General features: G+C 36.1%; 1 protein-coding gene and 1 long non-coding RNA gene across 2 annotated transcripts; one reads left to right on the top strand and one right to left on the bottom strand.

The window, feature by feature from the left end:
* Window positions 1-21355: 21355 nt before the first annotated feature.
* LOC149683490 (uncharacterized) lies at window positions 21356-21922 on the top strand. The gene is made up of 3 exons (XR_016384212.1): window positions 21356-21471; window positions 21535-21757; window positions 21813-21922. It is a non-coding gene; the product is annotated as an uncharacterized LOC149683490 (long non-coding RNA).
* Window positions 21923-40143: 18221 nt separating this feature from the next.
* LOC149683489 (zinc finger MYM-type protein 1-like) lies at window positions 40144-46477 on the bottom strand. Its single transcript, XM_089871292.1, has 7 exons — window positions 46042-46477; window positions 45861-45992; window positions 45264-45812; window positions 44069-45221; window positions 40475-40547; window positions 40227-40391; window positions 40144-40170 (listed from the first exon to the last, which is right to left on the bottom strand). The coding sequence occupies exons 1-7, from the start codon at window positions 46475-46477 to the stop codon at window positions 40144-40146; spliced, it is 2535 nt and encodes an 844-aa protein (XP_089727418.1).
* Window positions 46478-72089: the final 25612 nt, after the last annotated feature.

The following is a 72089-nucleotide window of genomic DNA, read 5'->3' as shown; positions in this document are numbered from 1 at the left end:
CGTCAATGGGGTGTCAGGCGTCAATGGGGTGTCAGGCGTCAATGGGGTGTCAGGCGTCAATGGGGTGTCAGGCGTCAATGGGGTGAAAGGCGTAAATGGGGTGTCACTGACGTGATTCTCTCTTTCTCTACCTACTTGTCTTTGTTTGCGTGTTTCTATTAATAGATTAATTAAAACTTAAAACTAAAAATATCGCGGAGACGACTGGTTTCGCGCCCTGTACAGAGGCATCATCAGGTCTGCTTAAGACGTCCAGATAAAATTCATTTAGGAAACCTTGTGATGTGGGGGGGGTGCCATAGGACGGCCAAAAAACTGTCAGGTTCGTTATCACGGTTTAAACACATTTTTTCTCTACGTTTCTTAAGGATATAAAAAGATTCATAAAGGTGAAGTTTAAAATAGTTGTGTAACATTAAGTTTCTTGTATTATCCAATAATATGGAGTGGTTTTAAATTAAAACTCTGTGTTCCGCTAAGACTGACGAGTAGTCTTTTAAATTTTTGACATCGTTTTTATGTTCATTCAATCTGAATTTTAAATTCCGGATTGATTAGCCGATGTGTGCTATTCCACAGGAACAAGGGATTTCATAAATCTCATATTTATCTAAAAACAGATCTTACCTTTTTGTGGCTAATTATGATTTGAATTTTGTTAATCGGTCGAAAAATGGGTTTTATTCCTTCGCTACTGAAAGGGTAAAATGAAAAGAGGGGTGTCCTTATAAATGTTAATCAAATTTGTGTTAGCGTTTATTTTTTCCCTGTTTATTATTTTATCAATGCCTCTTTTTAAAATGGCAAGCTGGAAACCTCTGTCGATAGCAATTGTCTTTATCATGTTAATTTCATTTGTTAATTCTGGTTTGTTGTTGCAAATGGCTAAAGCCATAGTTAGTAAGGTGTAAAATGCGGTTAGTTTTTCGTTAATAGGATATCGGCATTCTGCGTGGAGGGGGGCATGGATACTGAAATTTTTTTTATATATATACTGTACTTTTTGGCAAAATTGGCCTCGAGGAAATCAAGGTAATCGTCCAAGTGCACGCAAAGATTGTGACCGGGAACTATGGCTTTAAGCCTTGTCCATAAATTTCGAATTTGATAGTACGCTATCTTGTTGTCAAATTCCGTGGCAACTGAACCCCAGTCAATTTCCTCTTCGTTTCTAAAATTACGTCCTGGTACTTTATTAGGTCCATTTGGGAGAATCTTTAAACCTTTTTTGGCAATCCTCCAACTAAAATTTCTTCAGTGCAATCTAAATTGGTTCAACAAGAGTATAGCAAGAAAATTAAACGTCACGAAGTAAGATCCAAAAATATTATTATTCAGAAAGGTGGAGAGGTCTTACCAGAAGAAGACCATATAATTTTGAAAAACTTTTTGGAACAATCAACTTCTACTATGGGTGACGGCAGTTTTCAGGGTATATTTTTCCAAACTCAGCTACGAATGCTCAAAGAAAATAAACATGGTCATCGGTTGTATACATTGGTTATTCAGTGGTGTATATATCAGTGTCATGTATCACCAGCCACTTACAGATGTTTGGCACAGTCACATATTCTAAAACTTCCTCTATCCGCACGCTTTTTCGTCATTCTTGGAATAAAGGGAGGTGACCTGGATTTTGCAATGATGTACTGAATAGAAAGAGGAAATAAAACCAGAAACTCTAGCATCTCTTAAAAAGTATTTTAGTATTCTCCTAGATGAAATGAAGGTAAAGGAACATCTAATTTATAAGAAAGAGTCTGGTGATATTGTTGGATACACACGACTTAATGACGCAAGAAATGAAATAAATTGATTGAACTGCGCACTTTTTAAAGACAAAATTGTGGCAACACACGTCTTGGTTCTAATTCTAAGAGGTGCAACATCCCTTATAAAATACCCTTTTGCTCATTTTGCGACCAGTACTTTAACAGCGGACGACTTGAAATCCATCATTTGGCAGGCTGTTGAGAGGTTGGAAGCATTAGGTTTGAAAATAATTTCAGTCATTGGAGATGGTGCTGCTACAAATCGCCCATTTTTCATAATTAACACCACCGAAGATTCACCATCATCTTCTACAAATACTTATAGCTATGACGAAGAACCTATTTTTTTTTTCCTTTTTGATCCTCCCCATTTACTCAAAACAACCAGAAACTGCTCGTGTAGTAGTGAAGATTCTTGCAAAGTACGATGGATGTATAAAAATGGGAAAACTACTGTTTGGAAGCCAATAAGAAATCAAATTAAGGCGGAGAGGGAGGAAGGGAAGGCAAACCCTTTCACTCTCCCTTTTTAGAATTCCTTTCCTCATCCTTCCAATAGAAGAAACAAAATCGGTTCTTTTTGATTTTTTTTACCTACGTTCCCTCCGTCATTGTTAACCGTCATTGTTAAATTCGATCTCACCTTGACCCTGAAGGTTATTTTTTTCTATTATTCCGAAAATAGATTTGTCGAGAACCGAAACATTCGGGGATGTTGAAATCTAGGTTACGGTCTTTTCCAATTAAGAAAGTAATAAACCTAATGACAAATTTAAAGAGACGAAAGTCGCGAAAAAAAACGGGAAAGGGTTTTATTTTTTAAGTAAAGCCCTTCTCATCCGAAAGTATTTCGGTTAGTTTGGAAACGTATCGGAATTCGGAAAAAACCAATTCGTTAAGGCGAAAATTACATTTTTTCTCGCTTAAACGGATGTTCCTAGAAATTTATTTCGTCGTAGCTCTCACCTGATTTGGTTTGTTTGCCCTCCATCGCGACCTTTCTTCTATTTCGAAAAGAGTGGTCACCCTCCCCTTCCTTTTAATTCCGTTCAAACATTAAAACCGTTCTACCCCCATTTCGGACCATTAGTTCGAAGTTAAAACCACAAAGACAACGTCTTAAATTTAAAACCCAGAAATTAATGAGCGAAGACGGCTCTATCCCCGATTGGTAAGCAAATTTTTACATATTTTTAATAAATAGTATCAATTAAAAATAGAAATAATAAGATTCCTCTTGACGAGATATATTTATTTTCGGTTTATTGAGAATTTTCGCATAGCGTTTGACGCGTACCCCCTAAAAATTTACATTTATTTACTTGACGCATTGCTATCTTCTAATCCGTTTTTACCTCTCCGTGTGACGTAGTCCAGGAGAGGTTCTGTAACGGCCGTGTCTGTGTGTGTGTGTGTGTGTCTGTGTGTCTGTGTGTCTGTCCGTTGTTACACCCACGTGACCGCGTTCGCAGTTTCCAAATCGGAGCAAACGTGTTCGCCATTTCCGAACTGCATTCACAGTCACGGAAACGGCTCCTCTACTTGAGTTCTCAAACCACCATCTTCTGGTCCTCGTCCATTCCACTTGGACACCAGTCTGTACAAACTGGCTGCTAATCACCACCATCTTCTGGTCTTTGTCCAACCCACTTGGACACCAGTCTGTACATACTGGCTACTAATCACCACCATCTTCTGGTCTTTGTCCAATCCACTTGGACACCAGTCTGTACATATTGGCTATTAAACACCACCATCCACTAGTCTTCCGTCTATTCCACATAGACACCAATCTGTATCATTGGCTTCTAACACCACCATCCACTGGTCTTCCGTCTATTCCACATAGACACCAATCTGTATCATTGGCTTCTACTCCATTATCATCGTTTGGTTTTAGGATATACGCGGCGATCAGCTAGGGTTACGAGAAACGTCTAGCCTCCCTAAGGTGGGATCGCCACCAAAGGTTTTCGCAATTGCGCTTTTTCCTTACTATTATAATGGAAACGAATCGTATATATACCCCAAAATTTGAAGAAAGTGGGCAAGAGGGGTACCCTTCACTTTAAACGTCAATATTAGCAAAGTTTGAGATGATATTAGGTATAACGTTATTTTAAACGATTTAACTATTATTAATGTTAATTATTGAAGATTAAAATAATTAAAAATAATTATATTTATTTAAATATTAAAGATAAACCTCTCGTGCAAAGAGAGAGATTATCATCGCCTCCTATATCTACCAAGGCCCGTGCATGCGATATATTTCATTCATTGCCTCCTATATCTATCAAGGCCCGTGCATTGCGATATATTTTCCAAAACAACAACCAAAATGGGAAGCTCCTCTCAGAAACATAATAATTTCTTTTCTCTGTATATGAAATGAAAATATGGATAATATTGCGCTCCTTCTTTAATGGTATCAATCTTTGCCTGTCTATTAATATTTTACGTAGTAGTAATACGTTTTTAGCGAAGTCTAGAGAGGATAAACATAAGCGAGATTGTTTCGGAAAACAAATACTGCTTCCACTAATGGGTTTATACTCCTTGTTACTCTTGTTGTCTGTGTGTGTCCGTCCATTGTTACACTAGTGCGTCGCGTTAGCAGTTAGCCTTGTGTTGATGTGTTAAGAAATCATACAGAACCTTAATATTCCCTTTTTCCATAATATAAAGTGAATATGTGGAAGTATTTTTCGTAATTATGATGCATTTAGTACTTTTGTAGCTTTAAAGCTCTGTTTCATTTTGATATTCCAAAGATGTTTTTTAATATTGTTATTTGAAATGGCTGTTTATATATTGCTTAAGCTATACTACATCTGTATATAGAATAATCCTTGGTTTAGTAATTTCATGAAGCAAACTAAGACCTAGACTCCGGCGCGTATAACAAGTACTATCCGCAATAGGCTTTGTGAAACAAAGAGTAAATAATTGAGGCTTTGATTTTCGTGTCTGAAATGAACAGACATCAACGTTTCAGAGTGAGCCGAAAGTTAAATACACTCTTAAATAATAATAATAAGATTAGTAAAAGGGCTAATAGTAAACGGGTAGGATCTACAGACTTATTATTCTCTTTATGGTGCGCATTGACTATTAGTGCGTCTAGCTACAATTTAGCTTTGGTGTTATTTAACGTTAACATTCATGTTGGCAAACTAAGAATATTGTTGAGGTGAGACGAGACGATAGTGTTTACACTGCAAACCAGTTGTGAATGTAGCTTTCAGAATATAGGGTAAACAGCTGAAGCGTAGACTTCATTTCCTGTTCTTTTCCCCATTGACTGATTTCCCTGTGTCCAAGATTTATCCTTATTGGATGTGAAATGTCGCCTGCTTTACTGTACATTCGCTATGTTTGGAATACTGCTTCAATATTTCGTTAATTTTTACTTCAAAAAAGTGAAATAATTCCATATCTAGGTAAATACGTTTGTAGTAGTAGACCTCTTGACACGGAGAGGTAATATTTTGGTTTTCCCAACTTGTTTATTTCGTCAACGGGATCTATTCGTAGTTACCTTTCTAGGGCATTTTATTTTCACTCTTGTAATTTGAAGGGGGGATGGTGGGGGTTTGGTTTTTTTTAGTTATTTGCAAGGTGTCGATATGCCCTTTTCTCCTAAGATGGATTCACCGCCAGCAAACCCGCCTCCAGCCGTGCCTTCGCCTTCTCCATACATATTCAGACCCTGGGATGCATTTCCGTCCTCGGATTCATCTAATCCCCCTTCACCGCCAGCGCCATCGTCCCCTCCTTCGCCTTTGCCTCCTCCATTTATATTCCGTCCCTGGCACGTATTTCCGGCCCAAAATCTTGAAACCTTAAATTGTAACGCTGCCGTGTAAGTGTTATTTTCTTAGCACTTGACCTTTTATAACTAGCTTACCCTAAATATCCGACGTGTTTTGTTAGGATTAAAGCGGGACTCGACATTTTACTTTACAGGACAGGGTTTATTTCAATGACGATTTCTACTTTAACGAACTGCTGAATCAATTAAATATATTAGTTGATCAGCACTCAGTCATTGTTTTCGAGCCAAAGTGAGAAATTATTTTTTATCAGCTATTAAGAATTGAATACTAAGATTATTTATTGAACACAATTTTTTATTATTTACGTAGTCTCTTACTATTGAACTGTAAAGGATTTCTGTAGGTTTTTTCCCTTCTATAATTTAATAATAATAAGGGAAAAACATCTAACTAGTTTCTAATGGCAGATGGTTTTTAATAGAATCCTGATTGAACTAATGCAGTCTCGCCAATACCGCGCAGGGTGCAATTGAACACCATGCCGGACGACGAATGCGTCCGTGACGGGCGGAGGGACGAGCATTTTTTTGACAAACTGTTTTTGGCCCTAATTGCGGGCTTAAAAAATATTAAAAAAAATTCATTTTTTTCAAGAAAAAAGAAATTAAAAAACATTGTTTTTCTCATTTTAAGAAAAAAAAACATTTTTTATCTTTTTTAAAAAAAACGCAAAAATGAAAAATATTTTTAAATTTACAATAAATTTTGATATTAAGAATATTTGATTTTATTTACACTTCCTTAACCAATTTTAAAAATGTTTTTATTTGGTAGCCATACGGGACAGTTTGGAAACTATTAGGCAAAGTCTTACTTTATGCATATTTATTTTGTTTTATTTGTAAAATTTGTAATTTTGTCTTGTCGAACTTGTTGCTTGTGACTCAGTATTGGTTTATGCTTGCTAACCACACGCACCATGTTAGTAGTCCTGTCATAGAAAGTAGAATTAGATAGTCAGTGGAATGTTTAGTCAATAGAATTGTATAACAAAAGATTACTCTCTTGCCGTCCACCCAGATGTACAGTTAGTAAATGTTTCACGATAAGTGCGGGTCGTGTGGGGTGTAGTATTATGTAACCCAGATGTTATTTTAACAGAAGTTATTAGTTTTAATATGTTTATAAATTGTTCAGTTATTTTATAGACGTGGTGATTATTTATCAGTTAGAGCCAACGTAAGCCTCGGCCAACCTAATGACAGATACGCCCCCTCTTCCCGTTACAAGTGGTAGCAGAGCGTGGTTCGGGTTAGATCGTGAAACGTTTTGGAAAATAAATTGAGTCAAGTTTTAAAATGGCTGAGGGATTTGGATCGGTACCGTTTAAAAGACTTGATGGTGAGAACTATGAAAAATGCAAAGTAGATATGTGAGCATGGCTATTAGACGGTGGCTTATGGAGAATAGTGAATGGGACCAAGGCTAAACCAGATGAGAAAACGGCAAAGACGGAGGAAATTGAGAGATATGAGAGGAAGCATGATCAAGTTTTATCTCGTTTGACTTTGGCCGTAGATGATCAACACAAGCGTGTAATTAAAGAGTATGACACCGCAACCGAAGTTTGGAACGGAATAGAGGCTCTTTTTGAGCCTAAGTCATTTTCTCGAATTGGAGCGCTTAGGAAGAAGTTCATCACTATGAAGTTTACACCACCTGAAACGATGGCCGTGTATTTGGTAAGGGTCAAGGAAGTTGCCAGTGATTTGGCGCTAGCAAAGAGGCAGTAGGAGGATGATGAAATTGCATTCCAAATGGTTCATGGTCTACCAGATGAGTACCAGAGCGTAGTGCAATACCTGTTTAACGGAGGAAGCGCTAGTTTCACATCTGCTAAGGTAAAAGAACATTTAATTGCCGAGTATGATAGACGGAAGAGGACGATAGGACCTACACCCGTAGAAAATTTCGGTACAACGGCTATGGTTTCATATAAGGGGTCATATCATAGATCTAGAGGCATTAGACCCCAAGAACAAGATGGTCGGCAAGGTTCATATTGCGAAAATTGTAAGAAGAAAGGGCATATGGCAAAGGATTGTAGAAGGAACGATAGGTTCAGGCTTAATAATAATAGATCAGATGGAAATGACAGGACGAGGGATGACAGATGTCATAACTGCAACAGAAGAGGACATTGGGCCAGGGACTGTTAGGATAGACATAGTTATAGAAATAATGGGAATGGTCAAAGACCTAGGAACCGACTAAATGAACATACATTCTTATCGGCAATAACAAATGGAAATGATGATTTGGAAAACTACGAAGTTACTGATGGAAGGATGACTAACGAGCTAGCTATGTATAGTTCAATGGTAGCATGTCTGTCAAGCAGCAATGATCAAGAGGGATGGGTGTATGATTCAGCGGCCACGCACCATTTCTGCAATAAGAGAGAATATTTCTACAATTATTATAACTTAGAGACATCGGTAATGATAGCACAAGGCACGGCAAAAGCCGTGGGAAGGGGCGATATAGTTTTACAGTACAAGAATAAACATCGTATTACATTAAGAGGGGTTGTATCCGTCCCAGGCTATTGTAGAAATTTGATCTCAGCGAGACTAATCGACGAGTCTGGATACAGTGCCGTGATTGGCAATGGAAAAATCGAAGTATTTACGAAGACAAGAGTGACACTAATAATCTCGTATTTAAGTCCGGATAGTAACCTATATATCGTAGATGTCCAGGTAAAGACGCGTCTACCAGGAGTACCTAAGATACAAGCTAGATCAGAATGTCGTCCAGAGAGGCAAGTTAGTCGCCTGAGTGAGGTAGATATGTGGCATAAGAGGCTGGGTCACCCGAATCCGAGAAGACTAAAGGAGTTGGAAGTAAAAGATATGGTGATAGGCTTATCAAAAGTTAAAGGGGAAATGGAATCGTGTGTACCATGCAAACTATCAAAGGCCACAAAAGCAACATCAAGGGCGATAAAAGACATTCAATCGAATGGGGTATTACAACTGGTACATTCCGACATCTGGGGACCGGCGCCTAAGGCTTCAATGGGCGGATTATCATACTATAACCTTTATCGATGATTATTCTCGGAAAGCCATGGTCTATTTAATGCGCTCAAAGAATGAAGCTTTCCAGAAATATCAGGAATATAAGTCATGGGCAGAAAGACAAACAGGGGAAAAATTAAGGCACCTGAGAACAGCAGCTGAGTATACAGCAAGTTATTTTGAAGAATGTTGTAGAAAAGATGGGGTTCAAGTAGAGAGATGTAATACATATTCACCCGAGATGAATGGGGTAGCGGAGCGGTATAACCGCACGCTCATGGATGGCGTAAGAACCTTGCTAGAGGATAGTAAACTACCACAGTATCTATGGGGAGAAGCACTATGCGCATTCAATTATCTTTCTAATCGTTTACCCCATTCCAAGATTGCGGACCAAGTACCGGAGGAGAGATGGTCGAATCGGAAACCTTCGGTACGACATCTAAAGCGATATGGCTGTTTGGCTTTCACCTATTTACCGAAGCAACATCGAAATAAGTTAGAAAATAGAGCGAAATTAGGAATTATGGTTGGCTATGCATTTCATACAAAGGGGTATCGTATTTGGTTCCCAAGGGAGAGGAGGATAATTGAAACCAAACACGTGTCATTCAATGAATATAAATTGGGGATTCAGGAGCACAATGGTACGAAGAATGAAGAGTTTACATATTGTTTCAATATGCATTGGCCTAGTCATCATTTGGATACAAGTTCGGATGGTGACGACTCGGATGAAGATGGACAAGACCCCGAGCCCAGACGGGACCTAGAACCAATACAAGAACCAAGACTAGAACCAAGACCAAAACCGATACTAGAACCAATACAAGAACCAAGACTACAACCAAGACCAGAACCAATACTAGAACCAAGACCAAAACCGATACAAGAACCAATACGGGAAAGACTACGTTCACGAAGGGATTTACGAAAGCAAGAGATACAAACAGGGAACAATATGGAAGCGCATTGCATGGAGATACCAAATTCCTATGATGAAGCAGTTGGAAGTCCGGAAAATGAAGAGTGGCGGGATGCAATGAACGTAGAGCTCGATACCACAACTAAAAGAGATGTCTGGGAGGTAGTACCTGCTCCAGAGGATAGAAGAATCGATGGATGCCGTTGGGTATATGCTTTAAAGGCAAAATCAACGGGGTAAATAGCAAGATTCAAAGCCCGGTTGGTCGCCCAAGGATTAACCCAACGATATGGATATGATTACAATCACACCTATGTTCCCGTTGTAAATTTCGCACTAGTTCGTTTGATGATAGCACTATGTGTAACGACTCTTGGATGGTTTCACAGACAGTTAGATGTAAAGTGCGCATATTTGTACGGCACGCTAAATGAAGATGTGTACATGAGACAACATAAAGGATATGAAATTCCCGGGAAACCTAATCACGTATTGAAGCTGAAGAAGGCGTTGTACGGCCTGAAACAAAGTGGAAGGCAATGGTTTGCTGAACTGGACAATATTTTATTGAAACTCAAATATACCAGATTAATTGGATGTAATTGTATCTATCGGTATGGTTATGACGCACTCATGATTGTATACGTGGATGACATCATTTTACTATCCCGAAATGAGGAGTTACAAAACGAGCTAATAAACCAGCTGAAGAAGAACCTTTAAATAACGAATCTAGGACCACTGCATTATTTCCTGGGGATACAGTTTCAGTTTGGAAACGGGAGAGTGAAGATTTATCAAGAAGCCTACATAGATAAAATCGTCAAGGATTTCAACGTATCTTCGGATGAGACAACCAGAATACCACTTACACCGGGGGTTATTTTAACAAAGAAAGATTCAGCGGTCAACGATAATTGGGAAACTCCATACAGGAAGTTAATCGGCGTGTTATTGTACCTGGCACAACGTACGCGACCAGACGTCGCGTTCGTCGTTTCATCGTTCTCAAGATTTTCTACAAACCCCGGCCAAGTACATTATAAATATCTCATGAACGTGTTAAAATATGTTTGCTCAACTAGATCTTATGGACTAAATTACACCTCGGCCAACGATTTAAAGTTAGAAGCTTTCACTGATGCGTCATATAGATCGGATTTTGATGACAGTAAATCAACAAGCGGTTACGTAGTTTTCCTAGGAGAAAACCCTATTGACTGGAGATCGACGAAACAAGAATGTGTGGCCAGATCAACCATGGAATCGGAATATATGGCATTAGCCGAGACAGGAAAAGAATTAGTATGGATGAACCGGATATTAAGCGAAGTTCTGCCTCTTTGCTCACAAGTAAATAATCCGGAATTGTTGCCTGTCATTAAGTGCGATAATCAGTCCACCATACACTTCTCGGAGAACAGAATTGAAAATAGAAGATCGAAACATATAGACATTAAATACCATTGGTTACGAGATTGCATTGAAAAGAAATTGTTTAAGGTATCATATGTTAGATCTGATGAAAATGTAGCAGATGTGTTTACAAAGTTGTTAGTCCAAAAGAAATTTGAATATTTTGTAACTAGGTTAAATTTAATTGATTAATAGTATGATCATGTTTTTATCAAGCAGGGAGAGTATTGGTTTATGCTTGCTAACCACATGCACCATCAATCCGGCTAATCACACGCACCATGTTAGTAGTCCTGTACTAGAAAGTAGAATTAGATAGTCAGTGGAATGTTTAGTCAATAGAATTGTATAACAAAAGATTACTCTCTCGCCGTCCACCACGATGTATAGTTAATAAATGTTTCACGATAAGTGCGGGTCGTGTGGGGTGTAATATTATGTAACCCAGATGTTATTTTAACAGAAGTTATTAGTTTTAATATGTTTATAAATTGTTCAGTTATTTTATAGACGTGGTGATTATTTATCAGTTAGAGCCAACGTAAGCCTCGGCCAACCTAATGACAGATACGCCCCCTCTTCCCGTTACATAGGCATTGGTAAAAAAGACATGTGTAAGCTATTTGCAGAGATGATAATTGTTTTACATGTTTTAAATAAGACTGAAGCTTCCACTATTGTGTTTATGCTCCTTGTTTGTTTCACTAAAAACCATGTAGGTGTAGATAACAGCCAGACCAAAAATTTCAAAAATATATTTTTTTTAAATCTAATCAGATTTCTAGTTGAAAATAGACCTATTAAATTTGCGGGAGCCATTCTTGAGAATTTTTCTTTGCTTGTAGGTTGTTAATTTATCTACCAGAAATATTTGTGTTTGGAAGTTGGATATTAAGTCAAATTAAGTGGTTGTAAAGAGGCAGCAGGTTTTTGCCGCTCCTTTTTGTGAGTATTTGATTTTTGAATGTAAAATGGAGGAACATAATGTTGAGAGTAAGGATGAAATGCGGAAGCGCAAAGCGCGGGAAAGGATGAGGGTAAAAAGGTCGACGTTTTCATTAGATACTTAAGGTTATATAATCTTCTCGACGCGGAGAGGTAATATTTTGGTTTTCCCAACTTGTCGTGTCTGAAATGAAGAGAAATCAACGGTTCAGAGTGAGACGAAAGGTAAATACACTCTTAAATAATCAGGTTAAGATTTTATAATAGAAGAAAAGATCACGTTGGCAATTAGATTAGTAAAAGGGCTAATGGTAAACGGGTAGTAGCTACAGACTTATTATTCTCTTTATGGTGCGCATTGACTATTAGTGCGTCTAGCTACAATTTAGCTTTGGTGTTATTTAACGTTAACATTCATGTTTTCAAACTAAGAATATTGTTGAGGTAAGGCGAGACTATAGTGTTTACACTGCAAACCAGTTGTGAATGTAGCTATCAGAATATAGGGTAAACAGCTGAAGCGTAGACTTCATTTCCTTTTTTTCCCCATTGACTGATTTCCATGTGTCCAAGATTTATCCTTATTGGATGTAAAATGTCGTCTGCTTTACTGTATATTCGCTATGCTTGGAATACTGCTTCAATATTTCGTAAATTTTTACTTCAAAAAGTGAAATAATTCCATATCTAGGTAAATAAGTTTGTAGTAGTAGACCTCTTGACTCGGAGAGGTAATATTTTGGTTTTCCCAACTTGTTAAAATTTAAAAGGGTGACGATTTTGATAGTTTCGGCCAATCATCGATAGGCTTTCTTGGGTATTTGTGAAAGCATGGCGCGAGTTAGAAGTGGAGCATGCCGTTCCCTGTTGTGTTATTTTCTTAAAACTTGATAGAGCCTATATTTCAGAGAGAATTTTACACATAAGGAGTTGCAGAGGAGGATTTCTAGAGTGCCTATAATTTTTGACTTTCTATTTCCGGCGGCTTGGCGTCATCTCTGTCGTCTGCTTATGCTGTGTTTTTTTGTCGGTTGAAAGCTTTGTCCGCGATAAGCCTTGATTCCGAAGCCTGTGAAGGTTTGTAATGTTTTAATTTAACTAACGGTTACTAACCTAATGTTTTCATATTCAAACTAATTAAAAATTTATATTTTTTTCTAGAATGTTTGTACAATAACCAATTACTAACAGACCGGTAAACATTAAGCCTTTGCTCAAGAGCTCTACTCCTTCCTCAATTCATATAATTAAACAGCAATATTTGGCTTCTTTAGTGATCCAAAACGAGTAATATTTCTTTCAAAATCGTCGATTAATACATACTGATTAATTAAATGCTCTAGCAGTATAGTTTTCAAACAGAACTTGCCGAGAGAAAGTAGTTAACGCGCCCTAACCATAAAGCAGACGACAAAAAATATTATCCAATCCGTGACTTTGTATTTCAGCCAATTACTGACAACCGGAACTAGAAACCTCAAAAATTAGTCACACTTTTCGAAAGCACTTTTTAAATGCTTCGCCTTCCACTCCTTACGTCTAAAATTCTCTGTGATATATTTTAAGATTAGATTTCCCGAATTTTAGACATAATTTTAAGAAGAATTTTCAAGGCCTATTTTTAACTTCAATTTTAAGGTTGGGTTAATTTTATTTAAATTTTTAACTTTTACGGACGTTTCGTATATATATATTTAAGAGGGAATTTACAATATTGTCATATTACACCATAAATATTTAAGTTCAATAAAGGAGTAATGTCAAAATAGTTCTTGTAACCACTAGCCAATACATATTTATGATCAATAACGGGGTAGTGTCAAAAAAGTTCTAGTACACAATAAACATTTATGTTCAATAAGGTCAAAGAGTTCTGACACAGGGATAGTGTCAAATTAGTTATTGTTCACAATAAATATTTATGTTCAATAAGGTCAAAATAGTTCTGATACACTATATATATATTTATGTTCAATAAGGTCAAAATAGTTCTGATACGCAATATATATATTTATGTTCCATAAAGGGATAGTGTCAAATTAGTTATAGGTCACATTAGATATTTATGTTTAATAAAGTGGTAGTGTCAAAATATTTATAGGTCACATTAGATATTTATGTTTAATAAAGTGGTAGTTTCAAAATAGTTATAGTATACAATAAAATTTTATGTTCAATGATGGCGATAAAGGGGTAATGCCAAAGTTATTTTTGTTCACAATAAATATTTACGTTCAATAAAGGGGTAGTGTCAAATAGTTATAGTATACAATAACTATTATGTTCAATATAGGAACAATGTCTTGAATGTTAATGGTAACATGTCTTACATTTTAATCAAATTGAAAATATATACTTAGTTCAATATACATGAGCCGGGATAATGTTACCAAAACTATAGCTGTAAAAAAATGTATCCATAGTACAATTTTTAGCTGAGAAGTGATGGATGTGAAAGTAAAGATGAAAAAATAGAACGGGCTATATTGAAGAAATAGATCTCGACCGTCTATTGGAACAATTCTTTTGTAACAATGGCAAACTGTTTGAGCTAGCGTTAAATCTATCATGAGTAACATACAGGAGCAAAAAGTAAATGAGATACGTTCTTTTCATGAGTACAACATCATTCCCGTCAAAGCGATGGTTTTTTTGTTAAATATTGTCGAAGAAGCGACCAATGGTAAAGCAAAGGCAGTTGGTATAACACCAAGGAGTAATATGCTTCTAGAGTCACCTGTAACTTCAACTTCCCGTTTCAACGTAATTCGTCTTGAGAGAAACCTTACTCGGACATATAGCATTACGATAACGGCCATATTTGTTGCGATTATGTTACTTATGATCTACGAAACTTTTCCTAACTCATGATAGTCGGATCAAAAGCGGACACAACAGAGACTGAAAAAAAGGGTAGCAAAACCCAGTCTAGGCAATGAAGAATAGAAAATACTTTCGATATCCCTAATCCGACCGCTATAGTCGAAACAAAAACATATACTAATATAGATCGGTAATAATGAGGACGAGATTTATACAGCAGAATAAGCGGTTGATCGTCATCTTGAACATAACGTGGACAATAATAAGTATCAAATTGAAAAGCTACCATTACAGGGTTGAGACGGTGACCCTAGATATTGTGAAACATTTTTCGCACGTATTTCTGATAGCTATGAGCTGTGTAATAAAATAAAGAACATGAGTTTGTCATACTTGATTGCCGAATTTCGAATGCGAATGTTATATTAATGTATGAATGAGGAATTCTTCATATATTTAAGGATTTATCACCAGCGCTTTTCTATGCATATACCGAAACATTTGATAAAGAATTTCCGTGTTTTGCTACTGATAAATTTACTAACATATTTAAATGATAGTTAATCACATTAAAAAAATGCAAAATTATCCACTATATGTTCGCGAATGAATTTAAAATAACACGGTATGATGTCGTTTGTGTAATATAGTTCGAAGAAAAAATAAATTTGTGCCTTGTCGTGTAATTCCATTTCGTGATCTGAACTATTTAACATTCACCGTTTAACGGAGTTAGTTGAAAATTATTTCAGTAATGACAACGGCTACTGTTCCTGACAGCAGCATGAGAAGAAAGTAGAAAGGAACGCTGACGTTACTCAGGTCCAAGGCTACCTGGCTTTTTGATGGTCTCTTCCAAGTCAATTGTACAAAATTGCAATCTCTCGCTTGTTCCTGATACTTGAAAACTTGCTTCTCGAACATCGGTTCCACCCTGTAATAAAAAATGCTTTATGTCTGTTAATTAATTGTTTTACGATAAAATTGGTACTGACATTAGTTGGGCGTTCAATTGCGGTTAGCTTCTGGTCCAATGGGTGTTGAAAGTTAAGTGTTTGTATTCGAGTCTAAAAACTTGTTGCGAAAAGTATAAACCTCATTTTCTCACGATGAACTGTTTTATCGTGGGAATATCCATGAATAATCCCAAGAACCCATTCATCATGTCTGCGTTTATGACAAGAGCTCTTTCCCCCGATAAAACAATATTAAGCGCATCAAGTGGGGAAACATAATAGTGCTTTTGCAGTTTCTCCTCATCAAATGCGTCTAGCCATTCCTTAACAAGTGGGTCTCGGGCCGCCTGATACAAACCAATGATATCAGAAGAATACAGGACTTAACACGAAGATGAATATTCACCAAATATTTAATATATTCGAAATCGTCTGGGTCTAAAAATGCAGGCGCAATTCCCGATTTCATCAAATCCGAGAGAGTGTCGATGCAGTTGTAGCTTTCCGTCGAGAAGTCTGTTCGCAAGTAACAACCCAAGAAGAACAGAACGAAAGTCACTCCGATAAGCCACGATGAAGCGAGCAGTAATGTGAGGCAGAATGGCGGGAATCGCTACAAAACATAATTATTCCATTCTCTCTTATGTGTAACTAGCTGTTACCCGCGGCGTCGCTCGCGTGTAATAAGAACTTCCATCAAAATGATATAGAGAATGGGTAGATTTTACTGATGACTAATATTTTTGTAGGAGCGAAGGCATCGGTGTAGCCCGTCAGCCCGTCGGGGCATTTTTTATTACTTTTCACGTGACATTATTCCATAAGGAAGGGTATTTAAATTTCTGGCCGCCATTTAAAAAGATGGCAACAAATCGAACCCATAAGACCATTCAGCCCGTCTATAGGTTAAAGGAAACCAGTGTACTAAATATTTGTGAATTCGGTTGAAACGCGCGGACTTTGTTGCAAAGAGAACAGTTTTTACATTTCTGGGCGCCATTTATTAAGATGGCGGCGGTTTGGAAAAATCTTTCTTAGTAATGCACGCTTACTACTTACAAGTAACGTTCCTGCAAATTTTCAGCCTTCTATAGGCAAGCGGTTTGGGCTGGGCGTTGCTTATCATCAGTCAGTCAGGAGATATAGATAGAATAATTGCTTACGTTCGGCGCACAAGAGCGACGCGTTCTCCCACACATTTTCCAGGGTTTCTCGGGCCATTTTCTTGACAACTTTCTTGACGGGCACCGATTTGTATTTGTTAGTCACGATAGAGTGAATGACGAGTAAAAGTGACAGCAGGATCAAGGTCAACACTAATAAAATCACCACCTGAATTAACCAAGAATAAAACTCAATGAATTGGGTATGAAGTAGATTTTTATTGAGCAAAATTTACTTCGTTGTCCATATTTAAGAAGGACCAGGAAGTGGACGTGACTGTCACTTGGGGGCTGGACACAATAATCAGTTTGCTTGTTTAGACGGGCGGAGACGGATTGAAATGATCCAATCGAGCACGGAAAAATGAGCTTTTCTCTTTGACCGCGATAACTTGAGATTTCTAAAACCAGCAAAAGGGTGAAGTACATTGTACTTCGGTTCTAAATCAGATTGTTCCAATAGTAGTGGTAAAATCGAATACCTCGAAAAAATTTGGCTTGTTAACAAAGTCATATGGATTAAAATGGTTATCTTCGAAATCCAGTCTAAAAGTAATGGTCGAAATTTAATGTTAATATTGGTTTATAACAGTCCATGAGGTGAGATTCGAATGTGAGAGTTCATTTGCGTTGCTGTAAATTGTTCTAAGACAATTAGTTAGGCGAGGGTGGGCGAATTGTTAATTTTGACTTTTCTAGCATATCTCCGTTAGAAACAAAACTCAAATACTCGCTTCTATAAATCGATTTAAAATTTACTTTAACTTTATCTATGGGGAGTTAGAAACAAAACTCAAATACTCGCTTCTATAAATCGATTTAAAATTTACTTTAACTTTACAACAATCAATAAAATTGAAAGGCAACCCTTATGGAAAATTTCATTGGAAACCAATTGGGAACCAATTAAAAACATGTAGGACATATGGGGAATTTATAGGAAAAATACACCTATGCGTGTACTCATAGGGAAACTATAAGAAACCCATAGGTTTCCTATTGCAACATCGATTGGGATTTAATTGGAAGGGACTGCAATAGAAAACCTATAAGAAACCAATAGGTTTCCTATTGCAACATCTATTGGGATTTAATTGGAAGAGACTGCAATAGAAAACCAATAGGAAACCTATTGGTTCCCTATTGCAACATCTATTGGGATTTAATTGGAAGAGACTGCAATAGAAAACTAATAGGAAACCCATAGGTTCCCTATTGCAATATGTATTGGGATTTAATTGGAAGAGACTGCAATAGAAAACTAATAGGAAACCCATAGGTTCCCTATGCAATATGTATTGGGATTTAATTGGAAGAGACTGCAATAGGGAACCCATAGGCTCCCCAATTGCATTGTATATTGGTCTTTAATTGGAAGGGACTGCAATAGAAAACGTATAGAAAAGCCATAAGCTTCACAATTAACATGTCTATTGGGATTTTATTGGTAAGAATTCGGTAAGATTAGTGCTTTGATATAGGTATATGCAAATAATTATTTCTTAAGAAACTTTTATTAGCATGGTGCTTTATTAAAACTTTTACTGAAACTTAAAAAAGGCTTCAACTTAACCTTTCAATTTAAATTTTAGTGAAAGTGTAATTATTTAATACTTTTGGATTTAAATTTACATTATTCCCTTAGATTCAACTAAATTTGGGAAAGGGGATATGTAGTGCTTCTTATTTACGGTAAAGACCAAAATATTCTGCGTCTTTTTCACTATCCTTAGAAATGGGTGTCCATTACTACCAATATTAACAACTTTGTACTCCCTTAAAATAACTATAGGCAGTTCAGAATTTTGACACCCCAAATTTAAATACACAAAATTAAGTATTTCACTTGGATTGACAGCAGAAGTCTATTTAAAATTGCATTAAATGGATTTATTTTGAATTTTATATTGCTCCATGGTGTCCATGGTGGAAGATTGCTACCATCAAATGGAAAACGGCATTAGCCAATTTAATTTGCCAATTTCTATCTACCCCATGGAGCCATAATAACGGGACTACTAGTTAAAAAATCGATATAGACTGTTCAAATCCCGGTCTCTCGTTATCATTGCTCCACGTGTGTGTTAAGGCTCCATGCCCTAGGCTTATTCTCTCACGCGACAGTCGACACACGCCTCCAGGGGTGGCGCCACAGTCTCTACTCTCTCTCTCTCTCTCTCTCTCCATAGCCCACTCGATCACGCGCATCACGACGCAAGCTGCTCGCGCTATAGAAGCCCGATCAAAGAATTCAGTTTACATGTATAAGCGCGACTTTTGAAAAAAAATCCAAGTCTGCGAAAATTAACATTACGTTCTATGGGAGGAGGTCGGTTTTTTGGCCAGATCCTCTGTCCTATTGATCGAAATGACCTGAAATTTTAATGAGACGTGTGTTTCGACGTGTTTTATTATTCTAAAAAGGATTCAAGCTTCTAGAGTGGACAGTTTTCTTTATAAAAATTATTTTCAAAATCAAAATGATGGGTTCAGTGCTAAAACTGATTATATCTTCGGATCTACTGGTCCAAATGTCCTGAAATTTTAATGAGAGGTGTGTTACAATCTATTTTATTATATTAAAAAGGATTCAAGCTTCTAGAGTGGATAACTATTTTAATTAAACTTGATTTTCAATTTCATAATTGTAAATTAAGTACTTAATGCACAATATCTTTGTATCTAATGGCCCAAATGTCCAGAAAATTTAATTAGAGGTGTGTTGCAATCGATTATATCTAAAACTGGTTAAAAATTCATAACTAATTAGCTTATAAAAAAAATTTAGTACTTTCTCTCCCTTTCCTAGATTAAACGTGTTTCTTAACATTACTCTAAAAATCTTATAATTAAACAAAATTATAGGCCCTAAAGCCTAAAACACACCTATTTTGCGAAAGTTCAGAAGAACCCTTGTGTTTCTGCCAAAAGAACTTTATTATGTAAACGCAATTTTAGTTCAAATGTATTGAAAATATCACACATTTTACAAAAACAAAGAATTAAACATAGAAAAATCATGATTAAGAAACTAACTGAAAAAGGTCGGTCGGAAAAAGCGATCCTCTGCTTGTTCAATGACATTTTGAAGCTTCTTGCGTGGTGCTTGATCTTAGTTTTGAAGCTTTGTTTTAGGATTTGTCAACTTTTCTTGAAGATCCTATCATTTCTTATTTTGACGATAAACTTTATATTTTAATTGATTGATTTTTTAAATAACTCGCCCAACAAGTAAGGATAACTTTCAAAAATGGTTGTGTAAACTGGGCATCACCACAAGGGTTTTCGTGACATCTGCCCCTCTGCACGTTTACAAATCTCAGAAAATTGGTGCAAGAGGTCTAGGTTTTATAATCTATTACTCCCTAAAAGGCAAGTTTTGGACAAATATAATGGGGTTGGTTTTTTAATGTGGAAAACAATTGTAAGTACCAGAACGGAATGATTATATACTTCCGTAAGTACTGTAAGTACTGAATTTACAATTGTGACATAGGAAATTAATTTTAATTAAAAAATCTATCGACTTCAAAAGCTTGAATCCTTTTTAATATAATGATAATCGATTGTAACACACCTCTAATTAAATTTTCTGGACATTTGGGCCATTAGATACAAAGATATTGTGCATTAAGTACTTAATTTACAATTATGACATTGGAAATCAAGTTTAATTAAAATAGTTATCCACCCTAGAAGCTTGAATCCTTTTTAATATAATAGAATAGATTGTAACACACCTCTCATTAAAATTTCAGGACATTTGGACCAGTAGATCCGAAGATATAATCAGTTTTAGCACTGAACCCATCATTTTGATTTTGAAAATAATTTTTATAAAAAAGACTATCCACTCTAGAAGCTTGAATCCTTTTTAGAATAATAAAACACGTCGAAACACACGTCACTTTAAAATTTCAGGTCATTTCGATCAATAGGACAAAGGATCTGGCCAAAAAACCGACCTCCTCCCATAGAACGTAATGTTAATTTTCGCAGACTTCGAATTTCCCGCCAAGAATCCAAAAGTTGCACTTTTTGGCCGTTTGAAGGGGCTTTTATAGCGCGAGCAGCTTGCGTCGTCACGCGCGTGATCGAGTGGGCTATGCTCTCTCTCTCCCCGCTCCTGTAACGAACGCATCGTTTCGTTTGATTTTGAATTTTAACGGATAGGCTGCTAGCTAGGAGTCAGCTCGTTACCCACAGACAAACCCAAGCACAATCGGTAAATCATGTTTTTGTTCAACTATTATTAAAAAATTACTTTGACTTTAATGGCAATATTCTACTATATCATTATAGGTAAAATCAAAGGAAAAACGTATTTAACGCCAACGTTCAAACAAAACCTTATTCTAAGCCTTGGTCATCAAGACAAAGAAAAAGAAGCAAAGACAAAGAAACCCCTATTTGCTCTAGTTAAGTTCACCGGAACTAACATACAGCGTATTGTCATGGAAGAAATACTTTCTTCCATGGTATTGTTAACATCAAAAATATTACGGGATTTAAACCAAATCATTTGAATGATTTTAAACTTTGCACAGTTACAAATATCTTGAAGAAGAGACTGAGGCATGGACTAAAGTGCTTATACTTTTATTGGGATGTAAGTAAAAAAAATTTTTAAATCTAGTACTGCCGCTCAGCTATTTGTAAATTAATTTTGCAGATTTATCTGGGAAACGGCGTTTTGTTAAATAAATGCAAGTGGGAAAATTGTCTCATGGCCCAAAATCCATCAATTTTTACGAAAAATTTGGCTGTTACGATATGGGGGACCACAGTCCTTGCTACTAGAAGCCTGACAGGAGTAATTTCTAATAGAATGAAAAATACCAGATATGATGAAGCTAGGCCACCCCTCACCCCCCAAAAAATTCAGTCAATAAAGTGTAAGTTTATAATTATTATTTTAAGGAAATAATATCAAAGTCCAAAATCTTCCAGGTGGCGTAAGGTACTACGGGGAGCAGAAAAAACTATCTCCTGATCTTATTGATGTTGCTGTGAAAGGTGTTCATCACGCTTTAACTCAAAAAATTGCTGTTATTAGGAAATATGATTAAATAATTATTTTGTAAAAAACCGTAATAAAATACTAGGGTGCTAATTTTTACACTATTAGAATGGTAGCTCTTCACGTGCAAAATCTGTTTATTGTGTTAATTTGTACTCCTCTCACAGATTTTAATTCCTAGTACAACTGCATTAGTTTTAGGTCTTATCAAAGCCCCTTAGGGGTTTTTTCCTGTCGGAATTCCAGTTTGATTATTACCTATCTGAATCCCATTTTGATTATTACCTATAGGAATCCCATTTTGATTATTACCTATAGGAATCCCATTTTGATTATTACCTATAGGAATCCCATTTTGATTATTACCTATCGGAATCCCATTTTGATTATTACCTATCGTAATCCCATTTTGATTATTACCTATCGGAATCCCATTTTGATTTCTACCTATCGGAATCCCGTTTGGTTTATTTCTTATAACAATCCCATTCATTTCTATTCCTATTGAATCCCCATTAGATTATATCCCAACACTGCCTCTTGGGACACCATTGGTCAAGGCCTATTGATACCCAATTCAATTTCTATTGGTGTATTTGTCCAAAACACAATCGATTTCAAATACATTTCCAATAGGAAAAATACCAATTGGTTTCCAATGTAATTTTCCATAAGGGAAGTACAAGAAATAACCAACAAAGTTTGTTTTGCTATGTTCCCGAGTTACTTTTTGTTCTTGAATATCATATATATCAAACCAACACCTTCCTTCACTATATACCATGATTGGGGGTTTTCCACAAAGGAAGGTATTGGTCTGATCTTTTCCACACTGTATACTAAATATAAACGAATTTTGCTTCGCAGTCTTCAATAAGGTGCATTTATTCACTATTGTGAGACAGGGTTTGAAATTGTTAATAATTGTAATAATTTTACTGAAAATAATTTAGTTTAATCTTCACGCAAGTTATTGCGCGACTATCTTCGACGGCTAGTGTACCCGAACTGCCTCTTTCTTGTTGTTTTTCCCTCTCTTCGTTCTTTCGGGGTTTTACCCTAGTAGTTTTCGAAGAAGACAACTATGAAATGGGTATCAAGCCCATGATTCCTTTCATAAAGACATCGTCCCTAACATACTTTTAAAGTGGTAAATGTAAGAGAGGTGAATTGAGGGTGATACAGTATTGGTGAAACAAGGACTCTCTTTCGAACACAGCAATTGCCATCAATTATAATTTAATTAAAGTTATAGCCCATTCCATTAAATACTTGCGGAGAAAAAAACGCGCAGGGGAAGGGCCGATATTAAGGAGAGCCAAAAGGCAACGTCAGATGGAGCTCGTCTTCGCTACATGCGGGAGGCTAGTAGACGCACACTGCCGCTTGCGGTGTTTCTTGGCGCGAGGGAACTAACCTAATGTGGCGGCCCCGCCTCTTTGCTGTCTACTTTATATATTGCATTACAGAAATGGTCTATTGCAATTTGGAATTACATTTAATCGATATGAACAGATCAGAAGAACACTTATTTCGATTAAAATGTGGCTTTATTACTCTTGAAATGAGATCCGTCATTCTGATTACTAGCTTTAAAAGTAGTGTCATACGTCTCACATGTATCATACATTCTTCTCCGTTTGTTGTTACACCCTCTATGATATTTTTACTTCAGTTTGAGCTCATAATTGCACTTGATTTAAATTTCATGTTCTTTCAAAATAGCGTATTTATAATAGTTTTTTTGTAAAAATTCGAATCGTAACTAATATTTAACTACGCAATTAAAACAAAATTTCTCATATCCATTAAACTTAATCTCTGGCTCTTTGTGGGTTTGAAAGAGAGTCCTCGTTTCACCAAATGAAATTTTTTAAGGATTGTGAAGCAAAACTGGTTTTTGTATTGCATAAATGTTAATCCCTTCTATCCAGAAAAAAATGGTTTTGAGTTATCAAACTGAATCGTCCCCTTTTTGGTATTTCACCAAATCATTACTTACAGCTGTAATGGTCTTAAAATACAATGAATTGTATAAAGACACACTATGTTAGATGTCTTTGAAACCGCGTGAAAGTAACTGATAATTACTAGATAATTATAAAAACTCTCCACGTATTTCAATGTGATCATTTAACCTTAGGATTAGCATGAAAAAAGTAGGCCCAACTGGTTTTTTAAAAATTCACGAGTCCTTAATCTGAGAACAGAAATGGTGAAATGGAGCCCGAAATTGATACTTTTAATGAAATTTAGCGCGTGGTTTAAAGAAAGAGTTTTTTAAACCTATACAAATTAGTCAAATTAACTTGGCACTTAAGGAATTGAAAAGTAAGGTTGCAAAAAAGTGTACCCCCTTGGTCTATTTTGGGTCTATGTCACAAAACATTATCAGTTCATAAAGATTTTGATGGAATATGGGATTCTAAAATCAATAATGGCATTCATTTTTAATAATCTATATAAAAAAAACTCGGATTATCGTCGACTATATATCGAGTTGATCTAATTTCACACACCAATTGGATCGAAGAAGACAACGAGGGTTAGAACAATTCTGTCTTTTTCGGTCCAATAGTTGAATCGAATTGCAAGTGTGAAACTTACTTTATGTTGAGGAATCGTTTTAAATATTCTGCCATGAACTTGACCTTTTCTATTTCTTTGTCCCTAAAAATAAAGATCTGACAAGAAATGAAAGTTTAATTGTCATCAAGAAAGTAATCTTAATTCGGAGAAACGCCAGCGAATTTTGAAAAACTCACCTCGGGTATCGAACAAATAATTGTTTTCTCTTGTGCGTACCTTTAATAATAAATTAATTTTCAAATCCACGAAAACATATAGGATTAGAAAATTCTAAAGTTCTACCTATATTTAAAATACCGATCATTTCCCACAAATTCAATTTCGTTCACTGCCATCCTTGGGCAAATAAAGAGTTGATGAGAGAAAATGGTTCTTCGCCAACAGCGTGAATCTAGACGATAGAGTTTGATTTGAAGCAAGATCCAATCTCTGCCGTGAAACAAGACTTTCTAAACTGAAACATAATTAAAGCAAAAGTGTGTATTATGCATTCCTTTTATTCCTGGTAAGCTGTAAGTATTTTAAAAACATGGGTTTAAGCAAGTTTACCATAACTGATAGCAATCGAAGCTTTTGATTTGATAGGTTGCACCAGGGGTAAATGACGAAAGGAGTTAGAGACGCTAGCTTCCGTAGTGTAGAATACAGTGGGACTTTCAAACGTAGACACAGAAAAGAGAAAACGCCTCGGTCGCGCCGCCTATAATTCAAAATAAGTATGATATTTTCCAACCAATAGCGTGGCAGCAAAGATTCGAAAGGCATGCTGGGATATCGATTTTCTCCTGTCTGCTAGTATTCGTCTGCTTACGACTGAGTGACAATTAGGGTTAGAGTAAAGAGTATTCATTAAGGTGCACTTGAATTAGAAACATGCAACTTTAAAGTTGGTAAATTCCTTATTCGATAATGAAATGGAATTAAATGTCATTTTTGCATCCTTCAATACAGTTTTAGTTGTTTTAATTTCTTTAGTCACAGATACAGTCGATGATCCTGATCCCACAGTTCCCACTAAGCCTTGGCTCACTGGGCCGACTCTGTAACCGCGCACTTACGGCAAAACAAGTTTGAACACATTTTGAGGATTTCCCCGGCTTCAAATTGCAAATTGTTGACTTATCTTTCTTCTTTAAATCGCTGTTTACTCGCGATTGAATATAATAATTATATTGGGTTGATTTATGAGACGACTTCACAACATCGACACCCGCCATTTTACTTTACCCAGAATACCTTGCGGCGCGAGATTTTAAGGTTCTGCTCTTATTTACAATACAGTTCCAAAGATGGCACTACGTTAGTTACAAATTCTATGACGTTTCAAGGTCCCACTGTATTCTACTCTACGGAAGCTAGCGTTTCTAACTCCTTTCGTTATTTACCCCTGGTTGCACATAAATATTTGAAAGTTTCAGGGTTAAGGGGGAAGTCTAGCGATTTGAAGTACGCAGATAAGCCACTAGAGGCAGCACTTTACATTTTTATATAGCCTAACCGAAAATATAGATGGCTCGAAAAATCGTCTCTTGATAAGGGCGGTTTGGGGGAGGTGCGAAAAATATCATGTCTAAATAAACTTCATGGGGACAGTCTAAGCTGCTAATGCAGGCGAAACTATTTCTATGGAACCAAAATAATGAAGGGTAAAACTGTCGAACCCTTCCTAGAAAAAACAGGGAAGGTTAATCCCTAACAGGACAAAGAAGATGGGGGTGGGGGTTTGAGATATAGTCGGTATCTATCAAACTATATATGAATAGCTACAAAATTCACCCAGCTTCGAGTACACAGGTAAAAGCTCTATATACCAAAGAATAGCCTATTCAAAAAAAATCTCCCCCCCCCAATCAATGGAAGGACGGTGTAGAGAAAGATAATATGACGGTAAAATTTGGGGAGCATGGGGTTATACAAGGGCGTGGACGAATGATTGACAGGAAGGCCTAGAACTCATCCAGGGTTGAGATAAGGTTTATATCAAAAGCCAACTCAAACATAGTGGTGCCATCTTTAGAAAACCTTAAAAGCTGACTTCGGATTACAAATTTCGCATTTAATTTAAATCTATTTAAGCTAGAGCCACCAAAGCAAATCATTCGCTACAAAGCCTCGGTACGGACCGCTGACAATTGGAATTTTGCAATTCGAGTGTTTAGAACTGGAGATTCCAGTTCAGGGAGTTCTTTATTTTAAATTAAAATTAACGAATAGTAATTATACTTAAAATATTTTCAAAACTATATCAATCGCTACAATATACATTAAATTTATTTTTAAAACAAACCGCGATGTTCTATCTTATTTAGTTATCTTGTATTTAGTTCAAGAAAATTTGCCTTTATTACTTCAAAACGCTAGACTTCCCCCTTAAATAAGGTTAAAAAAATTAACAGAAATATGAAAACCTTTGGTAATTTCCTTTCATTACAATTGTTTAATCCAGTATTTTCTCAGTTGTAACGCGCAATTAACCACAAACGGACATTGGGTAACGCGTCTCTACGAACCCCTTGACCTGCGCTTTCTTAATCTGCTTTCTAAAACTGCAGTGGATTGGGTCAATTTAAAGAAATCATCAAGCTTGGCGCAATAACGGAAGTCAAATGGAGTTCTATACTTATTCTTTAGCGGAGAATTATACCCGGAGAATCTGATCAATAATTTTGCTAAGCAACATTAGAAGACACTGGAAAGAATCGGTTTGTACGAGAATATTTATCCTTTCTGAGATATATGAATAGCTACAAAATTCACCCAGCTTCGAGTACACAGGTAAAAGCTCTATATACAAAAGAATAGCCTATTCAAAAAAAATCTCCCCCCCCCCAATCAATGGAAGGACGGTGTAGAGAAAGATAATATGACGGTAAAATTTGGGGAGCATGGGGTTATACAAGGGCGTGGACGAATGATTGACAGGAAGGCCTAGAACTCATCCAGGGTTGAGATAAGGTTTATATCAAAAGCCAACTCATACATAGTGGTGCCATCTTTAGAAAACCTTAAAAGCTGACTTCGGATTACAAATTTCGCATTTAATTTAAATCTATTTAAGCTAGAGCCACCAAAGCAAATCATTCGCTACAAAGCCTCGGTACGGACCGCTGACAATTGGAATTTTGCAATTCGAGTGTTTAGAACTGGAGATTCCAGTTCAGGGAGTTCTTTATTTTAAATTAAAATTAACGAATAGTAATTATACTTAAAATATTTTCAAAACTATATCAATCGCTACAATATACATTAAATTTATTTTTAAAACAAACCGCGATGTTCTATCTTATTTAGTTATCTTGTATTTAGTTCAAGAAAATTTGCCTTTATTACTTCAAAACGCTAGACTTCCCCCTTAAATAAGGTTAAAAAAATTAACAGAAATATGAAAACCTTTGGTAATTTCCTTTCATTACAATTGTTTAATCCAGTATTTTCTCAGTTGTAACGCGCAATTAACCACAAACGGACATTGGGTAACGCGTCTCTACGAACCCCTTGACCTGCGCTTTCTTAATCTGCTTTCTAAAACTGCAGTGGATTGGGTCAATTTAAAGAAATCATCAAGCTTGGCGCAATAACGGAAGTCAAATGGAGTTCTATACTTATTCTTTAGCGGAGAATTATACCCGGAGAATCTGATCAATAATTTTGCTAAGCAACATTAGAAGACACTGGAAAGAATCGGTTTGTACGAGAATATTTATCCTTTCTGAGATTGAATTCTACTGTAGTTAACTGTACGTTATTTACCTTTTAGATCGGTGTTTCAGTAAAAGTTACCTTAACTTATCGTAATAATCAGAGATGGGCCGATACCGATCCCATATCGGTATCGGTACCGATATTTGACTTTAACCGACATATCGGTATCGGTTAAAAATGAACCGATATTGCAACCCGATATTTTTTAAGGAAAAATATCGGTTCATTGTCAACCAATACCGATATATCGTTTAAAGTCAAATATCGGTACCGATACCGATATGGGATCAGTATCGGCCCATCTCTACAACCTATAATATAGCATCTATTTTCTTATTGATATCGGTTAATATATCGGTATCGGTTTAATATCGGTTTATTCGAAGGATCGGGTAAAATATCGGTATCGGTACGTATCGGTTTCCCAAGTATCGAATGATATCGGTATCGGTTAAAACTGGTATCGGCCCATCTCTAGTAATAATATAGTTCATGGAAAATAATAGACTTGCTTTTCTTTGATAAACTTTTAAGTGCTTTTAACAAAACATTGTAAAGAAAATTCGATATCCGGAAGCAAAACTTACTTCGTTCGTGCGCTTCAATCCAAGGTTTTAGGAAACGTTCTCGACGTTTCTAATTTAAATCTACTTTTTATTGAAAAAAAGTTATAATGTACCGATGCAATTCCGTTTGATCAGCCCAAAACCAATGAAGACCATTTATAGCTTTCAGCAGTTGGCTTGGTTGGCTTCTACAGCAGTTCAACCTTGCTATATGACTTCAATTATTTATGAAATTGTTCAAATGAACCAAGATATTCTCAAAATTTCAAATTTTTTTTCTATGGGTGTTCGGGTAGAGATTTTTGGATTTCGAATCGGGTTCCAGTAGCCAAATATCTGCTTGTAGGGTATCAGGGGGGATCAGGGGGTACTCAATTGTTTTTTAGGTATCTGGGTAATAAGACTTAGCCAAAAAATAGTTGTCAGGTACCTGTAGAGTATTTTAAGTTAGAAGAAATATTTATCGGGTAAAGTGATTATAATGGGCTTTATTGAATATTGATTACATTGGGGGAGAAAATTGGAGATTGTGTTTTTGAATTTGAAAAGTTGACCTTTTATATTGAATTAAAGAGGAGCACGCTCGATTTTTTATGTTAGTTTCGGCCAATCATCGATGAACTTTCTTGGGTATTTGTGAAATCATTGCGCGAGTCTCGAACTTGATATAAGCACATGTATTATTTACCATATATTTTTCTTTTCTTAACAATTGTAGGGTGAAAGTTTTATTGAATGTTTTTATGAACTATATTTTTCTAAATTTGGTTCTGAATTTTTTAGGCTAATTTTCTCGAGTTTTAGATTTTAGATTATTCAAGGCCTATTTTTAACTAGAATTTTAAGGTAAGGTTACTTTTAATTTTACTAGAAACATTAGAGTAATTCTAGTTAAATTTTAGATTTTTAAAAGTGGATTTAGAATTTTGTTGTATTACATTATAAATACTTATGTTCTTTAAGTTTAGTTATAGTTCACTGTAAATATTTAAGTTCAATAAAGGGGTAGTGTGAAAGTAGTTATAATACAATATAAATATATATGTTCAACAAAGGGGTAGTGTCAAAATATTAATGATACACTATAAATATTTATGTTCAATAAAGAAGTACTGTCAAAATAATTATGTTACGCTATAAATATTTATGTTCAATAAAGGGGTAGTGTCAAAATAGTTATAGTTCACAATAAATATTTATGTTCAATAAAGGGGTAGTGTCAAGATAGTTATGGTACACAATATATATGTTTCTTTTTGTACAATAAAGACAATAAAGGGGTAGTTTCAATATAGTTATAGTACACAATGAATATTATGGTCAATAAATCGACAATGTCTTGAACTTACGTTTAGTAACTGTTTTTACACTTAATCAAATTGAAAATACACATAGTACAATCTTCTTGAGCCGGGAAAATGCTACCTAAACAACAATTGTAACAATTTTATCCATTGAGTAGTGTCGGTAGAGAGGGGAGTAGACTGTTTATCCCTCCCTCTAGGCGCGCTTTTGTAAGAGGGGATACTGTACGCGGCTGGTAGGGGGGATGACACTGAGCTAAGAGCTAGAATAGAGTAATGTCAGTTCTACGTATGCAAACGTCATACTCTTCTATCTCTTAGCTAAGTGTCATCCCCCTACCAGGCGCGTACAGTATCCCCTCTTACAAAAGCGCGCCTAGAGGGAGGGATACACAGTCTACTCCCCCCTCTACCGACACTACTCTATGGTATGACGTTTGCATAGTAGAACTGACATTACTCTATAGTACAATTTTTACCCTACATGAATATGCCAGAAATAACTAATAATTAAACATAAGTAACATTTCGCAACAAAAAGTATGTCACTAAATGAGAAAGGTTAACGATGGTCTGTTTCTGAGTACAACATGATTTCCGCATAAGCGACGTGTTTTTTGTAAAACACCTTCGTAAAAGTGATCACTGGTAAGGCAAAACCAGTTGGTACAAACACCAAGTATAATATGGTTTTAGAGGTACCTGAAACTTTCTTATTCGGTTTCCATGTAAATCCCCTTAAGATTAAGCATTGCGGATATTTGAATTGTTATACTTGTTGTGATTATGTTACTTATTTTTTACGAAATTTCTCCTAACTTATGATATTTGGATCAAACGCAACACGGAGTGAAGAAGGAAAGGTAGCAAAGCCTGGTCTAGGCAATGAAAAATAGAAAAAATGCTGTGGATAACCCGAGCTCAAGCCAAAGCAAAAATGTGTAAATATAAATTTGTAACAATGAGGACGAGATTGTTACAAAAGAGTAAGCGGTTAATCGCAAAAGCTTAGATTATTATTATTATTACCTTGAACATAACGTGGACGATACTAAGTATCAAATTGAAAAGCTACGATTACAGGGTTAAGACCCTAGAAATGGTGAAACGTTCTTCGTACGTGTTTCTGATAGCATGCACTAATTTACATGTGTTTTTCATACTGGATTGTTGAATTACGTTTGTGCTCATCGTTCTTTATATAGTCAATGACTTATCACCACTGTTTTATCTGTGCATATTCCTAGACATTTTAAACTCTACCTGAATATCCGTGTTTTGCGGCTGATAATTTCATCAAAATATTATTTTGATATTGTTTAGTGACAGTTAATCAAATTTATATCTTAATTGTATAATTATCACATATATTTTAAAGTGTGGCTTCAAAAATAAGTGAACTCGTTTGTTAAGTACAGTTCGAAGAAAAATAAATGTGTTTCTTGTTTAGGGAATTCAATTTCACGTTCCAATCTAATAGTCAGCGTTTAAGGGAGTTATTTGAAGATTATTTCGGTAATGACAACGGCTACTGTTCCTGACAACAGCATGAGAAGAAAGTAGAAAGGAACACTGACGCTACTCAGGTCCAAAGCTTCAGTGCTTTTCAATGGTCTCTTCCACATGAACTGCTCAACAGAGTAATCTGACACTAGGTAGTCATACTTGAAAACCTGCTTTTCGAACAACGGTTCCACCCTGCAATAAAATAGAAGTTAAGGATGTTAATCGTTTTATGATGAAATTGATACTGACATCAGTTGGGCGTTCAATTGTGGTATGCTTCTGATCCAAGAGGTATTGAAAATGAAGTGATAATATTCGAGTCTAAGAACTTGTTGCGAAAAGTAAAAACCTCCTTTTCTCACGAAGTCTTCTTTCAACCAGGTATTTTTAAAGTAAAATTTCAAGATCCCAGCAATATAGCCTGCGTCTATGATCAGAGCTCTTTCCCCCGATAAAATAATATTAAGTTGATCAACATATGAGCCTTTGTTAATGAACTTGTGCACTTTTTCCTCATCGAATGCGTCTATCCATTCCTTTACAACTGGGTCTCGGGCCGCCTGATACAAACCAATTACGTCGTAAGAATAGAGGACTTAACACGAAGGAGAATATTCACCCAATCTTTAATATATTTGAAATCGTTTCTGTCCATAAATGCAGGCTCAATTCCCGATTTGATCAAGTCCGAGAGACTGTCGATGCAGGTGTAGCTTTCCGTCGAGAAGTCCGTACGCAAGTAACAACCCAAGAAGAACAGAATGAAAGTCACTCCGATAAGCCACGATGAAGCGAGCAGACGACAAGTAATGTGAGGCAGAACAGCAGGAATCGCTACAAAATATAATTATCCTAAATTAAAGGCCATTTTTCGTAATTAAGGGGGTATCTCTTAAACCATAAGTAACATAATAACCATAAGTATGAAAATTAGCTAAAACTAACTATAAACCTGTTTTCGGATTTTTTACGTCATCATAAGTTCGAGCCCAGCACAGAAACCCCTAGCGGTGGAAAATGAAGCGCCTTCCGCCCCATATCGGAAATCCGGTTCAGAGGTTTAAAGAGACGCCATTGAGATTTGAGCCAACGGTCCTAAGCCTTGGTTATATAGTTGATTTGTTTTGACTTTTGACCGACTTTAGCGCGACCACATTACGAAGTTGAAAATTGCACTGGGTAGATTTCCTTACCGAATATTTAGACTTCAAAAGGCTTATCATTTTTGGTGCTGAAATATCCGGCTTATGGCAATCTCAAAGTCAAACATACAAACACCGCGATCGCGCTAGCTCGTACAATAAATAGCAGACGAGCTATTTCCGACACAAATACGTTCAAGGAGATGGTTTATTGTGTTTGCTAAAATTGTAGAACTATGTCATTCGCCAAAGACCAGCATGAAGTACTCGACGGGGTTGCTAGTCCTGGCCTGATGTGAGTGAGAGTGTCAGTGTTGATTATAGGTTTCATTTTGAAATTTGCATTATTACAATTGGAAGAGGCATACTTATGTTTATTATGTTACTTATTCTTAAACGTATAGTTGAAATTTATTAAATATCAGGGATAACGTAATTGCTTACGTTCGGCGCACAAGAGCTACGCGTTTTCCCAGAAATTTTCAAGGCTTTCTTGAGCCATTTGCTTGACAACTTTCTTAGTGGGCACCGATTTGTATTTGTTGGTTACGATGGAGTGAAAAACGAGCAAAAGTGACAAAAAGATCAAGGTCAACACTATTAAAATCACCACCTGAATGAACCAAAAAGGAAAACTTAATGAATTAGGTACTAATTAGATTGTTGTAGAGTAAAATTTACTTCGGTTTGCATATTTAAGAAGGTCCAGGAAGTGGATGTGACTGTCACTATGGGGCTGGACACGATAATAAGCTTTTCTGTTTCAAAGGGCGGAGACGGATTGAAATGGTCCAATCGACTGCGGAAAAATGAGCTTGGCTCGTCCCACGCCATAACATGAGATTTCTAAAACCGTCGTAAGAAGTAATTACTTTGTTATCCGATTCATATTCAGAGTGTTCCAATATTAAGCGTAAAATCGCTTACCTTGAAAAAATTTGGTGCAACTTGTGTATTACGAAGGACATCTCTCTCAATATCGTCCCCTTCTAAATCCACCCTAAATGACGTCGGGAAAATTTAATTGCAATATAATGTTAACATTGGTTTATAACAGTATACGTTGCATTTATACCAAGAAGGAATATACTTAAACTAAGGCTTAAATTCGCCAGATTTAGGCTGCTATACTCTTACGATGGTGTGAGGGAACAAGTAAGCCCAACCCCATTTATGTCCGTCATAGCTAACCCCAAAAAAGAGAAAATATTTTAATTTGAACGCTTTCCAATAAATCCGCGTCCATCAAATCAACCCTAAACTCGAAGGTTGCCGCAATCACAGTGGGTGAATTCTTTGACGATGCCAATCTTATTTCTTTCCCAATACTTCCAAGAGCCGGATTAAGAGAATCTTTTCTTAACTAGGGTGCAGGCCAACTTGTTTTAACTAATGGCATTGAAATAGTTGCTTTCGCAATTCTTTCACATTACAAGTTCTAAGGCGGTAATGGATCTTCCCATGATCGGTGTCTATCCACGCTTGTTTTTCTTGTGTCCGGGGCCACACACACACACCCCACCCCACACCGTTGCAATGCTAGGTCGGGTTACACCGAGGGCTAGCAAAAATTTGAGTTTTCCAAATTTTTGCAAACCCATTTACTCGAATATTAGTGCATTAAGTCTAATTAAAAGTCGATTCAAATTCCAAGTGTGAAATTTACTTTATGTTGAGGAATCGCCTTAAATATTCTGCCATGAACTTCATCTCTTTAGCACGATGCCGCCAATCCTGATGGAAATTGAAAGTTTAATTGTCATCAAAATGCATTTTTAATTCCGAGAAACTGAAGACTCGCTTCAACAAGAACAACACCTGCTCACTCCATATTGCATTTCTCTCGAACAATTAATTGTTGTCTCTTGGGTGTACCTTTAATAATAAATTAATCTTCAAATGAAAGATCATATTTCGGATTTGAAAATTGAAGTTCTACCTGTATTTAAAATAACGATCATTTCCTACAAATTCAATTTCGTTCAATGCCATTTTGTAGTTCAATTAACTCCTAGAAAGGTCAATCCGAATACTTCCAAAACTGTAAAGAGTTGTTGAGAGATTTTTCATGTTTCTTCAATAACAGTCTATGCTTTCAAGGAGAAAAAATCTCGGACGTTCAAAAAGATTTCATAAACGGAAACACAAAAAAGCACAAGTGCAATTTTATTTGCAAGCTTTTTTTTCCAGGTAAGCTGTCAGCATTCTAAAGGCATGGGTTTAGACTATTTTACTATAATGGCACAAATTGAAGCTTTTGAATTGATAAGTTGCATATGAATGTTATACATTTTCAAGGTTAAGTCAAAAAACCAGCTTCTTACTTGGAAGTTTCTCAAATCTATAAGCAATAATAATTGTACAGAATTATAAGAAAATTTGATACGGTCCTTTCATTTAAATTTTTTATTCGAATGTTTCTTTAGTTGTAACGCACAATTATCCCATACTGACATTTGGTGACGCGTCGTTACGCACTCCGTGATCTGCGCTTTCTGTTGACCACTCTCGACTTTCTTAAACTGTACAGGGTTTCAAAGTATTATGGTTTAAAAGAAATCATGAAGCTTGACGCAGTTATGGAAGTTAAATGGAGTTCCGCAGTTATTCTTTAGCGGCAAATTAAACCCCGAGAAGTGAATATCTGATCAATAATTTTACCACTTAACATTAGAAGCGTTGGAGAAGCGAAAGTTTAACACTGGAACAAATCGGTTTCCTACGAGAATATTTACTCTTTCTGAGATTGAATTCTATTATCGTTAACCTATGTACCATTAAAGGTGTTTCATAAAATCAATGTTAAGTTTATATAGCTAAGTTCATGACAAATAATGAACTAACTTTTAATCAATAATCTCTTACCCGTGTCTTGCAAAACTTTGTGAAGAAAATTCGATATCAGAAACCAAAACTTACTTTGTTCGCGTGCTTCAACTTAAGGTTCTAGGAAACGTTCTGGACGTTGCTCATTTAAATCTTATTTTTCTATAACATAGTTAAAGGTATTGATGCGATTCCGTCTGGTTATTTCAGCACAAAAACCAATTAAACCCATTTATAGCTTTCAGCAGTGCCGGATTAACACAATCGTTGGCCCCTACCGTATGACTGCAATTATTTATGAAATTGATGAAATGAACGCTAAGGTGTTTTTTTAAAGAAAATACCTTTAAGGGTACAAATACGGGTGTACCTCATATGAGCAGTTCCCTGTAGAGCAGTTCTTGAAATAGCAACCGCGATTCTAAAAAAACAGCGGTGTTTTTCAAAACTGCTGTTTTAGAAATAGCGGCTGCTGTTTTGGGAAATAGCAGTGTTTGTGCTGAGTTTTGAGAATTTCTTAACAATACAGTTGTATTCGTTGGTTTCAAATACTACCTTTTCCGTGATCATTTAATCAGGAATGTGACCTAATAAAACATCATGTTTTTGGTAGATAATTGTAATCAGTAAATTTTTGGAAAAGGCATATTATAATTCGAGAAGGGTTATTTTATTTCGGAAGTAGATAAATGTAAACAGTTTTTTGGAAAAGGCATATTATAATTCGAGAAAGGTTATTTTATTTCGGAAGTTGATAATTGTAAACAGTTTTTTGGAAAAGGCATATTATAATTCGAGAAAGGTTATTTTATCTCGGAAGTAGATAATTGTAAACAGTAATTTTTTGGAAAACGCATATTATAATTCGAGATAGGTTATTTTATTTCGGAAGTAGATAATTGTAAACAGTAATGTTTTGGAAAAGGCATAATATAATTCGAGAGAGGTTATTTTCTTTTGGAAGAAGATAATTGTAAACAGTAATTTTTTGGAAAGGCATATTATAATTCGAGAGAGGTTATTTTCTTTTGGAAGAAGATAATTGTAAACACTAATTTTTTGGAAAGGCATATTATAATTCGAGAGAGGTTATTTTCTTTTGGAAGTAGATAATTGTAAACAGTAAGTTTTTGGAAAAGGCATCTTATAATTCGAGAAAGGGTATTTTATTTCGGAAGTAGATAATTGTAAACAGTAATTTTTTGGAAAAGGCGTAACATTGTTGCACAATTTCCAAAATATTACTAACCTAGCCTAACCTAAAATGACCTAATACTATTTAGTTGAAATAATCAACTTTAACCTGACCAAATTATCCATATCTGACCTAGTTCTTTTTGAGTTCATATAACCCAGCTGGGCCAGCTTACACCATAATAAACAACTATAGGTTTTCGCATATCTGATTTTCCGCTCTTTAGAGAACTGCTGTAACGGTACGCCGCGTTTACCAGAACCGCTGTATCGGTAATTGCTGTAATGGGTAAACTGCCATTTCGGGAATCGCTATTTAGAGAACTGTTGTTATGAGGACCGCTATTTTGAAATCCGCTCATATGAAAACTGCTCATATGAAGGCTTCCCGACAGAAATATGATTTGAAAATTAAAATAATTACCTGTATTTAAAATATCGGTTATTTCCAAGATATCCAAGTGGGTTAGTTGCCATTTTGGGTTCCTCTTAAATTTTAGCAAGTAATCAATATGAAACCTTCGAAGACAGTAACGAGTTGCTGAAAAATTTGCGATTGTTTATGTCGCGGAAAGGGAGTGAGTTTATTCGCAGTAAAGTGGAAATTAAGTGCTATACTTACACAAAAATGAAGTTTTTTGTTTGACTTTTAATTCACTTCTACCCCTTAAAGTGTTAGTATTTAGTAAAAGGCTGTAATTGTTGCTTTAAGTTAGCGTCGAGAGAAAACTTAAAAGGGCGCGATTTCAAGATAGTGTCCTATTGTTGTGGGAAATGGACGTTCTGTATTTGATAGGCGCCAATTAATTTAGCATAAAAATAGCCAGAAAGTTAAGGATAAGGTGCAGACAAAAGTAACAAATCTATAATTAAATCTGCAATCGAGAGTTGAAAGAATATTTTATACTACTTCTTTTAAGTTCAATCAAGTAATTCTCGACTCGTTCCATGGCTGCGTTTTGGTTCAAGGCGTCATTGAGAGCGCTTGAACTGCTCTCGCTCTTAACCACCGACTTCCGCTTACTAAACTGTTGCTGGGGTTTAAAAGGAATCGCGGAAAAATTTGGTAAAATCAAGAAGCTTGACGTGACATTGAAATTGAAATAATTCCTTGGAATGACGCCTTAAACTTGGAAAAACTGTTCAATAATTCTGAAAATTTATGAACCCGAGATTGGGTGCAGTTGGACATGGAAGGGAATTACTTTTCTACGGGTGTATTTGCCCTTTTCAAGGTTGAATTCTATTAGAGGCAGGTTCATATTACACGCCATTTAAATGATATTACGGTTGGATGATTTTTCTAACAAAGTTAGTTAAACACTTCGGCTAATTATTCTCGAAAATTTAATGTTTGAACTTTTAAGAGAGAAATCGATTCAAGAAACCAGAACTTCCTTAGGTCGAGCGTTTGTATTCCAATGTTCCCTACGTGGACTGTTAGGCCAAAGTTTCAAAGCACTTTTTGAAGTTGAGGGGAGGAGGAGAGTGGATCTCACTGTGCTTGTGCTCGGATCACAAAATAGACATCTTTGCTGGTACTCTTTAGATTTAAATAGTCCAAGCTCAATTTCTCGTGTCATCTTTAATTAAGACCCAAAAGTTCCGATATTGATTGAGTATTCTTTCAAAAAAGAAACATATTCCAGGATATTGAGATAAAAATTGGCAGCTCGATGAGAAAAATTTTAGAATAATTGGGCCATTTGATGTTGTGAAGAAAAATCCATAACAGAAACTAAAATTTTATTTCACTCCTTTAAAATAAGGAGTATTTTAAATTCCCAATTTAGGTCGGAATGTCTTTGGCGTAGGCTTATAATAAATACTCGTATTTAAAATCAACGATGACGTTTTAGATTTGAAAAAGCAATTTCAATTTGCATCTACCGTTCCCAAATAAATTAAAATTCAATATGTGCCTTTTTCAATTTTCAACCGTTAAAATACAACAGTTCTTTTTCTCTTATTTCTAAACTGCAATAAACAAGTCAAACTATTCAATCTACAAGTTTGTTAATGAAAAACAACCAAGATTATTTATATTTTTGACGGTTAAGACATGTAATTTGTATTGCATTGCTAATTAATTTTACACTCGATTGCAATTGTGTTTATCATTAAGTACATAATTATCACCTTTAAGTTTAAGGAAACATTTGAAGTGACGTTCAAGGGAGCATTTTGATGTTGGTGTGCTCGATTGAAGTGGAAAATGTTTTTGAGATTTTTGAAACATTCAATTTCATTTCGTGACGTGTTAAATTTTTAAGCAAATTCGTTGAAGAATATTTTCTTTGTGACCACGGCTACTGTTCCAGAAAACAGCATGAGAAGTAAGTAGTAGGGAACGCTGACGCTACTCAGGTTCAAATCAGCCACGCTTTCCATGGGTCTCTTCCAGATGACTTGTTCAATTAAGTGCCGCATCATTTCTTTATCCAGATAGTCCAACGCTTGCGTTTCGAACAATGGTTCCATGCTGCAATAGAACAACATTCCTCAAGATCATTAATCATTTTACGACAAAATTCATACCGACACCAGTTGGAGGGACTCGTGCACTATGGGGCTGCTTTTCATCCAAGAGGTGTTGAACATGACGTGTAAGTATTCCGATTCAAGTTCTTGTTGCGAAATGTAAAGTTCCCCGTTGTCCTCAAAGAAGTTTTTATTCTCGGGATCGGATGTCAATAATTGTCCCAACATCAAAACCAGATATGTGTCTTTCGTGATCAGAGCCTTTTGCCCAGAAAGTAGAGGAACGTATCCATCGAGAGTTAGATATTCCACAGGATTGGTGAAAATTTGGTCCTTGTCGAGTGCGTCTAGCCATTCCTTAATAACTGGGTCCTGCGATGCCTATAGATAGGCAACAATGACGTCAAAAGTATTGAGTAACTTAACACGGAAACGCGTATTTACCAATATTTTTAGATACTCGAAAGTTCCGGTTTCTTTTGCCATTATTGGTGTAACTCCCGATTTGATCAAGTCCGCGAGGGTGTCGATGCGATTGTAGCTTTCCGTCGTGAACTCTGTCCGCAAATTACAACCTAAGAAAAACAGAATGAAAGTCACACCAATCAGCCACGACGCAGCCAGCAGACGACCAGTAATGTGGGGCAAAATGGAAGGAATAGCTGTAAGGAACGTAATTACGTTTCATTAAAGCCCTATCCAAATTTCGTTACGGGAATGCAATCTCCGCTAATTGGATTGGGGAAACTGGCTCGCGCTACGATCTGACGTAATGGGAAATATTATTTTCAAATGTGTGGGAGCTTACGTTCGGCGCACAAGAGCGACGCGTTTTCCCAAAAATTTCCCGGGATTTGTTGGGCCATGTTTTTGAAAACGTTTTTTGGTGGGCACCGACTTGTATTTCTTGGTCGCGATGGAGTGAACGACGAGCAAAAAAGACAGAAGAACTCAGGCTGACACCATTAAAATCACCTCCTAATTGATCGAAGAATATAATTCATTGAATTGGTTTGTAAGTAAGCAATGTTTACATTCGTGTCCATATTTAAGAAGGACAAGGACGTGGACAAGACTCTTTTCGGTGCGGCGGACAGGATAGTCAACCTGGTCGATTCGTACACCGGAGACGGAGTGAAATATTCCTGTCGGCCATGGAAATATGAGAGTGGTGCGGAAAACACGATAAGATTTGACTTCTAAAATCGGATTTTAGAAGGGTCATTCAAACTGGGTTCTGTTTCTGAAATTTATTTTTGATTTAATTTTTTGTTTCGCTTACGTTGAAAGCATCAGGTTCAGAGAATATTTTGCCAAGATCAAAAAAGCTAACTTCATGGTCTTCGTAATGCAGTCTAAAATCATGAACAAAATTAAATGGTGAGGAGATATTAAAGTTCATAAGTTAGCTGATGTTAAGACAGTTGACCATAGAAAGTGTAAAAAGAGCCACACTTTAGGGAAGCTAAATTATGAACTTAAATTATTATTCATCCATTATTTAAGTGTTGGATGTGCTTCTCGGTAGATGGTTAGAAAAAATTGAGTTTAATCAAGTCGAACAAAGCAAATAAAATTTAAATTCTCAATTATTAGCACACCAATCAGAACTACACTGTTAAAAAAATGGAACTGTTTGACACCTTTAGAGGTGTTTCCTTATGCATCCACAGTAGCACCTCTATTGGTGTTTAAAAGTACCATTCGATTGGATGTCAATAAGCACGTTTCAAAGCGGTGCGAAATAATACCTTCTCTGAAGGTGCTTTCTAAATCCTGTTAGCACCATTCGATTGGATGTCAATACGCACCTTTCAAAACGATGCTAAATAATACCTTCTCTGAAGGTGCTTGTTAAATCCTGTTAGGTGTTTTAATCGCTTTGAATAGAGGTGTATATTAAGAACAGAAAAAGTGTTTATAAACCCTTAAAAAAATATCTTTTTGAGACTAATTTGGTGTTTTAATTCCAATGACGTTGGTGCTTTTTAATTCCTGTTAGATTTTAAACAAAACCCTTAATAGAGGTTTATAATTATACCAGAAAGGTGTCTATAGATTCTGTAAAAGGTGTTTTTTGAAATTATTTTTTTCAAAACACAAGAATTAACATAGATTAATATTCCAAAATTGCGGCTCAAAATCTGCTGCTCAAATCCAGTGGATTAAATGTAAAGGTTTTTCTGCTGTAAGCATTATTCAACCGTGTAAGAATTGATACGCGTGCGAAATGGTTACGTTTAACCTTTACTGTATATCCTCAATAGTTCCATTTAAGGACCTAATTTGTATCATTCAAAAGTGTGTTTAATTTTCGGCTCACTGCGAGCCGTCAAGACCTCCTCAAGTACACACGAAATCAAGGAACCAATCCGAACAACGCTTACCAAAATATTTAGAAGTAACATTCAGTGTAACTAGGAAAGTTTAATTTCATGTTTACACTGTATATTAATGTAGTAAAGCTGAATTAAAAAGTAAACACCAAATTTGATATATTAATATAAAAGATCTTCTTGGAATATTGAAATGAAACAGAGCTTTATAGCTACAAAACAACATAAAGAATCGTAATGCCGAAACATACTTAACAAATTTTCATTTAATATTCTACAAAAAGGAAATGTTAGAGAGTAAGGATGTCCCTATAACACCAAAAATTTTACCCCCCTTCTTTCCCCCCTTTCAGGGGGGAGGGGGTAAATGTTTGGTGTTATAGGGACATCCCTGGGGTTGGGGGGAGGAGATGGAGGGGAAATTGATGACGTAACGTGATGGTGTTGGCGGGAAATTTGAATTTATTTTTAGTGTATTGGTATGACGTCACGGCTAATTTTTGATGACGTCACGTGGCTGGTACCTGTAGGGATAGGCTTATGCTAATGTAGATACTGAAAGATAGGCTTATGCTAGGTTATTCTAGGCTTATTATTATTATGAATCAGATTTTATAGTCAGAAAACATTTAATGAACACAATCAATTCCAATTAATTCGCGAATGTACGCGTCGTTATTTAAGCAAATGTAGAATAAATTATATAATTGTAGTTTATGCGTCAAGTTTTTGTCACGAACTAAGTTACAAAAATCTTCGAAAATGCTCGAAGGAAGTATACACGCTGCTAGGAAATTTTTTACACGGTCTTAATCATTGTGAGACGTAGTACCGCGACTTACATAATTTTTTTGATATATATCATTCATGCGTTTTACAATCGCTTCGTACATGCATTTAATAACTTCGGCTTGATCGTTTAAAAGCTTGATGTGAAATCTCATAAAACTAAATTTCTCGTTCAGTTTCCCTGCCTCGGCCATTGTTAGAGTGAATACGCTGCCATCGTCGAATACTATATTCCCCTCTATAACGGTTATTTTTATTTTCAAGTTCAAGTAACGATAATTACCCCAGTCGCCAGGTTCTATAGCTGATTATATCTCCGTCCACTCCTCCATAAATTCCTTCAAAACGTCTTCCGAGATGGTGAGAATTGTTCCGTCCTTCTTTGTTAAAAGTAGGCTTGGCTCGAATCCATTGACCCCGAACACCGCCGAGCATTCAGCCCCTAGTCTAACACGGGCGTTCACGCGGCAATCTCCTACTTTGGTGGACATTCTTACGACAGGTCTTTACGGCTTGAAAGGTGGCGACCGAATGATCTTTATCGCGTGATTTTCTTGAGTGCGGGGTTGGTAATTAGCCTGAGGGTATATTGACTGATGCTATTCTTTTTTTATTGCCCTTTATTGGCCGCCCACCCGATGGTTTAGGACCTTAAAAGGGGGGTGTGGCTAAACTAGTTGTATTGTTATCAATGGAATCTAAGTGATTTATGACTCACACAAACGTGTTAAGACATTCCATCGGCTTTTTATTTATACGTAACCACGCTCAGACGGGTCTATGGCCTTAAAAAGGGACAGAACTTGAACAAAAGAATTTATCCCCATCCGTTTTTATTTTTACTATAAAGACGTGTCTTAATGGGTTTAGGGGCATGGTCGAATCAGTTGTATAGTTATGAATGGAATCTATTTTCGGATTTATTGCTTTGTTAGTTGGTGACTCTTCCTACCACGAAACATTTAATTGTTTCCAGGTGTTTGCCCCGAAGGCATTATCCTGACAAGTCTCAACATGTTATGTCTTTGTTGCGTTACCCGAAACTAAAGTAATATTTTTAAAATACCAAAATGCTAATTCAACTAAGAATACAGTTACTAGGATGAAAGTAACGGCCACTATTTTCCCTGGCTTTGAAAGAGCTTCGCGAATTAACGTCTGCTTTGTAACAGCATCCATTACAATCTAACCTTTCATCCCTTTATTTGGGATATAAATAGCGGCTGATTTGGTCCGGACCTCATTTGATTATTAGACACCGCCAGGATAAGATGAATCGAGAAATGACACGTCTAGAAACGTTTGGTGCATTTGCGAGTACGTTTGTAAAACCGTCAAAACTAGCCCGTCATGGGTTTTGCTATTTAAGTTCGGGGACAGCAGGGGCGTCGGAACGTTTTTGAACCTGGGGGGGGGCTGAGAATTTTGGCTGGCTTTATGTGTGTTTGAGAAGAGTCATCCTTGAAGAGTGGGAAAGGGACATTTTGAAACAAAGGTAGACATGAAATCAGGGATGGCCTTATTCACGTACACAATCAAACAAAATACCATTATAAATTTTGTTATGGCGTAAGCTAAGTAAATTCTACTGGTTGTAACTTTCACTTATTAATTGAAGTAGGCACGAATCACCCATTAGTCATTTTAAAAAAGTAACTTATAGCCATAGTCAAGAATTATCCAACCATAATTATAATCTGTTTCAACGTGAAAATTTATTTGCAGTTAATATCGAATAAATGATAATTCACTTTGAGTAAGCAACGAATACAGCCTTTCTTTCGGGGGTTTTATTTACAAATTCTGATGCAATGTTTTCTAAGTCCAGTTCCGCTGATTTGTCACGATGTATATGTAGTAGAATAAGGTGTGTTAAGCGCTTCTGTGTCATTGTTGATCGAAGATAAGTCTTAACTCGACGAAGTGCGCTGAATGTCCTTTCGTTTCCAGCTGCTGATGCTGGTACAGTTTGTAACAAACTAACTAGTTTAATAACTTGATCAAGCAAAGTAAAGACAGCTGCATCGTGTGTTTTTAATATTTCGGTTACTTGATTCACAGTTTTAATTTCTTTTTGAATATTCTTTGGTATGATGGCTGAAACCATGGTTAGCTGAGCGTGTAAGCGATCAAGGTCCAAGTCCAAAGCATTTGGGCCAAGGCGCTCCTCTAGAATTTGTTTCGTAGGCGTTTGACCTTGACTAGTATCCAACAGAATACTTTCGAAGTTTATAAGTCGATCAATCCCGCGTTGAGCAAAACGTTTTGCCAATTCTGATATAACGTGGTCAAGCAAACTAAAATATTCTTTTCTCATATTCTCTTTCGCACTAAAAGACACAGCAGCAGTTGGATTTTTGGTTTGTTCGAAACGCTTAGGCACTTTTTTCTTCCTGGGATCTTTCGGCTCCTTAAGATTTAGCCTTTTAGTCATGTCTTCGGTTTCGCTCCAATACAAATCAAAATACTTATCAGAACGCAAATCTAGAAGTGTTCTGTGTAGAACTATTGACGCATCCTTAGCACCACACACGGTCATCTTGACGCTTTGTAGTGTTTTAGCTAAATTCTCACAATATGTAAATATTGCCAATGAAACACGGATTCCAAAGGCCGTTTCAAATTGCTGTAGTCTGTTTTGATATCCTTTTAACGTCGCTCTTCGATCATCCCTTATTGAACCCTTTTCGCTCAGGATATCGGATATGGTTTTCTGGACTCTCTCGTAACTGTCAAGGAATCTTCGAATTGAGTTGGCCCTTACAGCCCAACGTGTAGGACATAAGTGAATAAGAGCTTCAATTGTTCTCTCGGCCTCTTGCTCTGTTGTTGGAGTAATTACAACGTTGGCATAAATTGATTTTCTTTTGGAAGATTCCAGAATAATATTTGAAACATCTTTAACTGTTGTCAGCGCGTCGTTTGCCAAATCGCATTTTCAGCCACATTCTTGCAGTACCAAGTCTAACGCGTGGTTGCAGCAATGCACATAAATGGATTTTGGCTGCTCTTGTTCCACTTTCATTTTCAAACCATTAATAGATCCCGACATATTTGCAGCTCCATCAAAACAATGGCCTCTGAGATTATTAAGATTAAGAGAAATTCGAAGTAACATATCCTTTATCATCGCGAATAGAGTAGCAGCCTTCGAATCTGGCGCGTTGTACATGTCAATAAAATCTTCGAATGCTTGCAAGGATTTTGTGTCAACCCAGCGAATGCACAGGGTAAACTGTTCCTTACCTGAGATGTCAGTTGTTCCATCGGCAATTATCGAAAAAAATGGACTGTTTTTGATTCTGTCGACTATGTCTCGCTGAACACGCAACGCCATTAACTCCAAAATTTCGTTTTGTATGTCAGCGCTTAACCACTTGTCCCTTTTAGTTAGCCAGATTTTAAGAGCTGGCACGTCTTCTGCACGCTCACGAAGAAGTTCGTGTAAATTTCCTTTCTCATTATCATGACCCCTTATTGCTTGACCGGTCCGAGCTAAATAACGAAGTGAACTTATAATAACCCGAAGCACTTGCCTATTACTTGCTTGTTCTTGTTTGGATTGTGTACTGATAAGTTCGACAACAGAAGTTGAACTTGAATCACTGGCAGCCTTTAAGTGGTAAGCACTTTTCTCGTGTTTTTTTAAATTTCTCGATTGCCCATTTCCAGTTCCTGAATCCAGTATTGAGAAACGCTAGTCCCTGACCTTCATCATGCCGACCTTTTCCCCATTCTTTAAATGCTTTTTCGCATGAAAAGCAGAGAACATCATCACGCCTACTATCATAATGAAGCCACTGATATGTCTTAAACCAACTACTTTGGCAAGATCTGCTTGATTCATTTTTTGGAAAACAAAAACTTGTGTCGGGTGCATTTCTCATAGTGGGTAGTTCTGCGGCTAACTGAGGCTCCGGCGCCAAGGTTGAAGTTGAAGTTTTGTCAGCTTCTTTTATTACGGTTTCATTTGAACATGATGCACTGGTTCCAAGTTTAGTTTCATGTATATTAACCACAGCTGCTTCACTATGGGAAGCAGGTTCAGTATCAGGCTGGTTACTTTCAATATTTTGTTGTTCCTTAGTTGAAATATTTGTTGAATCTGTTCGTTTCGTTAGCCAATCAAGAACAGATTTATTCTTTGACTTTTTGGACATGTTTCAGTTCCGATAATGATTCCGCAAAGAATTACAGGAGTCACAGGACGACGTTCACCGCGCATCAACTATTTTAACAACTTAATATGCCCGATAGGCGAACGAGTCACGACCGGCCCGTTTTGTAAAAGTAATAAAACACAAACATCTTGCAAAGGGGCCGTTCACAAAATACGTAACGTGGACACGGATGGAAGAGAGTTTGAATAAATGTTAGTAATTGTTATTGAGAGATGGAGTGGGTCATGAAAAACGTTACGTAGGAAATCATATTTTGACACATCAACCTCAAAGCCTAATTTAAGATAGTTATGTGTTATGCGTGTTAAAGGCCGGATTTTCTGCTAGAGGGTTCTCCTGGTACAGAAAATGACTCGCGATCGAGTAACAATAGAGAAGCGAGTCGCCTAAAAAATACGGTTCTCCTGGTACAGAAGACCGAGAGTTGGGTGTTCTACCTGTGCAGAAAATTGAGATACGGTAGTCACGTTAAAATATTTGAGCCCCGTTTTTTCCTCAAACTTCGACGCCCAATATTTCCGAAAGTACGGTTCTTCGGGTACAGAAGCCAGAGCAATAAACATTCAACAAAGTAAACTATTGCTTTGAAGTTCAAGATATTGCAATGCTAAATATTGCACTACATATATTAAATATTGCACTACATATATTAAATATTGCACTACATATATTAAATATTGCACTACATATATTAAATATTGCACTACATATATTAAATATTGCACTACATATATTAAATATTGCACTACATATATTAAATCAATTCTTGCTAAATATTGCACTACATATATTAAATCAATTCTTGCTAAATATTGCACTACATATCTTAAATCAATTCTTTTAAAACACTTGAATAACTCTATATCATAAAAGAAATATCTTAAATGCTCTATTTTGATCTTGAGAAATGTCGAATGCTGGCGTTCGACACGTATCAAGGTTAAAGGGTCGCTTAAAGGAAAGGTGTGTGTATGACCTTGTGGCCAGAGGCCTGCACTTACCCTTTCTAATAATAATTCACCTTTACATTTTAAAACCTGTCAAAACACCCCCATTACAAAATTCCAAAATAACTATGTCACGTAGCCCCCGAATAACAGTTTAAGTCCTCAAAAACTCACGTAGCCCCCAGATAACAGTTTTAGAGGTGAGCCCCAAACAGAAGAGAGAGTCGAAAAACCATCAGCGGACAAAGAAGGACGGTTCGGAGTCTTACCCGATGGGTACTTCGCGTTTAAAAACAAATGTCGTCGGACAGGCGCGCAACCTTAGTAAATTAGAAATAAAATCCGTAATCCGTATCAAATAAAATTAAAATAAAAATAAAATAAAATAATATTACGATTAAAATTAAGATGGTGCGGGTATGCGCGAAAGAAGATATGGTGCGCGGAACGACGACGAAAGAAGAAGAAGAACTATGAACATAAGTACTAAACCCCCTTCAACATTTTTTATATTATTTTTGTGTTTTCAATTTAATTTGGTTTAAATCAATACTCGAGAGAATAAATGTTTTTGTTTTTGTTTTAAAAGTGAAATTGCTAATTTAAAATCCCAATACCTAAAATATCAATAATAATTCCCCTAGACACAAAATCTCATACAATAGTGGGCCAAAGGAATCGAACCCAAAAAGAAATATTCTTTTTGCATGGGAAGTCATATCTAAAACCAAAAATATAACATATAACATACCGACTTCATTGCAATATAGCTAATTTAATTATCTTCTAAACCACATATCGGTTTTGTTGAATACCACAGGGGGGTTAGTCTCCCAAATGTTAGCCATGGCAACACAAATCTGTCAAAGAATCAGTGGTGAAGTGTACTATTGAGGTAGAGAATCTATATTCAAAATAAACTATTTCTTTGAAAATGTGAAAACCAACTAGTGAGGGCTATGGCTATATCACTATGTTGTGAAAATGTTTTAGATAATTGTAGGCACATGCAGCCCATATGGTAAATTTAAGAATTTTTGCCTACAGGAGTGAGAAAAGTAATTCTACACTTCATTGCAATTGTTCAAAAAATTATTTTTTCAAATTAAAAAATGGATGAAATTTTTTAATCAATCGGCTGGATTTTGATTCCGCGGAGTATTTTACAAAGCGAAAAAGTTTAGTAACATCCGAACTAGCACATTCGTACATGTAGTTCTTTTCCGAAGCATCCGATAAACGTTATTTCGAGTAAGACATTCCATAGCATACGAAACAGTTTCTAATGATACTATGGAGCTCTACTGAAATATTTCGAACTTATATTGTTAAAAAAAGCCGTGACCAAAGTTGGGTAAAACTGCGCGCTTTACTGTTAAAAATCTTCCTCGGTCCCCAGAGAGCTATATAGTTACTAAGAACGTTTGGGCATTACAAAGAAAAAGTTCATAATGTGACTAGAGGTAAGCAAATTTTCTGGTGTCTATACGTTCTTAAAACTCCCCAACCCGAAGGGAGGGGGTTGTATTATTATAAGTGAAATTCATCTCTATACTTCCCGAGCATAGAAAAACTATAAAACTTCTTCACGTCACGTGGTTTCACTTCTGTTAAAAATTTACCGTCCAAAAATATCGAGTTTGAAGAAGCAGTAAAATCAATTTTAAGTAAATATCCAGAGACAGCTTTCGTTTGGTGAAGGAACTAAGACTTGTGAGATAATTTACACTGCCATATTGGTGGGTTCAATGCAGAAGGAAAACTGAAACCCTCCAATATGGCTCCCAAAACCGAGGTAAGACTTAGGAGGGTGTAACGTACTACTCGGCCAACTGAAATCTCTCTACAACAAGGACTGTGCCAAGCTCGGGACCATAGCGGTATTTCAAGAAGATTTTTTGTCATTACTTTGAAAAAGCATCTCCCAAAATTCCTGGAGTCCCCACTACGAACAATTGTAGAAACCCATTAGTGACCGTGCCTTATAACTATCAACCCCTCTGGCGGTAGGGGTACTGTTTTGGCCCATTATTGTCACCCTCCTTTTTTGCCTCGACAACTTTTCCCCGTAAGAAGAGGATCTTTTGTAATGAACGTAGACTATAGTGAGCTACAGCTCGAGAGAAAAACCATGTGACGTGACGTCATTACTGGGGTTTTAAATTGCATTGCCAAAGCTCACGACTTCCAATATGGTTGCTAGAAGAAAGGTAAGAGATAAGAGGGTGTGACGTTACGACAATATTCCTAGTAGCACTCTACTGGTTTTCCGTACTTAGACCTTCGACGGGGGTAAAATTTCCACTGACTTTGTTGTTCTTCGCGAAGTGGTGTTACAAACGTAGGACTGCTGAACAGATTACAATTGAAATGTAAAGTGTAAGTATGTTTATTGCTCGGGCTTCTGTACCGTATTTTCGGAAATATTGGGCGTCGAAGTTTGAGGAAAAAACGGGGCTCAAATATTTTAACGTGACTACCGTATCTCAATTTTCTGCACAGGTAGAACCCCCAACTCTCGGTCTTCTGTACCAGGAGAACCGTATTTTTTAGGCGACTCGCTTCTCTATTGTTAGTCGATCGCGAGTCATTTTCTGTACCAGGAGAACGCTCTAGCAGAAAATCCGGCCTTTAAGTACCTAAGCCTAATAACCATTTCAACATACCGGTATTTGAAGCAACTGGACTCCATATATACAAATTTGTCCATATCCATTGATAATATTTACGGTAAGTTATCGCAAGGAGGAGGTATATGCAGGCACTGGTTATCGATAACAGATAATTAGAATTAATGCTTTGACAAAGGTACTGACTGTTCTCTTTGGTTTAATTGACTAGAATGAATAGTTTTTCAATATTTCATCGCGATCTTTATTCAACTCCTTGCTTTATTTCATCACGCTAACTTGTTGCTTAATTAAAACATTCATAGAATTGATTTTCCCAAAAAGGAATATATAACGCTATGAAATGGAAAAGCAAGTCTTATTCTAAGAGAGAAAATGAACGTGGACAAGACTGGATAATAATTTCCAGTCTGGCCATGTGCTAAATGTCAAAAGTAGCCAATAGAAAAGACCTATAAATTTTTAAAACAAAAATCAATAAAAGAGAATTTGACTTAGCACGCACTTCTACGTGATATTTATCCGAGGGGTCGGAAGTTTAGGAAAAAGTGTACGGGATTTCGAAATCCAATTTGATTTCGTCGGATTGTGTTTGATTTCAGAATTCGATAAAATTCAATGGATTTCATCGAATTTTGAGATTTTTCCCGTGATTCCGTCAGATTTTGCTATTTTTACCGTGATTTCGACTGATTTTGCGATATTTCCCTTGATTTCGTCGGATTTTGTGATTTCTTTTGATTTTGGATTTCACGATTTCTTTACTGATTTTGTGATTTCGCTTCTGATTTCGTGATTTCTATGTTGATTTCGTGATTTCTTTGTTGATTTTGTGATTTTTTTTACTGATTTTATGATTTTTTTTACTGATTTTATGATTTCTTTACTGATTTTGTGATTTCGTTGCTGATTTCGGATTTTTTATTTGATTTCGAAATCAGCATTGATTCGGATTTCTTAAATTGGATTTCACGGGTAGCGTACAAGATTTCATGAATGACCGACCCCTCGTATTTATCTCTATTCTGTAACACCCGACCACTAGTCCATTTTACTTCCGAATCATTGACAATCCAGGATTGAGGGAATTTCTGGTTCTTTCCCCTTTTCATGTGGAAGGTATCAAGTAAACAAGTTGTTTTTCTACAATTTTGGCGTTATTTTACAAAGTTTTGCACAAACATGTTTTGATAGTTTGGAAAGGAAAAAAATACACAAAAAAAAGGGAAAGAAAAATACATAATAAAAACTGATAATAATAAAAAAATGCACTAATTAACTACAATTATTCACATTCCCCTATCGTTTCCTCCAAAATAAATTAACTTTTCAGTCTATTTTCAAGATCTAACACTTTTTTTTCAGGTTATCCATATTATATAGGAACTCTGTACTGTTTTATTTGCCAACACAAATTATGGCTATCTTATAAATGGTATGTTTGTATCATAAGTTCATAAAATATGTTCCATAAGTTTCACACTGGTAACTGAGAGCTTGTCATGACGTAGGTGAAACGTCATAGATTCTCGTAAAGCGACGCCTGGTGAGGCGCTGTCAAAGTCTTATTACAGACTAAATAGGAAGATGGACTGCAAAACTAACCGCGTGTAGTCAATTCTCGCTTGTCGTTCTCGAACTAGCTTTGGGCATGTCTCTAACTTTACGAAGCATATGAAGTTTTATACTTATGCAACATATCTTATAAACTTATGTTGCATATATAATTGTAACATAAGTACCATAATTACCCCTGATAAGTAAAACACGGCCGTTGGACTAATGTAACCGGCATTTTCACCCAAGAAACGAAGGAGGCGGCCTCTTGTAGTCACTTGAAATTGTAAATCGTCCGCGGAGGCTCATATTCAGACCTCCCCTACAGATATCTTGTAGGCCACGGACCAGTGTTGGTGTAATGGCGGCCTTCAAGCGCGCGAGTGTAGGCATGGTTTAGGGTTGTAATTAAAACATTATTTTTGTTGCGACATATGTTAAGCAATGATGGATAACGGTACTAATTCAGCAATTTATGTAGGTTAAATAACAATAATCATTAACGCTTAAACGATATTTGTAGCTTAGGCTTCCGTGCCCATTAGTATAGCAGACGAAACCTTAATGTTTACTTACTCAGAATTCAGACTGAGAATCTAAGAATTCTATCCATTTACCGAGATTCTAAGTCAGACTTCTGAGAAGCTAGAGGCACCCTTAGAAACGTCTCCCATTGGCTAAAAAAGTTGGGACAAAAAAGGCCGCACGGCGTCGCATATACCTAACTTGTATAGGACGCGGATGAACATGCCGGTTACATTAGTCCAACGGGCGTGTTTTACTTATCAGGGGTAATTATGGTACTTATGATTGTAATTATATGACTACTGCCATTAGGTAGGAACTCGCTTTAAATATATGCGAACCCATGACAGCATTATGGGAAATAAAAGTGGGAGGAGCAAGAAAGTGTAATATTTTCGATCACCTTTATTCTCACCTTGAAAATGCACGTGAATTTAGCATTCGACTTTTCGCGGCGAAAGAGATAGACACCAAAATGTAGGGGGGAAATTGGGTTCTGCAATTAAAACACGCAAGGAAATATCACTTAGGCCTAACGTTAGTTACATAGAGAGACCTTTTTCAACCCAATTCATTTTAATTCGACAACATAATGTTATTTAGTATTTCATAACTGAACATTTTCAAGAAATTAATATTTAAGTACCGGGTATAGTAATAGGTTTATTTACAGCAGCGTCCAATGTAAAATTTAATAGTTCATAAAAATCTTAGTTTTTAACAAGAAAGCTAATACACCTGTAGTCAGAATCCAACTTTAGAATCAGTGAATGATTTTAGTTGATACTAATGGATTGGCATAATTGCAGTATTCGAATAACATGGTAATATTAAATGTGTGACAAAATCTTGTCCCATTACGAAAATCAATGCGTTTTTTAAAATGCCAGGCAGAGATATAAATTAAAATAATCCAAGGTCGCAGCGGGTCACGGCAAGGTAACTGTAGGTTTCCGTTGGCATTGTGCTCCCTTTCAAACCAGATGTACCAATTTAATAATATGCTGTTACCATGTGCAACCTTCCTTTTATTATACAGTATTCCTATTGAATTTACATTATTAACTTACTGAACAATGACGTTCAATCCATGATCACACGATGTATTAAGATAGTTTGTGCGATTACACGTTGACCTCTATAAACCCAAGGTCAAAATCCAAAAGCGTTAGTGCCACTCCGGGATGTATTTAATCCAATCAAAGGCAGATGATGTGAAGAGAAATTGTCGTGCAAATGTCCACATTTCATTATTAAATTTTATCCAGTTTCGTTTATATTAAAAAGTGCACATAAATGTACACTTTAAGCTTTAGGGACACGATATTGAGAAGTGTTTTCATCAAAATGAACCCAAGTCAAAATCATTTCCATTTGAAATGTATAGAACTATTTGCAATTATATTGAATTGGTCCTAAGAAATCTATATGATTGAAGTTGTAAAGAATAAAGATCATTGTATAAAGAGTACACTGAAACATTTTCTCACTTACTTTGAGAGAGAACTAAAGGTATTACGATTATAAGAATATTTTAGAGGCTAAATTCTGCGCCGATTGAGGAAATTTAGTTTTTCCTTGCATCATTTCTAGAATATTATTTCGAGTGTCGTGATTATTGCTGATAAAACAATTAGCAAAAGAAGTAGAAAGAATGGTGCTGTCATTTGCAATATGCTCAGTTCGGTTACGCTTTTTTTAGGTTACGTAATCGAGGGGATGGATGAAGTTGAAATCCAGATAAGCATATGGTTTGCTCTCAAATATAGGATGCACGCTGAAATTTGGAAAAAAAAATGTGAAAAACGCGAAATTCAACCAATTATAATTAAGGTGGGATTTATTATATAAAGTGGGAATAAAATTGAAAACCCAAATATCCCGTTATTGACTGTGGGTTGTAGTCATACCTCACTTGACCCATTTCTAGGATTTCCGGGTATTTCGTCATAAATGACATGTTGTAAATAATGTGCAGATAATCGGTGTGAATTTCGTCCGAAATGTAGAGTCCTCCCATGCTAGTTATTATTGCTTTATAATAATAATAATAATAATCTAAGCTTTGTCTACGAAGGGAGTTCCACACTAAGCCTGTGACTTGTTTACAGGTGGGTCCCTTTACATTGCATAGAGGGGTGGTGGCTAGCCCCTATGCCACAGCTAACCGACAGCGCCCTATACTAACTATTACCGTTAATCTCTGCAAGTTTTTGATGGAAAGGAGAAACCGGGTTAGACCGCGGAGGAAAACTCCTTTTAACAAGTGGGGAGAGAACTTGCAAACTCTACGCAGAAGGATTTCTTCCCAGATTTTCACCCGGTGCCACAGTCCGGAATCGAACCCGGGATCCTCTTGCTGCGAGGCGAAAGCGCTAACCACTTCACCACCCCACCTTCATCTCCGGTTAGAACTTCTCCGATTAACCAAGTCAGATAGGTTTTGCTGATAATCAGAACCGATTCGCCAGACAGGACATCCATGTACCCGTCTAAATCTAATAGTTCCATAAGAGCTCAGAAATTGTCCTCCGTTAGACTTTTGAACCACTTATTGACAACTTCGTCGCCAGTTGCCTGAAAAATATCGGTTCGTATTATTCGTTTTCAATTTCGAAAGGAATGTAAAGGTAAGTTGATCCAATGCTATTCCATAATTCATTAGGATTTTAAAATTTGCAATACTGACTAAAATTATGCACACTAAACTAGGCACAAATGAAAAATATCAATAACACTTAAAGGGGAATCGTTCCAATCTTACCAAAATCCTAAGATATTGGTGGACGATACCTCCCCGGATTATTTTAGGTTTTAATTTGGATTCCATTACGTCTTTTAATGAATTGAGGGTGTCGTATGTCTCTGTGGTAAACTCGGTTTTCAAATAACATCCCAAAAAGAACAGAATTATCGAGGCTCCTAACAACCAAACTGAAGATATCACTCGAACAGTTACTTCAGATGAAATATTTGGAATGGCTGCAAGTATCATTAAGTTACGTCTTTTTGGAACATCGTGTAATTCGCTCTTGTGACTCAAGTTCGGAGCACATCAGTGACGCGTTGTTCCAAATGTTGTTCAACATTAGACTAACTAATTTCCTGATAATTTGCCTCGGAGACATTATTTGAAATTGTCGCCTTAGAATCCAGTGAAATGTCAGGATTGCCGAAATTAAAATAACTGACGTGGTCAGTAAAGTAACAACATGTAGAATCAAAATTTTGAAGAAAATTAGTGTTTACATATAAATTTAGCATATCACCGGGATGTTAGGCTTTGGGGATCCATGCTTAAAAATGATAGAGTATTCGAGACTATCTTTTTGGGTTGACTAGTGACAATGACGATGCTACTATACTCAAACGGCGAGTATCACTTTTTCGAAAAAGGAAAGTTGAATTGGAAACACAATAACGTGTTTATCCTTTAAAGCATCAATGAAATTAAATTGTGTTACTATTACTACTATATATTTATGTACAATACATCAAATTCTCTTGGTGACTCGTATATTTTGACAAATTCCGTGTAATCTACTTTGTGGTTTTCGTAATTAATTCTACGAAATGTGAAATATTTTTAAATTAAATATTTATCTAATGAAAGCCTAATTAAATTGATATTTCTTTATATTTTTTTTTATTATATGTAGGCTTATACTGTGGTTGTTAAATTCTTACTTGACATTGATGGCGCTTTCCAGAAACTCCCTGGTATAGATGTATTTTAAAGCTTGAGTCCTCATACCCCATGTTTCCTGCATTACGTTTTATTAAAACATTAGACATTTTGGATTCAGAAATAGGTAACAAAAATTCATGAGCATATTACGGCAATTGTCCCATAATTGCTGGGATAAGGTTGAGCATATCTGAAAAAAAATGAAACCGTTTAACAGTTGTTTAATTTTTAAAACAGCGTCCCAAAACTGACTTTCATAGTAAACAGCGTTATCTTTAAGGCATATCTAATTACCGAAACAGCTGATATTGAAAATGCTTTATTTCTAAATCTAGAGCTGGAAACAATTCCCATATGACCAGGGACAGTAAGGCAAATCTCTATTTTATCAGGTTTGGTCAGGCTAGATCAGGTTTTGGACACACCATTTCAAGAATTTCTTATTTACCTACAAACCACTTATAAACATACCGATTTTTGAAGAAGCTAGACTCCTTATACACAAATTTCTCCAGAGCCATTCCTAAATGTTTTTCAGTCTGCTATCGTTAGCACCCTAATGCTTTGTTTAAGATACTGTTCGTTTTCTGTGGTTTGTACGACTATAAAAATATTTTACGGCATTAAATTTCTTCCGCAACTAAACGTTTATTGAGTAAAATTTTACGTTCAAAGTTGCACGAGGTAACTTGCTTTACGCTTTCGATCAGGAAACATCTTGATCTTCCACTTGGAATCTTTAACAGGCCATTTTCTGAGCCTTTTTGCTTCAACCAGAAGCGCATGACATACGAAGTGATTTTCTAGACTCTTTGGTAGACCCGTCTCATACGGAAAGATTTTTATTTGAGTCGGCACTAGCCACCTATGGGGGAATACTGACAAAAACTGCATCGATTTATTAGGGTTGCCGTCTGGCGAGAATAAGGGGAACTATTTCTAGGCGGTGAGATACGCCTATTGGCTGAAATGTTTTGGCTGCTCCTACAAACGCCACCCGAACCCCACCCGCTTGGATTTCTCGGCGCGAGAGGAAAAATAGTGTCGGAAAGGGGGCTGACATTTTCCCCCACTTGATGGTAAAAGCTTTCCGTATAAGACGGCCGCTATGTTATGCATAATAGAAAATCACTTCGTATGTCATGCGCTTCTGCTTCAACTAAAGTGGGGAGGTCATGCGTAATTTATTTCGGCTTACAAATGACGTGACATTGGTGTAATTCTTTCGTCGCGACCTACAACCGTCAGTGGAAAGTGTCAACAGAGTTACACAAAACATCAGAATCCATTTGCAAAGGCTTAGGGTTGGGAAAAAAGTCATATTTTCTTGTAAATAGTATGGAGTCTATGTCCCCACAAATATTCCAAGTGGAAGAAAACTATGCATTAATGTTTGGTACAGAAAATAGGTTATTCGTTTTCACAGCTGGTTTAACATAAGTGGGCAAGCATGGAAACGTTTAATTTTGTGTCTCAGAACTTTGTTTTTGTTAAGTCCCAAGGCGCCAACTTAATGTTGGAAACTGGCCTGTAGAAGTTGATACGTAAATTTAAATTTAAAAAAAAAAACATAAAAAGTAAAGATATTGTTAAAACTGCATTGTAGGGCTCGTAAAAATAAAAATTATTTCCCTAATTTTCAGGCTTACCATATACCACAAATTTCTCCTATTTGCAAAATAGAGACAAATAAAATTGAATTATTTATTTGAGAAAAGTTACAATCTTTAACGTCTTAATTGTTCAATAATTATTATCACGTGTTCATGATGAGCGAGATTCTCAATATTGAAGAAATAAAATTATAGAAACTTTTTATTGAAAAATATTTTTGCCTGCTGAAGAGACAAATTCTCGGTTGAACTTAATTCGCATATACAATACAGAAGCATAACATTAAATCCATGATCGCACGGTGTATTAATATAGTCAAAAACGGATTTATGGGATAAGAACGTCGGATCATAGCTTTAGCCTCTAGTACCATCCTCGCATACTTTATTGAGAAACTTCGTCTGCTTATATTTAGACTCCACCCACAAATTCGATCTCTAGAAGTAGCTATATACAGAATTTTTGGGTGGAGTCAATATAAGCAGACGAAGTTTCTCAATAAAGTATGCGAGGATGGGGAGTGAATTCGCTAACTCCGACGTTCTTATCCCATAAATCCGTTTTTGACATAGTGTGTTGCGATTACACGTCGACCTTTGTAAACCAAAGGTCAAATTTCAAAAACGTTAGTGTAATCCCGGGATTTATTTAATCATATCAAAGGTAGATGATGTGAAGAGGAATTACCGTGCAAACGTGCACAGTCTAATTTCATTATAATGAAAAGTGCACATAAATGTACACTTTAAGCCATAAGTACACGATGCTGAGAAGTGTTTTCATCAAAATGAACCCAAGTCAAATCATATCCATTTGAAATCTATTAAACTATTTGAGATTATTGTAAATTGGTTCTAAGAAATTCATATGATTGAAGTTGTAAGGAATAAATTTCATTTTATCGTGAGTGCACTGAAATATTTTTTCCAGTTATTTTGGAAGTGAACTAAAAGTATTATGATCATTAGAATATTTTTAGAGGCTAAATTCTGTGTAAAAAAGAAAGCACCGTTTGATATAACTGAGTTTTCCTTGCAGAACTTCTAAAATATTATTTCGAGTGTAGTGATTATGGCTGATACAACAATTAGGAAAAGTAGTAGCTTGAATGGTGCTGTCATTTGTGATACGCTCAATTCGGTTACGCTTTCTTGAGGTTTCATCCAAGTTACGTATTCGAGGGGATGGATGAAGTTGAAATCCAGATAAGCGTATGGTTTACTCTCAAATATCGGATACACGCTGAAATTTGGAAAAAATGTAATTAGTATTAGGAAATATTGGATCAATACGAAGGTAACACGACTTTCCCTGATGGAGGGTTGGTTGTAGCCATACCTCACAGCACCCATTTCTTTAATTTCAGGTCCGTTAGTTATAAATGACGTGTTGTAAAGGATGTGCAGATAATCGGTGTGAATTTCGTTCGAAATGTACAATCCACCCATCTTTGCTATTATTTCTTTTGAATCATCACCTCTCGTCAGCACTTCTCCGATTAACCAAGTCCGATAGGTTTTGCTGATGATTAGAACCGAATCGCCAGACAGGACATCCATGTATCCATCTAAATCTAACAAATACGCTAGACCACAAAACTTTTCCTCCTTTAGACTTTTGAGCCACTTATTGACAACTTCGTCGCCGGCTGCCTGAAAAATATCGGTTCGAAAGATAAATTGATCCTTACTGACTGAATTTATGAACACAGGAAGTGAAAATTATCAATATCATTTAAAGGGGAACCATTTCAAAATCCATTGAAGATAATCTTACCAAAATCTTAAGATATTCGTGGACGATGCTTCCCTCGATTATTTTGGGTTTTAATTTCGACGCCATTACATCTCTTAATGAGTTGAGAGTGTCGTATGTCTCCGTGGTAAACTCGGTCTTTAAGTAACATCCCAAAAAGAACAGAATTATCGAGGCACCTAACAACCAAACTGAAGATATCACTCGAACAGTTACTTCCGGGGATATCTCTGGAACGGCTGCAATAACACTTGGGTTTTCCTTTTTTTTTCGCCAAAGGGGAAAGGACATAGAGTATCTTATGACTCACGTTCAGCGCAGAGCAATGAAGCGTTATTCCAAACGTGGTTCCACATTAGATACACGAATTTCTTAACAGTTTGACTAGTAGACAATATCTTGAGTGGACGCGTTAGAATCCAATTAAATGTCAGAATTGCGGAAATTAAAATAACTGACGTGGTCAGTAACGTAACAACCTGTTTAAATACAAATTTAGTATATTGGTCGATTAGGCTTATAGACAGGGATATCATCCTTATAATTATTATATTATTATATTATATATATTATTATGCTAAGTACAGGTTTTGGAATGTAATAAAAATATATTTTTACATTCGTGTCCATGGAAAGAAATGATAATGTTGAAGAGACAATTTTTCAGGTGGACCAGTGACAATAACGGTGCTACTAAACTCAAACGGTGAGGAAGGTGTAAATACACCTATCACTTTTTCGAAGAATGAAAGCTGAATTGGAAACACAATGACGTGTTTATCCTTTTAAATAATGATAAAATTAATTTTTATAATTTTTACTATTATATATATTTGTATATTACATAAAACTCTGATGGTGATTCGTGTATTTTGACTAATTCCATGTAATCTATTTTGTGGTCTTCGTAATTAAGTCTATGAAATGAAAAAAAAATTATTTCAAGAAATCCTAATTAAATGTAAATTTCCCTATATTTTTGATGATAAGATGCTGCGGTTTTTAATATTGTACTTGATATTAATGGCGCGATCCAAAAACTCCCTGGTAAAGATGTATTTTAAGGCTTGACTCTTCATACACCATGTTTCCTGCAATAAATTTTATTAAAACTTTAAATATTACGGTTTCAGAAGTAGCGAACGAATATAAATTAACGTATTACAGCAATTGTGCCATAATTTCCTGGAAAAGGTTGAGCATATCTGAAAATTACGAAATCTTTTAAGAGTTCCTTCTAATTTAACCAAATTTAACCGCGTCTTCTATTCTTAAAACAGAGTCTTCTATTCTTAAAACAGCGTCTTCTATTCTTAAAACCGCAGTTAAAACAGCGTCTTCTATTCTAAAACAGCAGCTAAAACAGCATCTTCTACTCTTAAAACAGCGTCTTCTATTCTTAAAACAGCAGTTAAAACAGTGTTTTCTATTCAAAAAAGCTGCGTCTCCAAACTGACTTTCATAGAAAATAGCGTTTCGTTAAGGCATATTATCTAATTACCGAAACAGTTGATATGGAAAAGCGTTACTTTTAAATATAGAGTCGGAAACTTATTTCGCGTATGCATCCCTATTGTATTATATGTCAGGCTAGATCAAGTTTGGCCCACATCATTTTATGAACTTCTTATTTACCTACAAACCATTTAAACATACCGATATTTGAAGAATCTGGACTCCTTATATACAAATTTGTAGAGATCCATTTTTTAATGTGCTATCGCTGGCAGACAATTAACCCTAGTATTTGGTTCAAAATTCTGCGCGTTCTCTGTGGTTAATATGAAAAGTAGTTTAATATTTTACCACGTTTTCCATTAAATTTGTTCCGCGACTAAGCTTTTAGCGGAACTGAATAAAATATTACGTTCAAATAATAGAAAAATTGTTCGTTTTCAAAGTGGGTTGAGCATAAGTGGGCACGCATGGAAAGGTTTAATTTTGAGTCTCAGATGTTGTTTTTCAAATCGCAAAGTCCCAAGGTGCTAACTTGAAGGGTATGGTCCCATTTCTCCCAATTCTGTGTTTCCCAAAATAAATTTTTATCCCAAACTTTCCGATTCCCAGTTCTCCCAATCTTATATTTCCCAATCGGAATTTTTATCCCAAACAATTCAATTCTCATTTCTCCCAATAGAATGGTTACGTCTAATATTTTATGCTGCAAAGAGTTGCTTTCAAAACGACTTTGATTATTTTTAATGCGAATAGGCAAATAGGTTAGGTTAGGTTAGTAATATTTTATAAATCATTAAACTATGGTACGCCTTTTCCAAAATATACGTTTAGCTTCATTGACTTCTCAAATAATATGCCTTTTCCAAAACATTACTGTTATGATAGGTTAGATTAGGTTAGGTTTGGTTAGGTTAGGTTAGTAATATTTTATAAATCATTAAACTATGGTACGCCTTTTCCAAAATATTGACGTTTAGCTTCATTGACTTCTCAAATAATATGCCTTTTCCAAAACATTACTGTTATGATAGGTTAGGTTTGGTTAGGTTAGGTTAGGTTTGGTTAGGTTTGGTTAGGTTTGGTTAGTAATATTTTATAAATCATTAAACTATGGTACGCCTTTTCCAAAATATTGACGTTTAGCTTCATTGACTTCTCAAATAATATGCCTTTTCCAAAACATTACTGTTATGATAGGTTAGGTTTGGTTAGGTTAGGTTAGGTTAGTAATATTTTATAAATCTTTAAACTATGGTACGCCTTTTCCAAAATATTGACGTTTAGCTTCATTGACTTCTCAAATAATATGTCTTTTCCAAAACATTACTGTTATGATAGGTTAGGTTTGGTTAGGTTAGGTTAGGTTAGGTTTGGTTAGGTTTGGTTAGGTTTGGTTAGGTTTGGTTAGTAATATTTTATAAATCATTAAACTATGGTACGCCTTTTCCAAAATATTGACGTTTAGCTTCATTGACTTCTCAAATAATATGCCTTTTCCAAAACATTACTGTTATGATAGGTTAGGTTAGTAATATTTTATAAATCTTTAAACTATGGTACGCCTTTTCCAAAATATTGACGTTTAGCTTCATTGACTTCTCAAATAATATGTCTTTTCCAAAACATTACTGTTATGATAGGTTAGGTTTGGTTAGGTTAGGTTAGTAATATTTTATAAATCATTAAACTATGGTACGCCTTTTCCAAAATATTGACGTTTAGCTTCATTGACTTCTCAAATAATATGCCTTTTCCAAAACATTACCGTTATGATAGGTTAGGTTAGGTTAGTAATATTTTATAAATCATTAAACTATAGTACGCCTTTTCCAAAATATTAATGTTTAGCTTCATTTACTTCTCAAATAATATGCCTTTTTCAAAACATTACTTTTATGTTAGGTTAGGTTAGGTTAAATAATTATCCTGCCAATGTAAAATATATCATTGTTAATAAAACAAAAAAATTCTCTTTGAACTTATTAACATTTATTTTATGCTGAATTGGGACAATAGAAATTGGGGGAAAAGACATAGTGTTGGGTCAAATGGGATTGGGAGATATGGGAATTGGGAGAAACGGTTTGGGTTAAACGGGAGTAAATCACTTGAAGTTGGAAACGCTATAATACGACTACGTGAAAATTTCAAATAGAAGTAGACATAAAAATTTAAATTGAAAAATCTAATAACCCTTGTACTTCCGCAGGTTATTATAATTGAAAAACTTTACCACTTAGGCATTATTCAATCGAATCCTTAAAACTTCATTGCATGGCTTGTACAAAAAAAAATATTCCCGGAATTTTCAGGGTTGCCATATTCCATAAATTTTCCTGACCATATTGTTTAAACTTCCAAAGTATAAACAAATAGATTTGAATTATTTATTTGTGAACCTTTACAATCTTCAACGTCTCATCAAGCAGTGATATCTAGTTTATTAGGGAGAAGGTATAAGTTGCCTATGTATTCACGCGCCATGGTTCCAGTCCCCCTTTCAAAATTCGAGGGGGGAGGTAAAAGTTGGCCAGGCTATTTCGCCTCTCCTCAGCGGAAATCCGTAATTTTCGTCATTCGCGTCGCGCTGAAGTGAGTTTTGAAGAACCAATGAGAGCTGGTTGTAATTTAGAAGCGGGTATTAACTCCGGACCTACGTTCAGACTGGAGATAAAGCTGGAAATGTGGCGAATTTATACCTTCTCCCTAATAAACTAGATATCACTTCTTGATATTAATTTATGGTATAAAAGCGACCCAAAATCAATGATGTGGCATATCTCAAGTTTTTTCTGGTTTCCACTCCATAGTGAAAGTTGAAACATCCCTGCAATTAGGAATAGCTTAGCAATTAAAGGCGTGGCCGAAAGTTGAAATTAATGACACTTAAAAATGTATTTTTATAATTCGTGAATTATAGTTCTACTAGCAATTACTAACTGTAGCTCTAACCGCTAACTTCAAGCATAACATTCAACCTAACTTATCACTATTATTGTTATAATAATAGTTATAGTTATTTCTATGTCGCTTCTGGCAAAACCTATCTGACTTGGTTATTAGGAGAAGTGCTGACGGGAGATGATGATTCGAAAGAAATATTAGCAAGCATGGGTGGACTCTACATTTCGGACGATATTCACACCGATTATCTGCACATCATTTTGATTTTGCTAAGTCCCAAGGCGCCAACTTAATGTTGGAAACGCTATATTATGTGAAACTGGCCTATAGAAGTCGATACAAAAATTGAAATAAAACATAAAAAAGTGAAGATATCAGAATTGAAAACTTCACCAACGGACCATTTTTTGCTCGAATTGTTAAAACTGCATTGTAGGGCTTATCATATACCACAAATTTCTTTGTTTTGCAAAATATAAACTAATAAAATTAGTTATTTATTTGAGAAAAGTTACAATCTTTAACGTCTTAATTGGTCAAGAATTTAATATCACGTGTCCATGATAAGTGAGGTTCTCGATATTTGAGAAACAAAATTATAGAAACCTTTTATTGAAACATATTTTTGCCTGCTGAGGAGACAAATTTTCGGTTGAACTTAATTCACATATGCAATATAGAAGCATAACATTAACTCCACGATCCTTTCTCTCAACATTATCTTCCTCCATTTTACATACAAAAATCAAATACTCACAAAAAGAAGTGGCAAAAACCTGCTGGCTCTTTACAACCACTTAATTTGACATAATATCCAGTTTCCAACAACAATAATATACCGGTAGTTTAATTGACAACCTACTAGCATCGAAATTCTCATTAAGAATGGCTCCCGCGGATAAAAAAGGGCAATTTTCAACTAGGTGGGCGTTATCTCATTAGATTTGAAAAATATCATTTGTCTTTTTTACCAATGCCTAACCGTTTGGATTTTTTTAAAGCAATCTTAGCATCAAAAAATAAATGTTTTATATTCTTATTAAGAATAAAACAAGAGGATAAAAAAGGTCTGTCCTCTCGTATTTTTTAAGCTTTTATCATGATTACTCTATACAACAGTAACAAGGAGTATAAACCCATTAGTGGAAGCAGTATTTTTTTTCGAAACAATCTCGCTTATGTTTATCCTCTCTAGACTTCGCTAAAAACGTATTACTCCTTCGTAAAATATTAATAGACAGGCAAGGATTCATACCATTAAAGATCCTCTCTAGACTTCGCTAAAAACGTATTACTCCTACGTAAAATATTAATAGACAGGCAAGGATTCATACCATTAAAGAAGGAGCGCAATATTATCCATATTTTCATATCATATACAGAGAAAAGAAATTATTATGTTTCTGAGAGGAGCTTCCCATTTTTGTTGTTGTTTTGAAAAATATATCGCAATGCACGGGCCTTGATAGATATAGGAGGCAATGAATGAAATATATCACAATGCACGCGCCTTGATAGATATAGGAGGCAATGAATGAAATATATCACAATGCACGGGCCTTGATAGATATAGGAGGCAATGAAGGAAATATATCGCATGCACGGGCCTTGGTATATAGGAGGCAATGATAATCTCTCTTTTTGCACGAGAGGTTTATCTTTAATATTTAAATAAATATAATTATTTTTAATTATTTTAATCTTCAATAATTAACATTAATAATAGTTAAATCGTTTAAAATAAAGTTATACCTATTATCATCTCAAACTTTGCTAATATTGACGTTTAAAGTGAAGGGTACCCCTCTTGCCCGTTTTCTTAAGATTTTGGGGTATATATACGATTCGTTTCCATTATAATAGTAAGGAAAAAGCGCAATTGCGAAAACTGGTGGCGATCCCACCTTAGGGAGGCTAGACGTTTCTCGTAACCCTAGCTGATCGCCGAGTATATCCTAAAACCAAACGATGATAATGGAGTAGAAGCCAATGATACAGATTGGTGTCTATGTGGAATAGACGGAAGACCAGTGGATGGTGGTGTTAGAAGCTAATGATACAGATTGGTGTCTATGTGGAGTAGACGGAAGACCAGTGGATGGTGGTGTTTAGGAGCCAGTATGTACAGAGTGGTGTCCAAGTGGGATGGTCAAAGACCAGAAGATGGTGGTGATTAGAAGCCAGTATGTACAGATTGGTGTCCAAGTGGAATGGACGAAGACCAGAAGATGGTGGGGTGATTAGAAGCCAGTAAGTACAGACTGGTGTTCGTGTGGGATGGACAAAGACCAGAAGATGGTGGTGTGAGAACTCAAGTAGAGGAGCCATTTCCGTGACTGTGAAAGCAGTTCGGAAATGGCGAACACGTTTGCTCCGATACGCAAACTGCGAACGCGGTCACGTGGGTGTAACAACGGACAGACAGACACACACACAGACACGGCCGTTACAGAACCTCTCCTGGACTACGTCAGACGGAGAGGTAAAAAGGTCATGGAGTTACTTAACAGACATGGTCACGTTTTGAATTATAATCGCGCCGAAGAATTTGAAACTCAGTTAGCGACTGATATATCCGAATCGACCTCTTGTATGCCTAGGGGCTTAATAGCGAAAAACGATCTCATTACGTGTACCGTATTTGACAATTACGACGAATTGACTGAAACCCTTTCCGGAAAAGGTACGCTCCATGAAACCGTTGGAATTTGTTTTCAAAATAAATGTGAAGACGAAGTCGAGTGTCTTGATCGCGCTCCAGAACCAACCTCTTCGAAATCAGTTCGGACGAATAGAAAAAGGAAATTTCAGACGAGAGAAACCATTATAGAGCCATATCGCAAGCGACCTAAAATGGACAGTAAGGCTTTAAACTTTAAAGAAGTAGAAGAACCACCTACTTATTTCGAGGCCGAAAGAAGAGATCTTCTGTGGGTATTATCCTTGGCCTTTGAACTAAATAACATACCTATGTGGATTGGCTATAATTCGGCCACCGTTGTTGATTCAAGGCCATTACAAACAGTATGTTATTTAAAAAACTACAACGAAACATCCACGAATCCTCAGATGGTATTAGAATCGTTAAAACTCACCAAAGCCATAGCTGAAGAATGTAATCAACATTACGGACTAGTAACTTACGATTTAGCGATTGCAAAGCCTGCGAGCCATATTCAAGAAATGGAATCACCCCGTTTTGAAAACCTCTTTATTATTTTCGGAGCTTTCCATTTATTTATGGCATATTTTTCTTCTATTGGAAAATTAATGGAGGAGTCTGGTCTGTCTCATTATTTAACCGAAACTGGAGTACTTGCCGAGGGGTCATTAAAAGGCTTTCAATCGGGTCGTCATTTTAATCGTGCAAAAAGACTACATCCACTCCTGGCCGCCGCACTCGAAATTCTTCATATTCGTCTATTCACTTCTATGCATGAAGTTCCAGATGAACTAAGTCAATATCTACAAGATATTTTCACTTGCTCAGCTAATCCTCTGGATGAAAATTTAGAGCCAGATATCAAAACGTCTTTCCTGCAGTACCAAGAGTTTAGCAATGGAACAAGAACTGGAAAGTATGGGTCGACAGCTCAGTTCTTTATTCAAAATGTAGATTTGGTTAAGTTATACCTAAAGATGTCACGAGCTGTCAGACTGGCAGATGTCGAATTGTTTACCCACTGTCTACCTCAGATGACCGACCTTTTCTTTGCTACTAATCACCACAACTACGCAAGGTGGATGGTACGGTATTACTGTAATCTGTTAAACATGGATGAAACGCATCCTGGACTTAAAGAAATGTTTAAAAGTGGTGGTCTCTCTGTGAAGCGTACTAATGTTCCGTTCTCGGGAACTCCTACAGATCAAACTTTGGAACAGACAGTCAATAGAGACGCGGCCAGTAGATTAACCGGGATAGCCTCGTTCACTAATTTGTTTTCAGCTAGATTGCGATGGACAGTCACAAGAAGCACAAGATCCAAAATTGTTAACACAGCTAAAGAAATGGTTTGGTTAAATAACAAAGAAGACGACACTTCAGAACTACGAACGTCCAGAATTTTGAAGGACACTAAAGACCTGAAAACTATGTTGAAATTTGCAGACTCGGCTATTAACCCATTCAGTTTAGACGTGGTAGACGATAATCTTTATAACATTTGCACAGGAAAAGCAGGTACTTTCATTGCCAAAGATTATCTGCTCAATGTAAGAAACTTAAGAAAAAACTAGGCCTTGATTTTCAACGTGCATGTGAAGAATCTCGCTCGCGATTTGAGAAACCCATCAAGCGTCAAAAGATTCTGAACTTCGCATCGGAGGGAATATTGGCTAAATGTCGAAGCAAAAACCGAGTTCTGGAAGTGAAGATGACAAGTGGCATTTTCGGTCGAATGTGCTATTTATCGCTAAAGCAAAACCTTGACCTTTCACTTGTCTTACAGTACCCTCTCTCACCTATATCATTGTCACTTGCTCAGTTCTAAAAAAAACTGCAAGGCTTCACTAGTAAATTCTCAAAAATAGACTGCACTCTCAAATTATGAAAAGTACATAACTTCATGGGGTCGGCATTTCTTTGTTTTGACGTTCTTTTGGTATTCTCAATTCGTTCTTGTTAAAGAGACGGCATGAAGGCTTGTCCAAACGACTTTTAACCCGTTTTTCTTTCCCAACAGGCGCGTAAAATAGAAAGTTGTCGTGACGTTTCTGTCTAATTTTTACTTCGGTTCAGCCACCATATTGGCGGTTTTGAAGCTTTGCATGCCTTTCTATAAGTTGACAACGTGAAATGAAAAGGAATATATATTTTACACGAAACATGCATATTAACTAAGCACCGTGTGGCTAAACTAATTTTTGCATATTTTTGTTTTATGCTTTTAATTTCTAACACCACTTTCTTCTTCTAAAAGTAAAACCTTGACTTTAACTTTAACAAGTTTAAGAAATTTTAATTCTGATTAACGATCTAAAACTAAAACATTACGGTTTCATATTATTATTAGGAAACATTTAATATTTGTCTTAATATCAGAACATAATTGTTTTATGAAATACTATTAGGCCGTTGAAAATTAATTAGCTAAAATTACAGCATTATATGATTTATGTCTAATATCATAACATAAGAGATATCAATTCTATTACCAGAACATTACAGACTTTCCTCTATCATCAGAACATTCAAGTTTTATGGTTCAAATTCAGAACATTTCTGTTCCATATTCTATAGGCAGAACATTACACAAAGGCTCTGATATTAGTGTTAAAACCTTAAGATTAATTTCTAAAATAATTCTAATACCTTTAATATTAAATTAAATAATTCCTATTCCTTTAACAACAAAGTTAATAATTTAAAATAAAATAAGCTTAAAAAATACTATGTAAAGTTGTAAGGCGAGTTTGAGAAGAACCCTTTCAAAGGGGCGTCAAGATCGCGGGCGCCTAGAAAAAAAGAGAGTTCAATGGATGGCAGCTTTCGCTTATAAACTGGTAAAACACCATAGAGCTATGAATGGCACTCCCATCCCCAAAAAAGGTGAAAAGTCACGGAAACTTTCTCGTGCTCGGCCCGCAGTCTGAGCGTCGCCAAAGGCCAAGCCTATGGAAAGGGGGGACACCCAAGCGCTTCTTTATTACAAGGAAAGTTAAAATAAATTGTATCAAGGACTCCTCACTTCTCCAAAAATGTTCTAAGAGAGAGAAGTCAAGTCTCCAAAATAGCGAGCAAAATAAAACTGATAGATAATGGAAAATTAGTCGTTTCTTTTTATAAAATAAAGTTAAATAAAGTAGATTTTTTCAGTCGGTCTGCTTTAAAATATAAAATTATAGTCTCTCCTAGATCAAAATAATAAAAACAAAATTAATATAAAACAAACAAAAGATAAGGGTATTTTCAAGTAGAACATTGAGAACTAATGGACTAAAATTACAGCATTATAAGATTTTTGTCTAATATCAGAACATTATAGTTTCAATTCTATTACCAGAACATTACATTACATACTTTCCTCTATCATCAGAACATTCATAGTTTATGTTTTAAAGCCAGAATGTTACGATTTCATATTCTATACGCAGAACATGGATCGGCTTCAATTAGTTCACGCAAAGGTTTTGCCGTCTTGGGTAATCCTCGTAAACATCATGTTCAATTTGGCCTGGTTTGAAATTTGAATACACTGACATTTTGCTAAGAGACGAGACTAATTAAATTCGATCCTAACTGCTACGTAACGACGATTACTTTTCACTACAGCCTTTTTCTTCGGTTCCACAGACAACTCGCATCTTCTTCAAAGTTATTCCCAAAGAAACCTTTATGTTTTCCTTATTTTGTCCAAACTTTAAGGTTAGGGGTGTTTAAATATTGGGCAACCATTATTACAATGGTTTCTTTTACAGTATTTGTGCCTTTTAACAGGCGTATTGTTATAATTGTAACACAACTGACCTTGTTTTTCTAATGGGACCGGCAATACCGCAACGCTGAGCCGAAAGACCATTATGGTATTTGTTTGGACCTATCGGGTCAGGACATTGGAGGACCAAACATACCGTGGTGTCACGTGTCGAACGTTAAATCGACCTTCACCACTATACACACCATGACCTGCTTAAGCTGGCAATCTTTGAAAACTCAACTTTGAGGAACTTCCGGTCTCTTTACGTCGCTATTGTAACGAATTTCTACTACTAAGGCCAAACGAGGCCAAGCGTTGACATAGACATCTACTACTATAAGGACTTTTCCAAGTCTAAGGGTCTGGCGTTAGTATTAACTACAAAACACAGGTTACTTAAAAATAGGTAGAAGTAATTTAAATATCTTGCCATACTACGAGTTAGGTTTATTACGATACTACTAAACAACACTTCTATTATGTAATGGTTTGGCACAGACAGTAATATTCAATCACTATTAAAGGAATACCGAACTGATTTAAAAATTATCTCAAATCTAAAGAAAACCTTACTTTCTTGAGGGTTTAAACTCTTCTGATTCCAAAAATATACTTAATAAATATTTAAATATGAGGGAAAACACAGAAAAAACACTTCGAAAACTTGAAATTTGGGGGCAAAAGCAAATTTGCGGAGAAGATTTTTGGCGGGTTTTTCTCCTTGCTACGTCACTCACGGCATCTCGCGGAAAAGCCAAGCGCGCGCGCCCGAGGCTCCCGAGTATACCAATGCCGTGCGAATCTGAATAAAATAGGCTTAACGCGGCGCTGAGACACTAACAGGCGTCACGTGAGCGATATCAAGAAAGAAAATTTCTCCTTACTACTCCATCAAACGAAACAAAATTTAGCTAAGCCTAGGAGGATATAGGAATGAAGGAGTCTTCGACTGCCCGTTCTTAGAGCTCAGGTTTCGGCCTCTACAATGGGAGATTCGTTCACGTGCACCTAGTGACCTTGGTTACGCGCATCACGTGACCACGCAAATCCCAATTCAAACAAGAGCGGGTTTTTCATGCTAGCTTAGGCCTTAGAAGCAACACCGCCTACATGTAGGCGGCGTTGTAAAAAGTAAGAGATTTGAGGAAAGAATGATATTTTTTAATGTTATCGGGTGTTAACTCTACTCTCACACAGGATTTAAGCCATCTTAAACACTTTTTTACTTAAATTTTTGGTTTAGAGATAGAGTAAAAAAGCGTACCCTCTACAACAGTTTTATCAAAGAACAAATAATTTACAATTAATAAAAAATTAAATAATGATAAATGTTCCGTTAAAGCACTAAAAAATCGAGACTTTACCAAAAATGAAATCAGAAGAAAAGACGACGCCCGATGACGATGTGCGCGAAACTAGTTGCGCGGCTATGAATCTCCCAGAACGAGAGAGAACGGGGGGAAACCAAGGCCGATAATCTTTAAGCGCGTTTCAATGGGAAATCGGGCAGTCGAAGACTCCTTCACCCCTATATCCTCCTAGGCTAAGCCTTTTCCAAACACAAAACTTTGATTGCAATTTTAAAAATTTCTACGAAACCAAATACAAAAGCAAATATATCATAATAAACTAGATTTTTCAAGGATTTTTTCGTATTTTAAGTTTGTGGATGACGAATATTATGGCAGTAACACTTTAAACTACTACTACTAATAAACTGTATGTTTATTAACGAAATTACTTATATCCCTCCCCCAAAATAATTCATGCAGCATGCATCTAGGACCGATGCCAGTCAGTCTACTAATAATATTTACGCACGGTCGGCTATGAATTTCACTCATCACCATTGTTGTTGACGGGTGTGAAGCGATGGAGGCGTTGGCGGTTTCTGGTGGTCTCTTGACGTTATAAGATGGCTGAATGATGACAGCTCGGTTTGGGTGCTCCAGGCTCAAGGATTCTGACGCTCATGGCTGGATAATGGCAGCTCGGTACCAGGACTGGTGTTTGTCGACCAGACCTTCTACGAAGTCGCGGCCAGCGCGAGGTTCTTCTTAATTTGAGACATGGTTTATAGTGTCCTGGAAGCTG

Source organism: Phalangium opilio, unplaced genomic scaffold, assembly GCF_054372755.1.
Source record: "Phalangium opilio isolate 3A_F unplaced genomic scaffold, DU_Popi_V2 ptg000037l_1, whole genome shotgun sequence".
NCBI classification, from domain to species: Eukaryota; Metazoa; Arthropoda; class Arachnida; order Opiliones; family Phalangiidae; genus Phalangium; species Phalangium opilio.
The sequence above is the reverse complement of the archived record's forward strand: the minus strand, read 5'-3'. Positions and strand labels throughout refer to the sequence as shown.

Bases quoted from the DNA above. Each gene is read 5' to 3' on its own strand.
- LOC149683489 (XM_089871292.1), bottom strand. From the start codon at position 46,477: ATGTCCAAAAAGTCAAAGAATAAATCTGTTCTTGATTGGCTAACGAAA. The intron at 45,993-46,041 runs GTCGGCATGATG...TACTGGATTCAG, and splicing joins ATTTAAAGAATGGGGAAAAG to GAACTGGAAATGGGCAATCG. The intron at 45,813-45,860 runs GTAATAGGCAAG...TTCGTTATTTAG, and splicing joins ATCCAAACAAGAACAAGCAA to CTCGGACCGGTCAAGCAATA.